This window comes from Pan paniscus, chromosome 7 (genome assembly GCF_029289425.2).
Source record: "Pan paniscus chromosome 7, NHGRI_mPanPan1-v2.0_pri, whole genome shotgun sequence".
Lineage (NCBI taxonomy): Eukaryota > Metazoa > Chordata > Mammalia > Primates > Hominidae > Pan > Pan paniscus.
Window position 1 is genome coordinate 38,725,357 of NC_073256.2, and position 70,733 is coordinate 38,796,089.

The window sequence follows — 70,733 nt, forward strand, 5'->3', positions numbered from 1 at the left end:
AAACAAGACAAAAGATAAAACAATAAGCATGTTTGGGAGGCTCCAGGAAGGCTGTTTCCTAGGCAGGGCTCTGGAAGAAGTGGGATCAGGAAAAGCCCTCATTTCTCCACTCTTTTGCCCCCTTGCCTCGCTGCTGCTCTTCCAGCTGGAATGGTCTTTCCCATGGCTCTGTGCTTTTCTTTATCTTTTTTTTTTTTTTTTTTTTTTTTTGAGACAGAGTCTTGCTCTGTTGCCCTGGCTGGAGTGCAGTGGTGCAATCTCAGCTCACTGCAACCTCCGCCTCCCAGATTCAAGCGATTCTCCTGTCTCTGCCTCCTGAGTAGCTGCGATTACAGGCTTGCACCACCATGCCCAGCTAATTTTTGTATTTTTAGCAGAGACAGGGTTTTGCCATGTTGGCCAGGCTGGTCTCGAACTCCTGACCTCAGATGATCTGCCCGCCTCAGCCTCCCAAAGCGCTGGGATTACAGGTATGAGCCACCGCACCTGGCCTGCCTTGTGCTTTTCTAGGGGTGCTTTTTTATGTCATTCTGAGCCCTTTGGATGGAGACAGGCTTGTCAAGTGGCAAGCAAAGGAGCGTGCTGATAGGCATTCTGGTGATGTATTTTTATGCCATGTAATAGATCCCCCTGACTTCAGTGGCTTAAACACATGGTCATTTACTGTGCTTAGGGATCTGAGGGTAAGGACTGTGGCAGGGAAGAGTGGGGAACAAGGCTCTGCTCCCCATGGGGTCAGCTGGGTCCTGGGTAGTCACTCAGCTGCACTCAGCTGGATACGGGACCTAGCTGAGACTCTGGGACAAGTGGCCCCTCCTACCCTATGTGGTCTTTCCAGCAAAATGGGAGGGTGGGCTTCTTATGTGGCAGCTTAGGCCTCCCGAGAGTATAAAAGTGGAAGCAGGCCAGGCACAGGGGCTCATGCCTGTATTCCCAGCAATTTGGGAGGCCAAGGTGGGAGGATGGCTTGAGGCCAGGAGTTTGAGACCAGCCTGGGCAACATAGTGAGACCCTCCCATCTCCAGAAAAAAAATAAAAAATGAGCCAGGTATGGTGGTGCATGCTTGTGGTTCTAGCTACTTGGGAGGCTGAGGCAGGAGGATTGCTTGAGCCCATGAGGTGAAGGCCTCAGTGGGCCATGATCGCACCACTGCACTCTCAAGCCTGAGTGACAGGGTGAGATCCTGTCTCAAATAATAGAATAAAAGTAGAAGCTGCTAGGCCTTCTAGGCTTAGGCTAAAACTGGCAGAGCATCACTCCTGCTCTATCACATTGGTTAAAATGAGTCTCTGGGCCTGCTAGAATTAAACAGGAAGGGGTGACCCAAGGGTGTGATTAGTGAGAGGGATGTTTTAGTGAGGTCACCAGCCTAGGCCAGGCCTAGGAGGAAGACGGGGAAGAGTTAGCACAGGTCTGACATGACCCCTTTGTCCAAAAGCTGGGGCTTATATGTTAATCAGAACTTGGATCCTGTCCTGGCTCAGTGAGTTGAGCTTCTGTGGGGGCCCCTGCACCCTGGCCCTCCTGCCTCTCCAGTCCCCGGTGCTGCTCTTTTCCCATCACAGGTGGGCAGGGAGCTGTGTGAACGCCCCCCCCGGAGACACTTTTCTGGTCTTTTCCTCTCTCCCGCTCCTCTTGTGTCCTACCTTTGCCCCAGGTCTTCTCCTGCCTGCATCTCCCCGGACCCCCCAGTCTACACTAACCTTCCCCACCTCAGAGGCCTTGTCATCTGCCCCTTATGTGCCCCCTAGGCTGCCTTGCGTTATCAATTTCCTTGTAACATGTCCCTTCTGTCTCCCACCACCTGAGCAGCAGCCCTCTGGGCCTAGGTTGTGGGCCCCGGATGGTAGGGAAGGTTGTCAAGGGGGCACCAGGTAGGCTGGAACCAAGAAGGCTGGACAGATGGCCATGATGGTGACTGCACCTGCCCCACCAGGGGGCCCTGGGGCAGTGGCAATTGTAGCCATGCTGGTCTTTTGCCAAGAGGCCATATGCAGTAGACCCAGGAGTTGGCTGGTGAGGTGAGCAGCCGGTGGGGCGTGCAGTTTGGGTGGGGAGGGGCTCTCTTTTGGAGAGGATGCTCTGACTGTACATGGACACCTGTCCCTGGGTCCCTTTTCCTCTCATTTCACAGATAAGGTCCCGGGGTAGGCGATGGGGGCAGGGGCCAGCTGAAGCCTATCTGACCCCGGGGGCCCCTTTCCCACTGCCCTGTGCTGCCTTCCTCACCCCCTTCGCTGGTGGAAGGGACGTCATCTTTCCTGTTCCAAGGGGAGAAGTCCCAGGGAGCTGCCACACCGCAGCAAGGGGAGAGGAGGGCAGACACACGTGGCTCTAGAGGGCGTGAGAAATGGCATTCTTTATTCATAAATAAAAACATAAAATTGCCACAAATAGTTTACATGGCCAAAAAGTGACGTCAAAAATAAAATGAAGCTGTCAAAAGCAAACCAAACCAAACAAGAAACCACAAAGAGAAAAATAACTATGTACATCTTCCAAATGCTGGTCCGTCCCAGCCTGCCTCTGCTGGGGGCTCCAGCTCTGCCTGCAGGCACAGCACAAAGGCCACCTTGCACAAGAGGTGGGTGAGCAGCCCCGCTGGCCCAGGGGTGCAGCCTCTGTCATGGCAGCACCCACCGCATGATGACTTGAGGTCTGCAGGGAAATCCCTCTCCCAAAGCTGCTGCTCCTCCAGCCAGGCCTGGCTTAGTTTCGGGCAACTGTCTCACCTAAGAGATGGCCCAGGCTGGGGCCAGGCACAGGAGGCTCACCGAGTGCCTCTCTGGGGAAGAGATGCCCCCATATCCCAGTCCCATGTGAGCTCAGTGCTATAGGGGCTGTGTGTGCCTGGCAGAAGTTCACTGGGAGAGCTAGGAGGGAACCCCGTGACAGTCCAGTCGTTCCGAGGTCCAGGGGCAGAGTCCGATCCTTGGTGAGGTGATGCGGAGTGCTGCTCTCTCCTGCAGGCGTCCTTTGGGGACAGAGCAGGTTGGTCCATCTGAGTGGGTCAGTGGGTCGGCCAGCAGGCGTGCCCAGAGGGAAGGGCAGGAAGCCCACCCTGTCTGGGGCCTGGGGCCAGGCTCTGTGCTTGGAGGCTTCTGCTGTCCAGAGCCTCTTTCCAGAGAGGCAGAATCTGGCATGGTCCAAGAATAGTGAGGGCGCTTTTGGACAGGGCAGGAAAGAACACCCACAGGAAGGTGAGGTCGCAAGGTCGCAGGACACTTGCATTCTAGTGCCACGGTGGGCCACTCTGGGGCGGGGGCTGGTAGCAGCCCAGGGAAGACATCTGCCACCTTGGACGTAGGACAAGGCCTGGGGGGGACACATCTGGGCCAGCCTGGGACAGGGCCATAGAGATATGGAGAATGCTGCACTCTTCTGTGTATGGAAGGTACCGGGACACCATGGCGGAGCACAGCCTCGGCCTCAGGGCCTTCCCCTGGGTGTGGCAGCCACTTCTTCTCAGGCAACGTCTGAGGCAGAGCACTGGACTCTGACTGCTCTTTCCTGGAGTGGGGGGGGTCTGCAGCCTGGGGAGGGGGAGCCAGCACTTTCCTCTCTCTCCGTGGAACAGTCTCACTGGCAGGAAAAACTCAAACAAGGCACAGCCTGGTGGAAATGAAGGAACTGAGGGCTGAGGCGCAAGGAATGGGGCATCTTTGACTTGGGTCTGGACTGTGCCCAATGGAGGGTACTGCCCTCAGGCAAGGAGGGACTTTTGGCTTGTAGATTCCAGGTTTAAGCCTAGCTTGGGACTAAGAGCAATGGTTTGAAATTCCAGAAAAGCTCCTCAGTCGTTTGAGGATGGCAGGATGGGCACCGTTTAACCCCAGGGACAGGAAGGTAGAGCCAGCCACAGAAAAGGTGACTCTGGCCTCAGCCCGCACTCAGGGAAGGGCTAGGACCCATGAGGGTGGGGGGCAAGGAGAGAAGCATCTCCCCACCCCTACCTCGGGGTCTCTAAGGGCCAGCGGTGAGCGAGGCAGAAATGGGGACTGGCCTTGGACTCGCAAGTTCCCAGACGCTCCCCTCCTCATCTCAGCAGGCAGCAGGCACAGGCATGTGGGAAGGGATGCTGTCCTGAGAACAGCAGCTGTGGCTACAGTCAAAAATAGAACATGGAACAGCCTGCTAGGTCTGGCTTGCTTCTGAAAAGACAAGAAAGCAAAAAAGAAAAAGAAAGAAGAATAAAAGAAAAATCTGGCCAGGCACGGTGGCTCACATCTGCAATCTCAGCACTTTGGGAGGCCAAGGCAGGTGGATTGCTTGAGGCCACAAGTTTGAGACCAGCTTTGGCAACAAAACGAGACCCCGTCCCTACAAAAAAAATGAAAAGTTAGCCAGGCATGGTGGCGTGCACCTGTAGTCCCAGCTAGTTGGAAGGCTGAGGCAGGAGGATTGCTTGAGCCCAGGAGTATGAGGCTGCAGTGAGCTATGATCATGCCACTGCACTCCAGCCTGGGGGACAGAGCAAGACCCTGTCTCATAAAACTAAAAATAAAATCCCTGAACCAAACAACAGAGAAACTCCACCTTTTATCTTTCTCTACCACCGCCTCCCGCTCCGCACATCTGCAGAGAAACCCTGGATTCCCTGGGGCACTGCCCAAGCTCCTGAGAAAGGGAGCTGCTCTCTGGATCCTTTAGTCTGGGACAAATGGGGGTCTTGAGGTGGAGGGAGGATGGCTGGTGGCCAGGCTATGCACACTGCTGTGTATATGCCTCTTTTTCGTCCTGCTTGGGGCTCTGGCTTCCTGGCGCTCTGAGGAGCTGTCCTGACCTCTAGAAACCCAGAACTCAGCCCTGAAGGTGCTAAGGGGGAAAGGTGTGCCGCCAAACCTGGCTGTAGGCAGAGGAGGAAAATGCCCAGATCACATATATGCCATCTTAGTGATATGGGCTCTTCTGGATCAAGCAAAAGCTTGATTCTGGGGAGGGAAAAACATTCCAGAGTAGCCGCCGGCCAACGTGAACCAGGTAGGGACTCCCAGCCTCTGGCCCCAGCTGGACAGATGGGGAGGCTCCCTGAGGGCGACTGGAAAGCCACACCCTCTGGTTCACGGTGGTTTCAACCCTCCCTTCCCAGCACCCAGCCCAGGGCCTCAGGGTCTATGGCTTAAAGAAGAGTGGTCACCAAGGTCAAAGGCCACTGGGTGTCCAGAGGCTGCTCAGCTCCCATTTGCAAGAACCAGTAAACAGGGGCTGGGCCCCAGGGGCTGGCCATCACCCGCCACTGGCTCTCAACCCTTGGATTCTCCCTCTGCCCTCCTCTGGCTGTGGCAGGGTCTCCACACTGCTGGGCTGCCTGTCTCTCCACTCCTTCCTGTGGCTTGCCGGGGCTGGGACAGCCCTGAGGTTTCAAAGCCAGCTTCCCCGCAGCTCATTCCACCCCTACACCTCTGCGGCCAGAGGAAAATAGCTCAGGTTCTGATGGGGCTGGTTCCAAGGCTTCTGGTCATATATGGCTTCTTTCTATTTCCAAGGCATTCCAATGTGTCCAGGAGGAAAAAGAGGTTGGGATGAGAAGCGGAGGGGAGCCGCTGTACTTGCTGTGGCCACCTTCCCTGGAGGAGGGGGAGAGGATATCTATTTCGAACAAAGGCCAAAGTTTAGGGAGCCCTTAACCAAAACAGACAGACCCCTGGACCCATCTCCTGGGAAAGCCAGAGGAGTCAGGGCCTGAGGTCTGGTGGGCTGCAGGGCTGGTGAGCACTGGGACATCAGAGAGGGAAGGAAAGGCCATCCTGCCCTCCCCTCAGGGGTCCTGGGTCTGTGTCCCAGGGAGTGGCGTCTCTCAGAGGGGTCTGAATTGCTGAGCAGGGGGGATGCACGGGAGAGCCCGGCCTCCCAGTGCCAGGTCCCCAGACTCGCCTTCCCAGGCAGCCCCTCAGATCTCAGTGGCTATGATGTCCTCGTAGGGGATGTCAGCCCCTTCCAGGTCAACCTCCAAGGGCTCCCCGGCGCTGTCCCCGCGTGCCAGCTGCTGCAGGGCCTTCTCCAGGCGCTGGTTCCGCTGGTACATGGCCACGTAGCTCTGCTGCAGCTGTTTCTGGTACTGAATCACCTTCTCCTTCTCCTCCTTCCACACGAGCCGCTCGTGCTGGAAGCCCGAGGACATCTGGTCATGGCCTTGCCGCTCCTCCCGCAGCTCGGCCCGCAGCCGCTCCAGCTCCCGCTGCAGGGCAGGGACGTCCTCGGGGAAGGTGGGCGGCCCCATGTCGCGGGCCAGGGCGGCCTGGGCCCGCAGCTCCTGCAGCTCCTGCTCCAGCAGGTTCACCTTCTCCCGCAGCAGCTCCGCCTCGTTCTTCTTGCGCTGCAGCTCATTCTCACAGACCTCCAGCTCCAGGCCCTTGGTGCGCAGGGCGCCCTCCAGGTCCTGGGTCCTCAGCTCCAGGCCCTCCAGCTTGCCCCGCGTGTCCTTCAGCTGTGCCTTGAGACCCAGGATCTCGCTAGCCTTGGCGTTCACCTCCGTCTGGGACTCCTTCAGCTGCTGCTTCAGGAGGGAGATCTCGCCTGACTTCTGGCACACCTGCCGAGGGTGGGGTGGAGACAGAGTGCCAAGAGGTGAGTGTCCTTACCCAGGGAAGTGACAGCTCAGCTGCCTAAAATAACCAAGCCACTCCGGATGCGGTGGCCCGGTGTTAGGCATTCCAGCCTTTGTCCAATCTGAAAGTAAGCTGAACATTGCTGTGACCTTTTCCCCAGGTTATCGAGCTAGGCTATATAGTAAAATGATAAAATAATAATCATCATGTATAATGACACATAGTATATTATTATTGTTATTATTTGAGAAGTCTCGCTTTGTCACCTAGGCTGGGGTGTAGTGGCGTGATCTTGGCTCACTGCAACCTCCGCCTCCCCTCTGATTCTCCTGCCTCAGCCTCCCGAGTAGCTGGGATTACAGACACCTGCCACCATGCCTGGCTGATTTTTGTAGTTTTAGTAGAGACGGGGTTTCCTCATGTTGGCCAGGCTGATCTCGAATTCCTGACCTCAAGTGCTCTGCCTGCCTCTGCCTCCCAAAGTGCTGGGATTGCAGGCGTGAGCCACCACGCCTAGCCACACAGAAGTATATTATTATAAACATACTTTCACTAATAATTTGTAGTGTTATTAAGTGCCAAGCCATACATTTGCTCATCTATTCCTTACAACCCGATGAAGTAGGTACTATTAGTAATCCTCAATTTACATCAATGGAACTGAGGCACAGAGAGGTTATGATAGCAAACAGCTGGTGAAGTGACCAGCCTGAGGGCTAATATATATATATATATATATATATATATATATATGAAATATATAAAGTATAAGAGTAGAGATTTGATCCCAACAGTTTAATCACTACACCCCATTGCCACCATGGCTAATGTATTTACAATCACCTGGATCATAAGTGGTCAAGCTGAGGTTCAAAGCCAGGCCCATGCCTCAGCCATGACTGTGTCACTCCCTTCGTGGCATGAATACAGGGTTGGCCTTGGAATGAAATTCTTGGTCCCAAGCAGGCATCCTGGGTAGGGTCGGATTTTCTCCAGGACTGTGCAGTGTTTCACTGAGGGCAAGGGGAAATTTCTACTGTGAAAGGAAATGTGAAGGTGGCTTCCAGGCTAGTTCCAAGAATCCATTCTGTAGAGCCACATGCTCTGGACTTCATTCACTCTTAAGATTCAGCCAGACTGGCCTTGGTCTCCCATGACCCCAAATGGCCAAGATCCAGAGACACATGGGTCTAACCTGTGGCTTTGGTTTTCATCATTGCTCTTGGTCAAATTTTGATGGGGGATAGGGGTGGAAATAGAGAAGAAGAGCAAGAGGAGAAGACAATGATTCCTCGTTTGACAGATGTGGATTGGGCTCTGCATCCAAGACAGCATGATACTAGTCACTGGGTACAGCAGTGAATTTATGAGGTAGTCTTTACTCCAGTAGAGAGGAGAGAGGAGGGCTGGGTGCATGCAGGGGTGAGGTCAGAGGGTGTAGGCATAAACATCGATGACAGAAATCAGGCTGACACCAAAACCAATACCATTGGTGTTAAATGGGGGTGATACAGCTGCCAGCAGTGGGCAAGTTAAACCACTGGTTGTTGACTTGCACATAGCCAGGGGTTTGCGTGTAGACTGAGATTTGGACTCTGAACGGGGGGTGAGGCAGGCACGTGGACAGACCAAGCTGGGTGCGAGCAGGTAAAGAGCCTCAACGATGGACTTGAACTCCATGAGTCATCCAGACCACCAGGCTGGTGAGAAAAGCTGCTTTCCCACTAATAGATGCAGAGGTTATGGGGTTCTCCAGCACGGTCAGGTACAGATGCCTCATTTCCACGTGTGACCGGGTGAGTGTGTGTGAGTGTGTAAGTGTGTGAGTGGGGGACTCTTTACTTCCTCTCCTAGGTTTCCATCTCAGCTCACCAAATAGAAGTTCCACTTACACTTCAGCAAGGAGTGGCCACTTCCATCACTGAAACCTGCCACCAATAGGGTCCCTCTTACTAGTGGGTGCAGTCCCTCCCTCCAAAGCAACAAATGCATTCTGTGCTCTCTTGGGCCCCTGGCCCCGCCTGAACTCAGGCACGGCTTGTTCTTCTTCTGAGCCTCCTGGGAGCTGATGGAAGGGAGGTCAGCCCACAGCCTGGCTGGGCCTTGGTCATCTGGCTTCCGGCTTCATGATTTAATGGCTCACTTGGGAAACTGAAATCTAGGAGCCATGAGGGTGATGGTGGGGACAGGAGGAAGCTCAGATGTAAGTCGATCCCCCAACATGGTTTGCAGGGAGCCCCTTCTTTGGGTGATAAAGCCAGCACATTAGCCCCGCTTGCCTGCGCGGTCTGTGTTTGCACGCTATTGGCCGGCACCAGAAGGAGAGGGGGGTACTGGCGCCAAACCGCTGACCACCCAAACCCATGAGCCCTGTGTGGCCTCACCTCCCACTGGGTCTCCTCCAGCGCGGGGCCGAAGCTGGTCTTTTCCCTCTCGTAGGACCTGAGCTTGGTCTCCAGCAGGTCCTGCTCCTTCATGAGGCTCTCGAGCTCCTGCCGGAGCTGCCGCTTCTCCTGCTGAAGCTGCAGTACCTGCAGGTGCAGGACCTGCTGCACGCGCTGGCTCTTCTGCGAGGCCTGCTTGAGCTTGCTGCCGCCTTTGGGCTCCGGGCCCTCCAGCTCGTCCCTGCAGCGCCGCGGCCGCTCCTCGTAGGCCAGGCTGGAGGCAAGCTCCTTCTCCTCAAAGCTGCGCTGCAGCTTCTGGAGGGCGCCCTCCCTCTCCAACAGCTTCTGCTCCAGCTCCTGGATGCTGCACTCGTCCGTGGAGATGGGGGAGCGGACACACGAGGGGCCCTTGTCTGCCTTGTTTGAGTGGCCCAGCTTGCTACCTCCGTCGGAGAAGGACAGAGCCTTCAGGCTCATCATGTTGCTGTCCTGGAGGACGATGCCCTGGGTGATGTTGTGGGCGGAGCCCCCAAAACGGCTTGTGGGTCCCACGGGTGTGACCAGCGGGTCCAGCTGGTAGCTGCTGCTGGTGCTGTGTGTAGGCAGGCTGGACATGGAGTTCCGGCCGGAGTCTGACAGCGCCCCAGAGCACAGGCCAGGCTTCAGCTCCTGCTCCTTGGGCTTGTCTGGGGGGGCGGGGTGCAGCTGGTGGCTGGCACTCTCCGGGGAGGAGTGCAGGATGGCTCCCGACCGTGGCAGCACAGGCTTGAAGGCTGTGGGCCTCACTGCACCCTTCTCAGAGCCCTGTACAGGAAAAGCACCGCGGTGATTCATGCCTCCCCTGTGCGTGCATTGCACCCTCCCTCCCCAGGCACGTGTGCCGACCTTGAGCCAGTCTGGGCTCTCTGAGCGCATGCAGCACCCCTCTTGGTCAATTGTCTTAGCAGACCTTGCCTGTTGCTTTGAAGCAGCTGAATGCCATCTCTCTTAGGAAGGAAAAACCCTAATGGCGACTTGGGCACTTTGTTCTATGAAATAGCAACCTGCCACCAGCTTGCCCCAGCCCTCCCGAGGTGATAAATACCATCTTGAGGCTCCCGCTCTAGGTCTCTGTGTGGGGCAAGTTAGGGCATCAGGCTGGCCGAGCTTGCTGTCCCTCTCTAGGTCCATCCCTTCTGCCTGTTCACTGCCTCTTCCATTAAGCCTGGAGCAAGGACACGGACCTGGCCTCCTTACAGGGTTGGGAGGCTCCCTCCAAATCACGATCCTTTTTTAAAACTGTAATTTTCCCTGGTAGAGTGCTTCACAGTTTACAAGCCCCTTAATTTGAAAAGCTGAATGCTCTATGCAAACATAAGAGGCTCTTTCCTAGTAAATCAAAGCCGGGGATTCATTTCCCCAGGGCAAGGGGCAGAGGACTGAATAGGAAAATTGATTTCAGTGTCCACTCGTGGGACGCACGAGGGCTTGAGCTGGTGTGAGGGCTGGATTTCTCAGTGCCTGGGCCTCCTTTGCCCTAATCTCTGGTAAATGGATGACAAAACTCCAGCCTGTATTCAAAGATGCCCCCAGGCGCAGCTTGAACAAGGAGCTAATGCACACCAGGGCAGCAAATGAGAAGACCGCACCCACCCCCACGAGTCTCCTGGGGAGAGAAGCAGTTAACTCCCGGCCTGCATCCTCTTCATATGTGCTTCCAGATGAGAACAGGGCTCCCTCTCCTTCCCGAGGCTTGGCAAACGCCTGGATCCTACGTTGACAATCCAGCTACATTTCAGTGGGACTCCAGAAAGCTCACATATCCCCTGTGCTCTTTGCTTATGGCCTGACCCAAGACTTCTGCTTCAGGGGGACTGAGCGATGCTCTAATTCCTTTGTGAAACGTTTGATCTCTGCGGTGTGGCCACAGGCTTCCACCGGCACCCCTGCCGCTCTGGTTTTGAGGAGTCTGAATGCTCAGGTCACCACTCCCCCTGAACCCCCAGGCTCTCCACCCCCGTTTTGCTTTCTCCTGCGTTTCCAACCCACTTACCCTTGCCAGCGACCCCCGCTTACCATTTCTAGCTGATTGGAGAAGGGCATGAGCTTGGGGGGTGTGGACGGGTCAAAGTCCACCCCAGCCTGGCCCCCTAAATCTCCGCCGGACAGTGCCGTGTAATCTGGGTGGTGGGAGCCCCGGGCTTTCTGGCTGACCTTGATGTAGAAGAAGTCTTCGCTCTTGCCCATTTTGGAGCTGGACTTGCCGTGACCGGAGTCCTGGGAGAAGCCAAACCTCAGCAGCCCGTCGGAATACCGGTTGAGCTTCTTGAGGTGGGAGGACTTGCGCAGCTTGTACTGCGAAGCCCGGCAGTGCTTGCTGTGGAAGCTGTGGCCGGAGATGAGGCTACTGACGCTGCCCATGGTGACTCGGGGCTGAGGATGGGGCAGGGCCGGGCAGGGTCTTGGAAAGGCTGTGGCAGCAAGGGGCAGTCGTGGCTCCGTGAGGGGACTGAGGTCATAGCAAAGCCCTCACAGAGCCTGCGAGAGCCGTAGACCTGGAAGAAGACACAAGACAGAAGTCAGCGTGGGTGGGAGTGGTCACAGCACAGTGCTGATTCCGACTTCCAAATCTGGGCAGTAGAGAAACACATGTCAGAGCCCAGCACTGTCTCCACCACCGGGTGCTCCGTTCCTTCTTCCTTTGTCTGATAATTCAACAAACATTCACTGGGAGCCCACTTCATGCAAGCCTCTACTCTAAACACTCGGGACCCAGCAAGTGACTAAAACAGTCACAGTCCCTGCATTCCTGGAACTTAGGGTTACAGTGGTGTGGAGAGGCCAGAAGCAAACCAATGTATACTATAGCAAGTGGTACCAGTGCTGCGGGTACCAGTGCTGCGGGGGAAACTGGAGCAGAGAGGACAGAACAGAATTCTGGGAGGTGGCGGTTTTATGCAGGAAGGTCTTCTTTTGTTAGGGTAGCATTTTAAAAGGCTTCAAGAAAATGAGGGGGCAGCCAGGCATGATGGTTCACACCTGTAATCCCAGCACTCTGGGAGGCTGTGGTGGGTAGATTGCTTGAGTCCAGGAGTTCGAGACCAGCCTGTGCAACTTAGAGAAACCCCATTTCTACTAAAAATACAAAAATTAGCCGGGCGTAGTGGTGCACACCTGTAATCCCAGCTACTTGGGAGGGTGAGGTGGGAGAATCGTCTGAGCCCCGGGGATCAAGGCTGCAGTGAGCCACAATTGTGCCACTGCACTCCAGCCTGGGCCTGACTCAAAAAAAAAAAAAAAAAAAAAAAGAAGAAGAAAAGAAAATGAGGTGCAAGTCATATGAAAATCTGGGGGGAGAGGGGTTACCAGAAGAAACCCGAAGTATAAAAGCCTGAGTCCCTGAGGCAGAAGGGGCTTGGCTGTGTGAGACCCACATGGGAAGCAGTCTGGCTGGAGAACAATTAGTAAGGCTGGGAAGGAGAAACAGAAACCAGGAGCCAGCAGACATCAGAGAACAAGGAGGCTGTGCAGCTCAAAGAGCTCTGGCTTTGCTTGGGTTGAGACAAGGAGCCCCTGGATGGCTTTAAGCAGCTGACACCTTGATCTGCCTTAGGTTGGGGAAGGTCACTCTGGCTTCCAGGTGGGGAAGAGGCTTACTGAGGAGAAGGGGATAGAAGTGGTGGCCAATTACAGGCTAATAGTCTAGGGTGGTAGTTGTGGATTTAGATGTGGTGGTGGCTCACGTCTGTAATCCCAGCATTTTGGGAGGCCAAGGCAGGAGGATCACTTGAGGCCAGGAGTTCAAGACCAGCCTGGGCAACACAGTGAGACCCTGTCTCTAAAAAACAGTTTTCAATGTAATTTTGAGGTTGAGCTGACAGGACTTGCTAAAGGATCAGATGTAGGGAGTCAGCGAAAGAGAGGAGTCAGGGACGATGCCAAAGAGAGGAGTTTGGTTGAAGACATTCAGTTTGCAAAGCCTATTTGGCATCCAGGGAGTGATGGAGAGTAGGCAGGAGGGTGAGTGGGCAGCTGCTGGGAGCTGCAGATGCACTTGTCAGAGCTGGGAGTGTGGAAGTGGCTATGAGACTAGATGGGGTCACCAAAGAGCGGATGCAGAAAGACAAGAGAGGCCTGAGGATGGTTAACATGGAGCACTCGGCATCTGGAGGTCAGGCAGGTTAGGAGAAGTGAAAAAGAGCAGCAGAGAAGGTTTTCAGGGTGATGCGGATATAGAAGACCTAAGAAAGCCAAGTCAAGAAATTGTTTCCTAAAAATGGTGTCAAATGGCCAGGCGCAATGGCTCAAGCCTGTAATCCCAGCACTTTGGGAGGCCTAGGCAGGCGGATCACCTGAGGTCAGGAGTTTGAGACCAGCCTGACCAACATGGTGAAAGCCCGTCTCTACTAAAAATACAAAAAATTAGCCAGGCAAATTGGGCATGGTGGCACGTACCTGTAGTCCCAGCTACTGAGGAAGCTGAGGCATGAGAATAGCTTGAACCCGGGAGGCGGAGGTTGCAGTGAGCTGAGATCATGCCACTGCACTCCAGCCTGGGCAACAGAGTGAGATCCTGTCTCAAAAAAAAAAAGTTGTCAAGTGCTGCTGAAAGTAAGATAACAATTGAGAATTAGTCAATGCATTTGGCCATGCGGAGATCTTTGGTAACCTTGACAAGAGCAGTTTTGGAGGAATGGTGGAAGGAAGGCCTCATTGAGAAGATTCAAGAGAGAAAGAAGGAGAAAGTCATTACAGCCTTAATGTTGAGAAGTACCCAGCTGACTTGGTGTGCATTCTAGTTACATCACCTGCCAGCTATGACATGGAAGGTAAACTGTTTAATATCTTTAACCTTCAGTGTTACAAACTAATTCTAAGATACCCTTAAACTTTTTTTTTTTTTTTTTGAGATAGAGTCTCACTCTGTTGCCCAGGCTGGAGTGCAGTGGCATGATCTTGGCTCACTGCAACCTCCACCTCGCGGGTTCAAGTGATTCTCCCACCTCAGTCTCCCACATAGCTGGGATTACAGGTGAGCACCACCATGCCTGGCTGGCTAATCTTTGTATTTTTAGTAGAGATGGGGTTTTCCCATGTTGGCCAGGCTGGTCTCGAACTCCTGACTTCAGGTGATCCACCTGCCTAGGCCTCCCAAAGTGCCGGGATTATAGGCGTGAGCCACCGGACTGGGCACATTTTTTTTTTTAAAGTAATAGGATAGCATCTAATAATCAATGCTTAAACAATAACAACCTTGTCAGTCACCAGACAGGAGAAATTGGGATGTCAATGCCAGCACATGTGCAGATTCAGGCAAATCTCTAAGTTTAGATCACACGATTTTCAAAGCTAGGAAAGGTTGTGTGATTGTCATGCACTGTGAAGTATTTCTTAGTCAAAAGACAGATAATCCAATTAAGAGGGGGAAAGCCACAAGTTTAATAAAACAGGAGATGTGGAAGGAGCCTCTGTTCTTCGCTGAGCTCTAAATTATACCATCCATCCTAAAGGGGCTAAAGAAATCCCAGGTGGGACATGGAGAACTGCATGGGCACAGCTGAAAGGGAGCCAGAAACTTTCTGACTCTGTTTTTTAATTTCAATTTTATTATATATATATTTTTTACAATTAGCAGTTGTGCATGGAGACTGTGACTCTGAATATCTAGGCTTTGATTCAAACTTGCGTTATTATCCTGAAGAATAAAGAGGTTATGTTATGAATATGTTCTATATTTTGTTAGGAAAAGCATGACACAACAAAACTTCATTGTGTAAGTTTAATATGTTTTGATGTGAAAAGCTTTTATTGAATTGATGGCTTTGTATACTCGAGGAAATACAGTGAAGCAGCCTACCTCATAGGATCGTTATGAGAAATTTAAGAAATACCACCATAAGATAACAGCTCTGGAACATTTACTCAATACTTAGTACATAGTAGGCACTCAATAAATGCTAGGCAGTCTTATCGGTATCTGTTACTTATATTGTGACCATTGTCCTTGCCAACATCCATCATCCCTATGGATCTGGGGAGCCTCAATGTCCAAACTCACTTTCCAGAGCTAATCCTTTCCTTCTAAATGCAACCTTTCTGCCTCCCATTCCTGCGAGGTGTGACTTAGAAGCACAGGGTGGCTCTGCTGATATAAACTTGACACTGACAAAATGTGTTTTCATCCCCCTAGGTCATCCACCTCTAGCTTAGCTGACACCTCTAGTTCCTATGGGGCGAAAATACTACTCTGGTCCACATGCAGGGGTGTCATTTTGGGCCAAAAGACCCTCCCGTGCTCTGCGCAATATGCTCAGCTCCTTCTTTTTTTGCCATGCAATACACATTGCCGAGCAGCTGTACCTGCAGGGCTGTACAGACCAGACCATCAGCTGTGGCATCGGCAGGAGTTTGATTTGAAAATCAATCTCTCTGAGGTTTCTTCATTTACAAAATGAAAATATTAATATTAAATAGGAACATTAGGGAGCCGAAACAAACAGAAGGAAAATACAAGGCCTGGCATGTAGTAGGCGATCTACAGATGTGTGCACGATATGTGTTGCCTTCAAGCCTATGACACCGCTGGAGGCTATTGACAATATCAGTGCATCGGTGCTAAATGAATCTGTTTATGGTTCTCATCCATCTCCTCTCACCTCCATCTCCTCTCACCTGGGCCTTGAAGGAGCCTCCCAATGTCTTTCCCCAGTCTGTTCATCAGACACATCTGAAGCGTCCGGGTCATAGCACTTCCTAATGGGAACCCTTCCAGTCTTCCCACTGTGTTAGAGTACAATGCGGACTCCTCACCTTGTCCCGCCATGTCCCAGGGACAGACACACTCATCTCTTTCCTGGTGGGTGAACATACGAAGTCTTGACCCATCCAGGAGCCTCTGCACTTGCTGCTGCTTCCCCTGCCTGGAATTCTCCTCCCTGGGCTCTTCACATACATCAGCCTTTCTCATTTTCTAGTTCTCAACTTGAGTCTCATGTCTGCAAGGTGGCTTTCTCCAGTTAATCTTGAAACCCTTGCATCCCTCCCCGATTACTGTCTACCAACCTGTTTATTCCCTATGTAAGGCTTGCTCTCACCTGTACTAATCTTATTATTTTTTATTTATTTTTAAATTTTAGAAACAGAGTCTCATTCTGTCATCCAAGCTGGAGTGCAGTAGGTAACAGTGATCACAGCTCACTGCAGCCTCCAGCTCCTGGGCTCAAGTGATCTTCCCACCTTAGCCCCAGAGTAGATGGGATGACGGCACATACCATTACTCCTGGCTAATTAAATAATTCTTTTGTAGAGACAGGGGTCTCGCTGTGTTGCCCATGCTGGTCTTAAACTCCTGACCTCAAGCTATCCTCCCACCTTGGCTTCCCAAAGCACTGGGATTACAGGTGTGAGCCACCACACCCGGTCATATCTTATTTTATTGACTGATTGATTGACTGATTGATTTTTAATTGAGACAGAGACTCACTCTGTCACCCAGGCTGGAGTGCAGTGGCATAATCTCAGCTCACTGCAAATTTAGGGTTTATTGTGTGTATCTCTACCAGAATCTGAGAGCAAAGGTTTTTGTATCTAGAGCTCCTAGAACAAAAAACGGGAGGCTAAGGCACAGACTCACAAGGTGGGATGCCGTGGCCCTGGCCACTCAGTGACCAGTGACAGAGGTGGGATTCGAACCCAGGCCCAAACGCCACAATCTCCATGCTAAAATCGCACGCTGCGACTGGGGACTGCAGGTGAGGCCCGGAGATGTTAGGGTTTCTGTCCCAGATAGCAAAATGAGCTTCCTGGGTTAGGGAAGAGGAAGCCTAGAGGAGGAATCAAAAGCAGACTTCTCTAGCTGAGCTTCATTTCCCTTTTGGGCCAATGCCAACAAGATTGTAGGCACTCAGAAGCTCTGTCATTCACCTGGGCAGCAGCCCTGTGCTGCGTCCTAGAGGGTCAAGAGGAAGAAGACGGACAATGCCAGGAGCCCAGGAGAGGGGTGACTGAAGAATGGCCACCTCCAGTCCTCCTGAGAGCATTCCTATCCCTTAGCCCTGATACCCAGCTGGCCACTCCCCAGGTCTTGACACACAGAGGAGCTTTGAAGTTTGAGGAGAGTTTGGGATCCACTTGAAGCTAAGCTAATCACCTTTAAGTGTCTAGACTTGTTTCACTGTCAACTTGGAGAGAGCATTACACAAAACTCGGCTGTGTTCCATCCTGGTTCCCAAATCCATCTTCTCACCTGCCCCCGTCCAACTTGCTGTCTCTGCCCTCCATAAGGACAGGGTCAACAGACACATTTTTATTTCTGGGAAACAAATTCCTACTGACTGGGAGCACCTATTTGGGGTGAAAATAAGAAATCACATAGATGTTGGGGATTCAGGAAGGGGACAGGAGGAGGGAAGAAGGATGGAGAGAAGGTAAAGGAACCACAGAGCCTCACACTCCACATGGCATGCTACGTGAGCTCCTACAGAAGGAATCCAGCTAGAGTTGGACTTTAGACCTTAAGAGAAAAGAGAAAAAGAGAAAAGAAACCCAAAGCAGCTGGGACCATCCAGCCTACCCTTCTCAGAATCTGGCCCCAGGACCAGTCCCAGCCCTCACACCCCTCCCTGACATGACCTCCCCTCCACTAGCCCACCTGCACTGTGGATTGCTGCTCCACCAGGACGGGGAGGGGCCCAGGATATTGCAGAAAGCCCTCACTTTTGAGCGGCTTCTACTCAAAAGTAGTGGGAGCACCTGAGCTGCCCCATCCCCAGCCCCCTTCTGCATTCTCCCTCCCAAAGGAAACCAAGGCTCAAGGCAAAGTGACACCTGCCTCTGATGGTCCCTTTCTGGAATGTGGAGAGAGAGGCGTGGAGTTGCAAAGTGTCTTTCTGGATGCAGAGAGATGTGAACTAACCTGACTCATCGTCTCATCCCAAACCAACAGTCTGGCTTCCCATGAGTTGAAGCAGCTATGCCTTGGCCCACGCCAAGTCCCGGGTTCTGGCTGGGAAAGGAAGTGGAGGATTCCCACACACCCTCCTCCTCCTCTGCCGCCATGCAGTGTGCAGAGGTCACTCCCCCAGCCGGAGATATTCAGCCTCCAGCCACCCCGCCTCCTGCCTCCTCCCTCCCACTCAGCTTCTGTTATTTCCCCTCCTGCTCCCTGACATCCTTCCCTCCTTCTCCCCCTCTCCGTCCCACACCTCCTCCCCTAAGCTGCAAGGAGCAAGGGGAAAGCCCACCAGCACTCAGCGGTGAGCTCACGGCTGTGCTGTGCTTCTGGCATCTCTGCAGTCTGCACTTGCCCCTCTTTACCCCATCCATTCCCCCCAGAACTTTTGCCCTTTGCAGGCCCACAACGATGCAAAGTGTTGTGCTGGCCACTCCCCAAGCCCACAGCCAAGTGTGTCCTGAATAACTGCTGTGCCAAGTAGCCTGTTGGCAGGACTGAGCTGATGGGGCTGCACTGTGGGGGAACATTTAGTCATTTCTTCAACAAATATTTATTCAGCATCTGACATGGGCTAAGTACTGTGCAAAATGTAGAGGATCAGGTGGGGAAGAGGGGAGGGGAGAAGGAAGGAGAATATTTAGTGAATGGTAGATAAAAGCCAGAGAGACAGGGAGGACAGGTGTGTGAGTGTGTGTTCATGTGTGCATGTCTTTTTGTGTGCATGTGTGAACGTGTGTGTGTATACGTGTGCATGTGTGTCTACTACTTTAGATGGAGTGGCCAGGAAAGCTTCTGAGAAGATGACATTCGAGAAGAGCCAGCCTGATAAAGTGGTTTTGTAAAATGATGCCCTTATCGGGAACAGCATGTGCAAAGGTGCTGGGGTCTGGATGAACTTGGGCTTGGTGTCAGAGCAGCAGTTCTCAAATGGGGGTAATTTGGCAGGACCTGGAGACAAGACATTTTTGCTTGTCATGATGGGGGTGCTACTGTTATTCCGTGAGTAGAGGCCAGCAATGCTGTTAAACATCCTACAATGAATGCACACGACAGCCCCACGACAAAGAATGATTTCACCCAAAATGTCAACGGTTCTGTGGTTAAGAAACTTGGTTTGGGGGGAAGAGGAGGAAAATATGAGTTTAAAACCCCAGTTGAGTCACTGATTCAGTGTGACCGTGGACATGCTACGTAACCTCTCTATGCCTCAGTTTCCTCACTTGTAATATGAAGGCAACCATACTGGCCCTGCCACATGACTTCAGTAGGGAGAGGAAAAGAAGTAGGAGCTTAGAAACTATTTTGAAAAGTCCCCAGTGCTGGTCATTGTTAGTATTCTTTCTCATTATTATTCCCCAGAAGAGCTCTCTGAGATGCTCTGTTGATTTGAGAAGAGCTGCAGGGCTGGACTCCCAGGGCAGAAGCTGGCCTGGCCACAGAGGTCTTAGTGCCACTGCCTACCCCACGACCGCCTTGAACTTGGAAGCAGGCGGAGACTGGGCGGGGAGATGTGGGTCTTCCCTTCACTGGTGCAGAGCCTCGAGGCCCCTCTGGGCTCAGTTTCCAACCACAACACGAGGGTCTGGATTCATTTCAGTCTTTTTTTTTTTGAGACCTCTTAAGAATTTAATGAGAGCTGTCAACCCCCTCTTCAGAAAAACGCACCCTCCTCCAACATTTTGGCTCTGACTTCTAAGGGTTTCCTGACCCCTAATGCCCCTTGATTGACCTAGTTTAAAAACATTCATACATCCTGCTCTGGAGGACAGAACATGAACTTTGGAGAGGAACAAATAACGTGGTCTTGGATTACTGACTTCACTTTAACGACTCCCTGCTTCCCTTCAGGAGCTGGAGAGACCATTGGAAGTGAAACTAAAGCAAATGCCTTGCATCCTTTCAAGGCAGCCCCATCCCTCCACACAGACTCCAGCCTGCAGCCGCTCCAATCCCCAAGAGGTGGGCGGGCCTTAGACTACTCAAAGTGGGGCGCGAGGTGGAAGAAGGGGTCTGGGTGGTCAGAGGGGCAGGCCCTCTGGACTGGCAAGCAGGGCTCAGGGAACAGTGTCTCCCGAAGGCTCGCCCGATGCTCATCAGACACCCCACAGGGCAGCTTCCTTTTCCTTGTGTTTAAGAAATTTTTAAGATATGGAAATATGTACAAAAATAACCCAAGTACCCCGTGCAGAATGGACAATTGTTAAAATGTTGCCATATTTGTTTCAGAAATGAAACAAACATCTCAGAGTTGGAGTCCCCATTCCCTATTCCTTCTCCCCACTCCCACCCCTAATCTCTCTCCCCAGGTGGAAAATTCTCATGATTTGAGTGGGAACATTTTTGGATCATTAAACATATTTTAACGTCTATGAATGCTATAAGTCATATCATCTCATATATATCATTCTGCAACCTTGATTATTTTATTCGACCTTTTATTTGATACTTGGGATCCATGCATGTTGACAGCATGTAGAGCTAGATCTTCCCATTTACCCGCTGTGTAATATTCCACCTCATTTCTTTTACTATTCCCTACTTAGATGTTTCCATTCTGTTGCAAAAACCCTCTTATATATGATTATTTTTCCACGTATGAAAGCTTTACTAAGATTTATTTTATTGGGGGTCTCAGAAGCTGTCAGTTTTTAAAGCCCTGTTCCTTAAATTGTGCAGGAGAGACGACATCTAGGACCTCTATTAGCCAAGATATCAAAGGAAGGCAGCGGCAGTGAGACAGAGAGCCCCTGAGCCACAGTTGGCTGTGTTACCCTGGGGGAGGGGAGGAGAAGTTGCTGTTACTCAGAAGAGGGGCACTGGCAGAAATGAGGCCCAGGGAGGAGCCCTGTGACCAGGTGTGGTGAAGGAGCTTTGGCTGAGCAGAGGGGTTGACCTGCTGCAGGTACAGAGGAGCCCCCTGCTCTAAGGCAGCCTGGAACTCGAGGCACAACCAGCCAGGCAGGACCTCGGCCGTCCTCTGCCCCAAATGCTTCACTACACCCTGAGGCCAGAGCGGAAAAGGGATTTGCCAAGCTCATATCACAAATTCCAGGCTCCAACCCTTTATTCTGTCTATTTGACTAACAGGACAGGGACAACTGGGTTTCATTTCCAGCTGAGGGGAAGAGGGAAACGGGAGAAAGAGCAGCCCCTGATCTACCAGGGCACGTGTGGAAAGGGGGGATGTGGGGTGTGTACGTGTGTGTGTCAGTTTGTCTGATACAAATGGGAGTTCAGCCTGTTGGGCTCACGGTGCTGCTTGAATCAGAGAGGGTCACCCTGTGGGTTCAAGTGCCGGGAAGGCAGAGGAGGCTGCAGCTGCTGTCCCAGGTCGGGGAGCAAGCTGTCTGCAGGAATGGCTGGTAGGTTGCCGGGCAGGGATCAGAGTTCTGCCTGTAGCTCTCTCCTTCCCACTGGGGCGGCATCACCAGCCCAGGGTAATTTCTAATCTTAGCCATGGGAACCACGCCTTCGCTTTTTCATGCTCAGTTCCATCTGTGCAACCTGGAGCACTTCACACTCACTATTATTCATTCACATTGTCCCCCAGGGTAGCGGCATGGCAGGCATCATGTTGACTGCAGAGAAAAAGAGGAGCAAGGCCTCTCATAAAGAACTTGCATCTCAGCTAGGCATGGTGGCTCATGGCTATAATCCCAACACTTTGGGAGGCCAAGGCAGGAGGATGGCTTGAGGTCAGGAGTTCGAGACCAGCCTGGGAAACACTGTGAGACCCTCCCTGCCATGTCTACAAAAGATTTTTTTAAAAAATGAGCCAGGCACAGTGCCACAATGCCTATAGTCCCAGCTATTTGGTAGGCTGAGGTGGGAGGATTGCTTCAGGCTAGGAGTTGGAGGTTGCAATGAGCTATGATCATGCCACTGCACTCCAGCCTGGGCAACAGAGAGACTGTCTCAAAAAAAAAAAAAAAAAAGAAAAAGAAAAAAGCAGGGGAGAAAACAACCCCTGAATCTCATCATGAAACCTCAGCTTCCTTTCCAAGAAAGAATACAGCCCTGTTTCAGGCCTGGCTCCCATCTCCCTGCTCTGCGCAGAGGGCAGGAAGTTCCCTTGGCCACAGTTGCTCCTCGGTGCTCAGCTCCCTTGGCCCTCAGCCTGCACAGCTCTTGCATCATCTAACTTTTCAGGGGTGAAAGTCTGTCACCCCACTTATCTTTAAACCCCCTTGAAGGCAGATAGCGCTAAAGCTTCTTTGTATCACACACAGGGTCAAACACAGTACTAAGAACATAATAGATGCTCAACAATTTTTTCTTTTTTTTTGGAGACAGAGTCTCACTCTCTTGTCCAGGCTGGAGTGCAGTGGTGCAATTGTAGCCCACTGCAACCTCAACCTCCAAGGCTCAAGAGATCCTCCTGCCTCTGCCTCCCAAGTAGCTGGGACTATAGGTATATGCCACCATAACTGTCTAATTTTTAAATTTTGTGCAGAGACAGGGCAGGGCTTGCTATGTTGCCTAGGCTGGTCTCAAACTCCTGGGCTCAAGTGATCCTCCTGCCTTGGCCGCCCAAAGTGCTGGAATTACCAGTGTGAGCCACACACCTGGCTCTCAATAAATATTTTTAATAAAACCAGCTCATAAGGAGGCACAGGGACTACTGACCTAGTTCACAGAAGGGAAGCTGAGGCTCTGGGAAGGCATGTGACTTAAACTGAGGTCTCCACATATGCAGATACCGAAGCCAAGTCTATACTACCAGAACCCAAATCTGGTTTTCACTCAAACATTCATCATGTAGACTTTGAGACAACTGGTCACCTGGGGGAAGTGCATCCATCCCCTTCCTCAACAACCAATCCTGTTCGGCGTTTTGGACCAAGACAAAAAAAAAAATACAAGGCAGAGTTTCTGTTTTTGAGGATCTGATGGAGAGATCTGACAGCTATGTACACCTAAACAAAAAGGGTTTAAAAAGCAGCATGAATTTAACCAAAAATGCAGCTTTCTTAGGAATGTGCTGAGTTAGAGCCAGTTTGTCTCTGCCCCTAGCATGTGAGCGGTTTTTAATTTTTTCTTTTGTAGGAAAGGAGGTGAAAGTTACTCTCTTGGCCAGGCATGGTGGCTCACACCTGTAATCCCAGCACTTGGGGATGCCAAGGTGGGCAGATCACCTGAGGTCAGGAGTTCAAGACCAGCCTGGGCAACATGGTGAAACCCTGTCTCTACTAAAAATACAAAAATTAGCCAGGCATGGTGGCGTGCACCTGTAGTCCCAGCCACTCAGGAGGCTGAGGCCGAGGAATCACTTGAACCCAGGAGGCAGAGGTTGCAGTGAGCCAAGATCGCACCACTGCATTCCAGCCTGGGCAACAAAGTGAGACTCCATCTCAAAAAAAAAAAAAAAAAGAAAAGAAAAAAAAAGAAAACAGCTACTCTCTTATCCGCCTCACCTCTCAGGCACCCTGGTGGAGGATGCTGTCTGGGCTGTCGGGTCCCCTGGTTTCTGGCATCGTCCTTGTGTTCTTTTCCTCCTGCTTCTTTGTCCCCAGGGTGCTGAGAGCCCAAGAGTGTAGACCTGGTCTCCATGTTGGGGGCTGGATAGCAGAGGTGCGGGAGTTGGGGTAGGAGGGCGGTGCTGCAGTCAGGGAACCAGAGCTCTAATTCTGGTGCTGCCTCACTCCTGCTCTGGGACACTCATCCCACTTACTGGGCCCTGCCTACTCTTACATGTGGCCAGCACAGTTGTAGGTCCTTAGGAGGAAACCATCAGTCATCATTCATCAGAACGGACACTTGTTTTTTTGCTTGTTTGTTTTTTGAGACAGAGTCTCACTCTGTCGCCAGGCTGGAGTGCAGTGATGTGATCTCGGCTCACTGCAACCTCTGCCTCCCGGGTTCAAGTGACTCTTCTGCCTCAGCCTCCCAAGTAGCTGGGACTACAGGCGCTCGCGCCACCATGCCCAGCTAATTTTTTTATTTTCAGTAGAGACGGGTTTCACCATGTTGGCCAGGATGGTCTCGATCTCTTGACCTCATGATCCACCCGCCTCGGACTCCCAAAGTGCTGGGATTACAGGTGTGAGCCACTGCGCCCGGCCCAGACCTCACACTTGGCACACACTTTACTTGCATGTTTGCATTAGGCCCTAGACAAAAGATCCCAGACCGACAGATCTGCTGTATCATCAGGCATACAATTCAATCTTTCAGGGTCTCCATTTCCTCATGTGTCAGATAAGCACAGTTGATACCAACGCCCGGCCACTGTCAGGATTAAATGAAATCACAGATACAAAAAATGCTTGACCAGTGAGGACAGTACACATGGGATGCACTGAAACCAAAGTGCATGTGAAATTATAGAGCAGTATGGAAAGATGCTAGAATTAGATCCTCGCATTTCTTGAAGTCAAAAGAGCAGGTCCTTTAGGAAGGACTCCCCACCCCCACCCCCACCCCCACTCCCACTGCCATCTCACCAGGCCTGCCTCTGGGCCTCCAGGAGGGCAGCTGCTCTTGCAGAGATGTGAGAACAGTCCCCAGGCATCTGCCAGCTGGGGCTGGGGGGCCCAGGCTGCACCAGACTGGTGGGCGGGCCTCCAGCCAGCTCCCCAGCAGAGGTCTCTCTGGGGCTGAATGGGGCACGTGCCCAGGGCTAATTGACTCCCCTTTTATGATGATTCTCCCCGTTCCCCCTCCCCCCATACATACTCTGCCCGATTCAGCTTTCCTTATCTGGAATTCCTCCTCCTGTTTGTATTCCTTGTCCTTGACCCTTCCTCCCATTTGCTGCTCTAGATGAGGGGGAAAGGGGTTGGGGGCCAGGGCTGGGGCAGGGGTGAGCCTTTGAGCTAGTTAATCATCTCAGCCCAGGCTGCAAACCTCCCCGTGCTCAGTTTGCAGACGCCTGAAGGCCTACATGAGCAAAGCTCGATACAGATTTTCTGAGTGAATGCATGAATGAAAAAGAGGCGAGAGTGGAGGAGGAAGGGGGTGGGGGAACGTGGGCAACATGAGGAGGGGCTGAGGTTGCTGAGGTGCTGGGGGGAGAGGCTGCTGGTGGGTTGGGAGCAGGGGCCCACGCAGCTCTCAATTAAGTGCACTTGGATTCCATGGAAAGGCAGAAAGTGAAAGGGAAATCGCTGGCAGGCTGAGTCATTCCATCGGGTTGAACAATCGGAAGCAATTCGGCTTCCCACTGCTCTGGAGGAATCAAAAGCCACTCTGCCGGGCGGGCTTTTGTGCACAGGTCGTCAGCGTTCAGCTGCCGGGGAGTCTTCCTCCATCCCGGTGGGCAGCTTGTGTCTTAGCAGCATTGATTGACATTTCTCCCCAAGAACAAGATTACCCACCAATCCCAGCCTGCCCTTCCCCCTTCCAAAAATAAAGCCACAGTTACATGCAAAGCTCATGCAAATTTCACCCTGCCGCTGTTTGTGCTGCGGCTGGTCCCACGTGAGAGAGCAGAAGGCAGGCTCATCCACATTCATGGCTTGGACCCCAGGGCCCAAGTGAGCCGGGCACCGCTGGATAAAGGGAGCCTCTTCTGACGACCCGTGATACAGATCTTAAACAGGGGAGTGGGTGCAATCTCCAGAGGAGGGCTGGGCATCTGGCTAGACTCCCTCCCGTCTTACCTGGAGAGACAGAGACTGCAACCTAGGAGCAGATGGGACTCTGGAGGCCAGCATGTTGGGGGCAGATGGCCCCCTGCCTGCCAGATTTTTAACACCCAGAGTGGAGACTAAGTGGGCACCCCTGGAAGGTGAATTTAAAGATCCCAGGTCTGAGTCTGAGTGAAGAACCGACATGAACCAACAGGGCCTTGGACAGAGACTGAAACATAGGTTTTACCCATTGATCAAGTCGGTATTCTGAGGCCAAGTTCAGGTTCAGTACGGAAGAATCAATGGAAACTGAGCGATGGCATGCATGGGCAAGGAGAAGGGGAGTGGAGCTGCTGTGAGCTCCCTAGGCAGGTTGACACCTGGTTAGCCTTTGGCAAATCCGACAACCCTAAATTGGATGGGAACTCTCTCAGCAGATCTCTGACTTTGTGGGATGCCTTTGTACCTCCCCTCTCTCCAAAATTCTGATCTTCCTTCACTGTCCCCAGGTCCACACTGTGGTCCTCTTCACTCTCTAGACCAGGGTCTTCCATGGAGGGAAGTGCAGCAGGTGCACCACTCTCCATTTCATGCCAGGAGATGGGATGGGCATGGGAGCCTCTCACTAACGGGCACCCTCAAGCAGAAAGAGGGCATTGGGGCCCCTTCAGGGCATTACAGAGGTACCCACCTCCTTACTCCATCTATGCCTGAGGCCCTTCCTGAGTGGGCAGGACCAGGCGTCCCAGGCAGTCAAATGCGTTGGTACCAGATCACAGATGGAACCACAGAATGGAGAAAAGCTGTTAAGGCCAGCGATGCTTCAGTGCACCGCGAGGCCCACAGAGCGTAGGTGGCATGTCCTAGACCACTCAGCAAGGCAGGGGCAGAGCTGGGCTGGAAGCCTGACCCCCCAGCTCCCTCTCCAGTGCTCTTTCCTCTTACATTGTTCTTCCACAACAGAGCAGGAAGGAGGCATAGGTGGAGGGGGAAGAGCATTCTATGCTGAGAGGCACTGCTACAAAAATACTCCCATCAGACCAAGGATGAAGCCAAGTCTCCCGCCCTGCACCCCAGCAGCCTGCAGCTTCCCGTGTCATCAGCCATCAACAGCAGCTGAGGGCAGGTGATAAGTGCTGTCTTTCCAGGGAAAATTAAGGGAAATTTGGAGCTTGTGAGTTTGGATGGGGCAAGAATATGGCGAAGGACAGAGGTGGCAAGACAGAGTAGAAAGAAGCAGGCAGGCTGGAAAGCCCTCTGCCACCTGTGCCACGCCTGGGAGGGCTCTGGTTTGGACAGGGAAGAGGGAGAACTTAGGACAAAAGGCACAGACTCCTCCAGGAGGTGGGCAGGTGTGGGACAGGAGGAAGGGTGGGGGAAACACAGTACAAGTCTTAAAGACACTCCCTCCCCTTCTGGCCTTACCCCTCACCCCTACTTCAGTAGGGCTCATCTTTTAGATGTACTGAGTGTGTCCTGTGTGTGTGTGTGTGTGTGTTTGTGTGTGTGGAGAGGGAAGGGGTGGAACAGGGAGACCTGGTTGATTTCACATTTCTGGGTTTCGGAACCCAGAAAGGATTGGAATTGAGGAAGCCCCAGCAGCAAGCACAGCTCAGATTCCTGACTTTGGGTGCTGGAAATGACCTGGCGTGGCACGAAGAGTTTAACCTGGTCCCTCAGGGAGGGCAGCTTTGGGTACCTGGCACTGTCTGTGTGTGCCTGAGTGTATTTTTCTGTGCTCAACAGCATGGGAGTCTGTGTGCACAAGCCAGGAAGCCTGTGGCCATTCCCAACGAGTCTCTACCTGTCCTGAGTTAAAGCTCTCTTGGTACCCTTTGATGTGTCTGGCTGAGGAATTTTGACTTCTGTGTCACCTCTGTCCTGATTCCTCAAGCTCCTTGCCTCCTCCTGCAAGGCTTCTCAGTGAACTAGAGCCTCACATTTAGCTCAGGAGCCGCTGAGCCTGGGTTGAGCATCCGGCCATGTTTCCACTCTCCTGGAGTCTGCGGACCCCACAGCCCCTGACAGTGAGATAATTAACCTCTTGTTGGAAGCCCAGGGCTCCTGCAGTGTTGACCCCCAGCTGCCACCTAAGTCCCTCAGCTGTGCCCCCTCTGTCTCCATGAACCTTCCTGGTGAGTGTTACCAGCAGCAAGGCCAGAGGTGCTTAAAGAGGCTCCGAAGAGCCACCTGTAGATGCTCGGGGTCACTCCCACTTTGCTTCTGAACCTCCTTGCCCTTCTGGCCCTGGTGACGCTGAGTGACTCATAGGCCCCACTTGCCATCCTCTCGGTTCTTTCCCACCTACTCTTCCCTCTGCCGGGAACAACCTCCCTGACCGCGGCTGCTTCACCAGTGCAGGGATGGTGGAAAAGTGCCTCTCCCTCCCCCTTGCTTTCCTTGACTGTGTCTGAATAAAGCAATGCCAGTCCTATGCTCTGTTAAGAATTCAAACCCAAGACTATGCATTTCCATTGCCTGTGGTTTGGTGGGTGCACAGCGGCTGCTGGACAGACTAGCCATAGGTGAGCCAGGTGAAAGCAGGGCCGGGGCCTGGCTTGATGTGCCTGGTGGGGCAGGCGCAGCTGGGGGTCACCTCCCAGTATATGTGTCAGCACGAGCTTTGACAGGTAGAAAGAACAGCCACTGGAGGGGTGAGCTGCTGGGAGCACCTGTGCATTTTTTCAATATTCACAAGTACTTATTGAACATTTATTGTGCACAGTCTCCATCAGGGCCCTGTAGGCATAGCACTGAGCAGAACAGAATCTGCCTTAATAGAATCATGTCATGAATCATGTCAGACAATGAACACATTTAACTTGGCATTCAAGGTCCGATGCAATCTAAGCCCAACCTGTCTTCCCAGGTCATCTCCCACTATTTCAGGCTAGAATGACTGGGCCTGCTTCTTGACTGATCCACGATGTGCAGTTGCTGATACTCTGGGTTGCATCTGACCTCCAGAGTGACCTTACTGGTGTCCCTTGACCACCCTCAAGGGCCTGTCTTGCTTTTTTCCTCCCCTGTGGCTTTGCTCATGCCCAATTCTCCCTTCTGAGCCCGACCCCCCTTCCCAGATCAGGTCCTCATTGGTTTTCCCTGCTGGGTGGTCTTTGTATTTTGAAGTGGTGCCTTTGTCCACTAGATATGGAACTCTTTTTTGAGCCCAGATGCCGATGGGGACCCTAGAATCAAGACCCCCTAGCTGCCCTGTGCTTCTCCTGCTCCCTGTTGCATTTCTCAAATCTTATCAATCCTTTGCCACTGACAAAGCCCTGTACCCACCTCTGCTGCCACACTCCCTACAGACAACTTCATCTCTATAATACAGAGATAAGTAGAATCATTGGGAGGAAACTCCCTCAATTCCCTGAACTCATAAACCTGCAATTGACATGACTGCTGCCTCCTCTGTGCCTGTCACCGTGAAACAGAAGTCTGTCTTCATCTCAGACTAATCCTTCCAGCCATGGCGTGACTCTCGTCAACGCCAACCTTCTCACTTCCAGTTTTCTATTATTCTCTCCCATGAGCATTTAAACGTGCACAAGTCTCCCAATTCAAAAATAACATACAAGCTCCTGGACTCCATTTTCTTCTCCAGGGACCACTGTCTTTTCTCCTGTTCACAGCCAAGCTTCTCGAGAGAGACAGAACATCATACTCACTATTGCTGCTCGATCATTTCTCATTGGCTCTTCAATCCACAGAGGCCCTGGTTTCTGTCCCCACCAATCCACTAGAACTGCCCTCCGGGATGTTGCTAAATCCAATGGACCTTCCCAATAGTTAGCAAACTTGACCTCTCGGCGGCTCTGTCTCTTTCTTTTTCAGTCTGTGTTTTTTGAAACACTGCTTCCTTGGCTTATGTGATACCGTGATTGCCTGGCTTTCCTCCTGTTGCCCAGCCTGTCCTCTGTCACCTTTACCTCTTTCATTCTCTAAATGTGGATGCTTTTCAGGCTGTATCTGAGACCCTGACCTCTGCTACTTCTGCACGGCGTCAGCTGCATCCACATGGGGATGATTTTTAGATCGTTATCGGCAGCCAAATCCTCTCCCCTGAGCTCCTGCCCTAAACATCCAACTGCGCTTCCCTCGGAGGGGCCACATCTCACCCTCACACATCCACAGTGGAATTCTTCATTCTCTCTTGCTTGCCAGGATCCATCTGCCTTCAGCGTGCCCCTCCTTCTGGAATCCCGGTGTTAGTGAATAGCACAACTGTGATCAAGCCAGAAACCGGTCCCAAGAAACCTAAGCAAACCAGGAACTTTTGATTCCCACTCAGCCCTCACCCTACATCTGACCAGCCACCAAGCCCTGTCTCAGTATTGCTTTTCCTCAAAACCAGCATTTCCCTGAGATTCCATAGCCACTGTCTTAGTCTAAGTTGCTATCATAGTTCCCTTGGGAAATTAATAGACCTGTTATGTTTGTTTTTTTTTTCCTAGCTCTGCCAAGGCTACCCTATTGCCCCCAAAATAAAGCCCAAATGTCCTAACATGGCAGAGAAGGCCTTCATGACTGGGACTTTGTGTATCTTTGTATCTTCAAGTCATCCGCCACCACTTCCTCTCCTCCCCTCCCCAGTCCTGCCCTCCATCTATTCTGAGACTGGAGTTTGTAAATCTGTCATTTTCTCCCTCGGACCCTGCCCTAGGTTTTCCCACGCTGCTCCCTAGGCCCAAAGCCCCTGGGACTTTGCTCAGAAGGCACTCTTCCGCTATGAAGCCTTCCCGTATCTGTGAGGCCCCTTCTGCGTGTTCTTACAGTGGGCATTAATCACTCTGTAGCACAGCTGCTCTCTACTTTGAGCTCTTTCTCAGTAGATGGCAAGACTGTGTTTCACCCAACACTGTACTCCCAGCTTCGAGCACAGTACCTTCTGGCCCAGGACTCAGTGCTTGTTTGTTGAATGAATGGATAAGCGTGTGTTTATGCATCATATTTTATTTTATGGTGCCTATGTTCTACCAGCTACCCTTTCCCAAATGCAACACCATAAAACACTCTACACAGTGGGTGTTTACGAACTTTTCATCCCTTCTCCTCATCCTAGGGAACCCCTTGGAATACACTAGGTAGCTTGGAGCATAGCGGCAATCATCTCCATCCCGGTGTGTGATGGAGGCTTCTCCATGTGGGCACTCATGCCTCAGTGGCACTCTGGCCTGAGCATTGGGTCCAAGGCTGTGGGCGTGTTGGAGTCTGTGGGCCTGAGTGTTAGACCCCCCTTATGTGGAGATAAGATTACAGCTGGACAGCGTAACCCAATGGGGCGTAAGTGCGTGTACCAGCGTCAACACTCCCTTGGTGTCAAGCTTTTCTGCACTCCAAGCTCCACTTTGTGAAAATAATCTGGGACACAGCACAACCAACTGTCCTGATCTGCCTGGGACTGTGGGAATTTCTGGGATGTGGGATGTCAGTGCTAAATCACCAGGAAAGTCCTAGTAAAGCGGGATGCATTGGTGGCCCCACCTAAACTGGAAGTTAGGATTTGTACAAAAGATTGAATTAGTTCTCAGTGACCCCTTGACCTAACCCTTGGTCCCTCACTGAGTGGGCTCCTTGGAGCGCTGTGATCAAAAACAAAGATAGAGTGGCTGCCATGAGACTGTGTGTGTGTGTGTGTGTGTGTGTCTCAATGGGATTACCTCTCAGGATTATGATATTTGCTTCCTGGAGGGAAGTCTCTGAAGGGCAGTGGGTGGGGGACAGAGACTAATGTGTGTGGAAGAGATGGATAAGTCATTAACTGGGGACAGAAAGAATTATGGTTGGGCGCCATGGCTCAAGCCTGTAATCCCAGTACTTTGGGAGACTGAGGCGGGTGGATCACCTGAGGTCGGGAATTCGAGACCAGCCTGGCCAACATGGTGAAACCCCATCTCTACTAAAAATACAAAAATTAGCCAGGTGTGGTGGCGGGCAGCTGTAATCCCAGCTACTTGGGATGCTGAGGCAGGAGAATCGCTTGAACCCGGGAGGCAGAGGTTGCAGTAAGCCGAGATCGCGCCACTGCACTCCAGCCTGGGCAACAGAGTAAGACTTCATCTCAAAAAAAAAAAAAAAGAATTGTCCATATGGGTTAGCTCCCAGCCTTACTTCCCCCATCCGGGAGAAGCTTTCCTGCAGATCCGAGAGAGGTGGGCTGGGAGTTGGGGAAGGGCCTAAGCAGGAGAAAAAATCTAAGAAGGCATAGGTGAGGGAATCCTAAAGGGTAAGGGGCAATCTCGCGGTAAGAGAGGAGAAAGAGAAGGAAACAAGGAAGGACGAGGAAGATGGAAAGTGCTGGTGGGTCCAGTCCTAGCAGCAGAGGGAGGGGGTAAGACTGGGACTCCGGAGAGGACCTCCATTGTGATGTAAATGAGTGACTGGGCAGAGAGAAGGGGCCCTGTGGGGAAGGGTGAGGGTGCACGGCAAGGACAGCAGTACGAGCTGAATGCAGTGACTGTATCATAGCTGCTGGTTATGAGGATTGGATTTCTTTTTTGCAGATGTCACGTGCCGGGGTGAGCTGTTATTAACTAAAAGGAGTCAGGGCTTAGCTGCAAGAAAGGAGGTATGTGGTTGAGTGCATTTCAACATTGGTAGAAGAAATGGTGTAGCCTGCAGAAATGAAGGCAGGCTTTTGGGACTGGAGCACATTTTAATGGGAGGAGAAGTCTATAAAGCTAGTAGCCCCCTACCTACTCCCCCATTATAACTACTTCCAAAAAATAAAGAAAGAAAGAAAATGTTTAAGAGGCCTTTTGGTTATCAAGAAATAATATAATCCTGGGATAGATTCATTTTAAGATACGCTGGTTTAATGAATGGATGACTATGATATTATAAAATATATATTTGGTCTTTGACCCCATTTCCTGGCATCCTAAAATCCTTAGAGTCTCCAGAGTGATTTTTTTTTTTTTTGACTGATGGTTGGTAGCTTCAGAATAGGGCAGGTCACCAGAAAGACCAAAGCAGGATTAGATGGTTGGGACTTTCAGCCACTGCCCCTAACCTCTGGGGAGGAGAGAGGGGCTGAAGGTTAAGTTGATCACCAATGGCCAATGGCTTAATCAATCATGCCTATGCAATGTAGCCTCCATAAAAACCCAAAAGGACAGGGCTCAGGAAGTTTCTGGATAGTTGAACACCTGGAGGGTCTTGGAGGGTGGCGTGCCCAGAGAGGGCATGGAAGCACCCCACCTCTTCTCCCCTGCCTTTCTCTACGCATCTCTTCATCTATAACCTTTGTAATATCCTGTACAATCAATCAGTAAGTGTGTTTCACTGAGTTCTGTGAGCTGCTCTAGCAAATTAATCAAACCCAAGGCTGGGGTCATGGGAACTCCAATTTATAGCCAGTCAGAAGTACCGGTGAAAGAACCTGGTGAATTAATCTCCAGGTAGGTAGTGCCATAAATGAACTGAATGAGAGGACATCAGAGGGTCCTCTGCAGAGCTGATTGTTTTCTTGTTGGTTGGGAAAACCCCACATATTTGGTAATAGAAGTCTTCTGGGTTGATTGTTAACGGTGTTAGATCAGAGGAAAACGGTTTATTTATTAAAGGTGTTCCCAATACTGGACATTAGGATTAAGGGTAAGCATGTCAGAGGCATTTGAACCAGAGCAACTCCATGTTGAATAGGGGCTGGGTAAAATAAGGCTGAGACCTACTGGGCTGCATTGCCAGGAAGTTAAGGCATTCTAAGTCACAGGATGAGACAGGAAGTAGGCAGAAGATACAGGTCATAAAGACCTTGCTGATAAAACAGGCTGTGGTAAAGAAGCAGGCCAAAACCTACCAAAACCAAGATGGCGATGAAAGTGACCTCTGGTCGTGCTCACTGCTCATTATATGCTAATTATAGTGTATTAATATGCTAAAAGATATTCCCAGCAGTGCCTTGGCAGTTTACAAATGCCCTGGCAATGTCAGGAAGTTACCGTATATGGTCTAAAAAGGGGAGGAACCCTCAGTTCTGGGAAGTACCCACCCCTTTTCTGGAAAACTCATGAATAATACACCCCTTTTTTTTAGCATATAATCAAGAAATAACTATAAGTATATTCAGCTGAACAGCCATGCTGCTGCTCTGCCTATGGAGTAGCCATTCTTTTGTTTTGTAAACTTGCTTTCACTTTATGGACTTGCCCTGAATTCTTTCTTGAGCAAGGTCCAAGAACCCTCTCTTGGGGACTGGATGAGGACCTCTTTCCAGTAACAAGTATATAAGGCTGGTATTAATTCCAACAGGACAAACCAAGAAATGGTTTAAGAACTGGGCCTTTAACTGTGGATTTTCACTTTGTAGGCTAATCTATGAGTTGGAGGAAGTAGGGTGGGGTGTTAGAAAATTCCAGCAACTCCAGGTGGGCGAACTGTCCTAAAAGCACCCTTTTCTCTGTTTCTGTGCACCATAGTGCCAAGAATCTGGTGCAAGATCCAAAACAGCAGGATTTGTCAGCCTCCTGGCCATTTCCCAGTAGGACTTGCTGTGTCTAATGCCAATTCCAGCTTGGTGCAGAGCTTGGGAACCCTGGGACTGGAGGGAAGGCTGGGAGCAGGAGAATGTGTGTGTGGAAACAGTCTTATCTACTATGAGCACCTTGGAGCGTCTTGCTCACCACTGTATGTATCACTTAGCACAGCGCCTGGCACATAGTTGTCTTACAGTAGGTAGTCGGGCAGGCATGAGCAGGGCAGGAGAGTCCCCAACCCAGGAATGTCAGGTGATCATCAGATGGTCAGGTGGTTGTTACAGTGTGTCTCTAAAATAATAATTGGTCACAGCCGGTGCCAGGGAACGGCAGTCTCCCAGTAAGTAGAAACACCTGAAGCTGGTGATCAGCAGCTTCCTGATAAGATCTCAGCAGTTGGGTGTGTGGGTTCAAGCATGCGCACTAAGAGGCAAAATGGTATAACTGGTATATTACCTTCCTCTGGGAACGAGACAGGTAAGTGGAGAATTCCTCAAATGAGCATGCACACAACTTCAGTAAACACACGGTGCATGTACAGCATTTGCCCTTCCCAAGTGCTGGCAGGCCACTGTGCATGTGGACAGCCCACGCAAAGGGAAGAATCAGGAGGAAATAACGCAATAGGAAGATGCCAACATAAGACCCCAAGTCAAAGGTCAAACCGTACACTTGACTGTCTCACAAGCCTCCCACCGGGCTCTCTTACAAGTGTGCTTCACTCCATTTCATTCCTGCCCTGATAGTTTTTAATACACTTTCACTCCTGCTCTAAAACTTGCCTCAGTTTCTCACTCTGCCTTATACCTCCTCTGTCTAATTCTTTCTTCTGAGGAGGCAAGAACTGGGGTTGCTGCAGGCCTGTATGGATTTGCTGCTGCTAATATGGAGCTCAATACATATTCATCGAATGAATGAATGGACTTTCTGCCTTAGTTCTCTCCTAGCTCAAATAGATCTTCCACATTGCAGCAACTAGGCACTGCCTTTCTAAAACACAGACTTGACAGCTTCAGGTTCTTTTCCAGCCTCTCCTCTCTCCAATAATTGTCTTAATTTCTTTCCTCGGAGATCTGTACTCACTCCCTGCAGTACATTCATGACCCTTTATGCCCTGGGTCCCAACCCCAATTGCCAGTTTTGTTTGTCCTGTCACCTGTCAGTGCTTTCTCACCATTTCTTCCAAATGCCACTCAGCACATAATGCTCTCATGTGCCACAGGCACAACCTAGAATCTCTTTCACAAAACTTGTCCCTATATCTCCAGCCTTCTGCCTGTGAAAACCCATCCTTCAAGGTCCTTCCTCCAGGAAGCCATCCTATGTTTTCCTTGCTGCCTTGTCTGTTATTGTACAATGGCAGACTGAAACTCTTAGAGAATTGATTTCATTCTGTTTCTGAAGTAACCTGTTCTTTATCTGTCTATCCCCTCTGCTAGTCTTTGGGCTTCTTGAAGACTAACATTGTTTTGTCTCCATTTACCCAGCTAAACAGCCATCCAAGGAAGGAGGGAGGGAAATCAGACAGGCTCAAAGAAGTTGGAAGATATGTTAGTGGGCTGGTGACAGGAAAATAAAAAATAGCAGACATCTAGCTATTTGCCTCAGAAATTGCTGGACTTTGGAAGGCTGAATTGAGAGAATCGCCTGAGGCCAGGGGTTCGAGACCAGCCTGGGTGACATAGTGAGACCCCCCCATGTCTACAAAACATTTTAAAATTAGCTGGGCGTGGTGCCATGCACCTGAAGTCCCAGCTACTGGGAGTCTGAGGTGGGAGGATCGCTTAAGTCCAGGAGTTCCAGGCTGCAGTGAGCTCCAGCCTGGGTGATGGAGCAAGACTCTGTCTCAAAAAAAAAAAAAAAAAAGGCTGAGCATGGTGGTTTATGCCTGTAATACCAGCACTTTGGGAGGCCAAGGTGAGCAGATTGCTTGAGTTCAGGAGTTTAAGACCAGCATGGGAAACATGGTGAGACCCCAACTCTAATAAAAACAAACAAACAAATAAGCTGGGCATGGTAGCACATGCCCGTAGTCCCAGCTACTCAGGAGGCTGAGGTGGGAGGATCACCTGAGCCCAGGAGGTTGAGGCTGCAGTTAGCCATGATCTCTGGGCGACAGAGAGAAACCCTGTCTCAAAAAAAAAAAAAAATTGCTGAAATTGCCAGTGAATTTTCTTTTCCTGATTTCACTTCCATCCCAAGAAGTAGAATTGCTACTGACCGAGAAAAGAGGTGAAGGAGGCCTTAGGCCATCCTCCTACACAGGCGACAGTGAAAGTGCTCTTATTCCCTTAGGCACCACCCCAACCCCAGATGAGGCTGGATTTCCCTCGTTTTCTCAGTTCTTTCTTTCGAAGAATCGGCCCTGATCTTCTTAGAGTAGCCCACAATAAGGGTGTACCCTTCCTTCTGCTTTCATCTGCCCAGTAATAGTGCTAATTGGAAGGACTTTGGCTCTTCCCGCAGCCTGGCTTTGTCAGGCGTAACAGTCCTCTCTCATTCTCTGGATGTGGCTCGTGTTCCTGCTGGCAGTCTTCCTCAGAGTTCACTTGTCATTCAGACCTCTGTGAAAGGCCCCCTTACAACTTGCTCATTCACTGTACCTCATTGTCCCTGCCCATTCATTGACATTCATGGGGATAATTCCTCCCGCTGCCACATGCACGGAGGCGCGTGCACATGTGTTCAGACCCCATGTCCCATTAGCAGTGAGAACACTTGAAATAAAAAAGCAGCACCGCCTGAATGTGGAACTGCCTTCCCCTTTAATAGCTGGGGAGTCGATTGCGCTAATGTTATTTCAAGAAGTACCAGGAGAATTGGTGGGCACAGCAGAGCAGGGAGGGAGGAAGGGGCAGGGTGGTCCTAACAGTTCCCTTCCTTAAAGCACTGTCAGCGACATCACTCCGGACAGACCCAGCTCTCCTCCTCTCATCCTTCCTCCCTAGATCCAGCCAGTTCTGGGAGCTGCACTCCCTACCTTCCACCTGGACATTAGCCTGGCATTCAAGGCTCTCTAAAAAACCGCTCACAAGTACCTCCCAGACTTACCTTCTACCTCCTCTCTAGGCTGAATTCTTCTCTAACCAGCCAGGTCTATGCCGATGATCTGCAGCTCACACTTTGCTTATCTGTTCTTTCAAATCATTCCCCAGGGCCTGGGTGGCTGCAATGGCAGTAAGAACAGTTGTTCTCCCTGAGCTACTCAGCAAAGACGGTGTCTACTCAGTATTTTTTAACGTAATGGTTATAGGAATGGTTGCAGAAAATCACTGCAGAAGCAGGACAAGGGTAAGATTGTGAGGTGGGAGAGGATATCATTTGGATGTTTGTCCCCTCCAGATCTCATGTTGAAATTTGATGTCTAAGGGTGGAGGTGAGGCCTGGTGGGAGGTGTTTAGGTCACCGGGGTGGATCCCTCAAGAATGGCTTAGTGGGCTGGACACGGTGGCTCACGCCTATAATCCCAGCATTTTGGGAGGCTGAGGTGGGCAGATCACCTGAGGTCAGGAGTTCAAGACCAGCCTGGCCAACATGGTGAAACCCCATCTCTACTAAAAATACAAAAAAAAAAAAAAAAAAAAAAATTAGCTGCGCATTGTGGTGGGCACCTGTAATCTCAGCTACTTGGGAGGCCGAGGCAGGAGAATCGCTTGCACCTGAGGCAGAAGTTGCAGTGAGCCAAGATCGCACCATTGTACTCCAGCCTGGGCAACAAGAGCGAAACTCTGTCTCAAAAAAAAAAGAATGGCTGAGTGCCCTCCTCACAGTTATGAGTGAGTTCTTGCTGAATTCGTTTGCACAAGAGCTGGTCATTGAAAAGAGGCTGGCATCTCCTCCTCTCTCTCTCTTGTTCCCTCTATTACCATGTGATATGTCTGTTCCCCCTTCACCTTGCACCATGGGTAAAAGCTTCCTGAGGCCTCACCAGAGCTGAGCAGATGCTGGGGCCATGCTTGTACAACCAGGAGAACTGTGAGCCAAATAACCCTCTCTTCTGTATAAATTACCCAGTCTCAGGTATTCCTTTATAGCAATGAAAAAATAAATGGACTAATACAGGAGATAAGAGAGAAAAGAGTTGGTGGAAGGATGGACTAACATTATAGTTGATTCTGCTACCAGCCCCCCAAAGTATAGCCCCTGGCCACCCCCTGACCTTCAGAAACAGGCTCCTTTCTCTCTGATGTTAGGACCTGAACTTCTCCTCTGAGTACTGCAATCCCACCACCAGGCCTTCCAAGACTCACTCTAGTTCTGCCTTTCCATGAAGAGGGACTTTTCTAGTCACCACGAGGGTCCACAGTCCTTTGACAGCCATGGGGTTCTTGGCAATACCCTCACTGGCACTTACAAGGCCTTTCATGTGCACACACCATAATGACTCATTAGAGACTTCAAGTTTCAGGGAGGAAGAGGTGGCGGCTCATGCCTCTGTAGCCCTCCAGAGCACTGGTGGGAAAGGCTTGCCTCTGAGCAGCTGCTCTCTGAGCCTGCTGGGCCTCTGATCTGGCAGATGCAGAATGGTGTTTGCTGGCCATGTGGAAAACAGTAGAATGAGTTATCTCACAGATATGACAGATATGACCTGGGGGCAGTTGCTACTGAGCACCAGGAGCATTTGGTGACCAAAAAAGCATAGGCTCTAAGGTCAAACAGATGAGGACTGTAACGTAGCTCCTTCTTGACTAGCTGTAAGAACTGCTACCTAATTGCTTTGAACTGTAGTTTTTCCTTTCGCATTTAAGTTGTGCTTGGGCTTCTCCACCTTGGCATTATTGACAAAGGCTAGGTAATTCTCTGTTGTAAGGGGCTGTCCTGTGTGTGGTAGGATATTTAGCAGCATTCCTGGCCCCTACATACTATGTGCCTGTTGCACTCACTCCCCTCTTCCACCAGTAGTGACCTTTAAAAATGTCTCTAGATGTTGCCAAATATTCCTTAGGTGGGTGGGTAGGGGGCAAAATCTTTCTCAGTTAAAAATCACTGATCTTTACACCCTGGGGTTTTAAAGATGAGAGGATGTGATAGTGCATGGGAGTTGTCTGATGATGTCTAGCATATAGTAGTAGATACTCATACATGTTGTTCCCACTGGATATTTCAAGAATAGAATTCTTTGAATAGAATAGAATAAAATAGGGCACTTTCTCTTCCATCCTCATGCACCATGGAGCATCCCTGGGGGCTCAGAAGTGGGATGGATGGAGCCTGACTGGGCTTGAGAAGAGCTCTGGAGAAGGTATCCCCACCCAGTGATCTCCCCAGTGGCTGCACTGGTCAGGACTGAAAAGAAGACATTTCATGGATGCTCAGATGTGTTCTGGAACTGTCTCATGAGAAAGGGATGCTCTGAATGGTCTGAATGTTTGTGTCCCCCAAAAATGCATATGTCGAAACTTAGTGACCAATGTGATGGTATTAGGAGGTAGGGCCTTTGGGAGGTGATTAGGTCATGAGGGTGGAGCCCTCATAAATGGGATGAGTGTCCTCAGAGAACTACCTTGTCCCTTCCACCATCTGAAGACATAGCAAGAAGGCACCTGCTATGAACCAGAAAGTGGGTCCTCACCAGACACTGAATCTGCTGGCACCTTGATCTTGGACTTCTCAGCCTCCAGAACTGTGAGAAATATATTTCTGCTGCCTATTGGCTACCTCGTTCATGGTATTTTTTTATAGCCGCCCGAACAGACTGGAGTCTGTTCTGGAAACCCGGAGAGGGATACAATTTCAGCAGTTTACACGGAGAGCCATTTCCAAGCAGGCAGCCCGTTTCTACTTCAGTTTTTCCTCCACACCTGGTTGTTCTGGGGAGACAGATGGTCCATTCTAGAGAAGGGAATATGAGTTATGTAGAGTAGCAGCTCCTACCAGCAAGGAGAGAGTGTGAGACACACTGTTGAGATGTCAGCTTGGCTGGAGTGCAGGATGGAGGGACTCAGGGTCTTCTGGCTGCAACTTCAGGTCACAGAGGAGAGAGTAACCAGCTGTGGCCACTGCACATCTGGCCTAATGTGCATCCTGCCTGCCCAAATCCAGGCCTCTCTATTCCTTCAGGCCTAGGATCAATGGAAATCTTCCAAGTCAGCAAATCAGGCTTCCACCAGAGGCAAAACCAACTGAATATAGGAAATCTCAGGGTTGCCCAAGCAATAGATGCTCCAACCCCTCTTTCTTGATGGTGGAGTAGAAATGACAATGGACTGGAGGTCAGACATCCTGGACTTGAACTTGCTCTGCTGGGCCATTGACTAGTTGTGTGGTCTTGAGTGAGTCATTCTCTCTGGGGCTTCCTTTCATCATCTCCCCATGGGCAGCTTCATAACCGCTCTTTCCAACTGAGAGGCTCTGGCTGGATCAGCAAACAAACACGCTTTGAGAAGAGAGAAAGGATTGTTGGCAAATGCCCACCAGCAAGTTCAGCCTCATGTTGAAGAAGCACCGGCCATGCCAGAGCCATTTAAAAGGGAGTCACTGGATGAAGGACTGAGCTAACAGGATGAGCACAGCCAAGGCAAACCATCTCTGGGAGACCAGAGCACAGCTGCCCTTCTGAAGATAACCAGGTCAGTGTGGAATAAGAGCTGGGAGCCCGCAGCCATCAGAGCAGAGGATGAGAAAGAAGGAGTTTATTGTTTGTTTTTGTTTTAATCACAAGATTAGTTAAGAGAAGGTAAAGGCATGCACATTTCACTTTTTTTTTAATGGAGAGAGTGTTAAGAACCAAAAGCCCAAGAGAGTGTTCTTCACTTGTACGTGTACATTGTCCGTGGAGACCTGTAGACCTGACCTCGGGGTACTAAGCCACACTCTGTGGTTCTCGCCTCTGCATTTGCTCATTTTCACCCTCTCTGCTCCCTACCTTGGGGCCTGCATCATCTCATGCCTAGCATGTAATGACAACCCCCAAGGCAGCCGGCTTACCTCTTCTGCCTCCAACCCATTCTACACAAAGGTCATTCTAAACACAGATTTCAACACTTGGGTCACTTATCTGCCTGATAACCTTTCCCTGCTCCCATAGCCTATCTCATCAAGACCCATGCTCCCATCCGATAGTCTTAGAAAACCCCTCCACTAAGTGGTGAAATGAAAAGGCTGTGATCGAAACTGATCTTACAACTACTTCCTCATGGGGAGAACTCGGCCAAGCCTCTTTACTCTCTGAGCCCAGTTCCTTATCTCTGAAAATGACATAAAGAGCTCACAGGTGGTGACCTCATAGGCACACAGTGAGGATCAATGATACAATGGACGCAAAGGGCTTTACAAACTCTAAAGTGCAGTACCAACATTCTCATCCATTCAAGTCTCTGCAAGATGGCTTTCTTGTGGTTCTCACATTGTTTCCCTTCGTAGAGATTCTCCCTCCTTTTACTCATCATGAAAATCCTGCCCTTGTGAGCTCATCAACTTCCACACCCTGATGCCTTCCTTCACTGGCCATATCCTTTAGGACTGAGCCTGCCACCCTGACCTGCCTCAGTTCTTCCATGTGTAGGTATGAGTTAGTGAGCGCCACTATGTCTCTGGGGCTTACCCATAATCTCATTTACTTCTCACAATAAATTAATATACAAAAACCAACTGAACTTCCATATACTAGCAACAAATAAATCAAAAAAGACATTGAAAAACATATAATTTGCAAAATGTGTATGCTTGGGAATGAATATAACCGAAGTTGCGTATGACCTCTATGCTGAAAACTCTAATGTATTATTGTGATGAATTAAGGAAAATCTATATTAATGTGGAGATATGCCAGGTTCATGGGTCACAGACTTGATAATCTAAAGATTTACATTTTATGCACATTGACCTAATGACAATACAATCACAATCATCCTAGCAGCTTAGATACTAAAATGCAAAGGAGCAAGAACAACCAAGACCATTTGGTGAAGAACTAAGCTGGAGGGTGTATATCAGCAGACAGCAAGACTTAATGGTAACTAAAACAATGTGGTATTGATACAGGTAAATAAATTGACCAATGGAACCAAATAGAATTCAGAAACAAACCCAAATATATAAGATCACTTGATTTATGAAAAAGGAGACATGGCAGGGAAGTGAGACAAAAAAATGCTGCTGGGTCAACCAGTATCCATTGAGGAAAAAGTAAATATTGACTCCTACTTCCTACCACACACGAATATTTCCAGATGATTGTAGATACAAACGCAAAAGGTTAACACCCTAAAGCATCTAGAAGAAAACCAAGGATAATATCTTCTTGACCTTTGGATAGGCAAAAATTTCTTGGCCAGGTCATTAAAAAAGCACTATTCTAGAGGAAAAATATTAATAAATTAAGAATTTTTCTTCATCAAAGGTCTCAACTTGGAATGAAAAGGCATGCCACAGAATAGAAGGAGATATCTACAATACACACACCTGACAGAGAACTCATATCAGAACATAGAAAACAATTATCGTAAATCTCTAATAGAAAAACAGAAACCAAATTTAAAATGAGCAAAAGCTTTGAACAGGCTAGGACATGCTAATGGACAAAAATATATAAAAAGGTACTCACTGTGAGTACTGATTAGGAAAATGTAAGTTAAAATCATAATTAAATACCTGCCGCTAGGCCACTATTCAATGGTAAAATGAAAAAGTCTGATAATACCAAGTGCTGGTGAGGATGTGAAGCAAGTGAAACTCTCATACACCACTGGAGGGAGTGCAGACATGCTCAGCCACACTATGAAAATGTTTGGCTGTGTCTATCCAAGTTGAACATAAGCCCAGCAATCCCACTCGTAGATGTACACCTGGCAGAAATGGCCACATGTGTTCACTTAAAGACCTAACAGTTTTGTGCGTAAGAGTCCCAAACTCAAAATATCCGGAGACCTAAATGCCTATGCACAGTAGAATGAATGGGCTGGGGTTCATGTGTAGAGGGGATCCCAGGGGGCAACGGGTACGAATGACAGCACTGCTGCTACAATCACAACACGGACCAGTTTCACAAAGGACACGTTCTGTGCAATTCCATTCAGTAAGATGTTTAAAAAGAGGTAAAAATTATGGTGTCAGGATGGGGAGCAGTAGGGATTAGCAGATGAAGACAAGGGGTTTCTGGGGGGTACTTTTAATGTTCTCTCTTGACTAGGCTTCTATTTATATGAAAAATTTGCAAACTTGTCTAGTTGTTCACCTATGGTTTGCTCACACCTCTGCATGTATATTATACTTCAATACATTGATTTTAAAAGATTGTCACAATAATCCTACGAGGTGGTTCTTTCTGCCCAATTTACCAATCAGGAAACATGTCTCAGAGAGGACAAGAAAGGTGTTTGGTGCCGGTCACTTGGAAATGAGAGGCAGAGCTAGAATTCAAACCCACACTATATGAGTTCCTAAACACCATCTCCTGACTTTACATGGAGTAAAGTCCACCCTTTCACGGGGCCCAGCTCCTCATTGGAGCTTCGCGCCCTGGAAGGCAGGGACTCTAAACTCCCACATCTTTGCCATCAGCACAGGGCTGGACACTGCTGCTCAGCAGATGCTCAGCAAGAAGTAAAAGGTGAAAGTAAAATGTAAACCCTTGCCCACCTTGTTCTTTCGCTCCCACCTTCAACTCTCTTTCCCTTCCTGGCTCTACAGAGGGTCTATGAGCTTGCCCTGGCTGTTGACCCTGCCTTGCTCCTCTGCAGAATCTGTGCTGTATTCAGGGCAGTGAGGTTACAGCAATGCTCCCAGAACTCAGTCCAGAGAGAGAAGAGTGAGTGAAGGGGAGAAAGAATGCTGCTGCCCGGGCCCAGGCATGGTGGCTCACGCCTATAATCCCAACACTTTGGAAGGCTGAGGCAGGTGGATTACCTGAGATCAGGAGTTCGAGACCAGCCTGACCAACATGGTGCAACCCCATCTCTACTGAAAATACAAAATTAGCCAAGCATAGTGGCACATGCCTGTAATCCTAGCTACTTGGGGGGCTGAGGCAGGAGAATTGCTTGAGCCCAGGATGTAGAGGTTGCAGTGAGCTAATCACGCCAAAGCACTCCAGCCAAAAAAAAAACATGCTGCCTGGCTTCTTCCCCTTCCCTAGGCCAGCTCACCTGCAGATGGGCCACCCCCAAGCAGAGGGTGGGGTCCTCCACACCTTTGCTGGGGATGGGGAATCCCGACTGTGGGTCTGCCCAGCCCCCACCTCCTGCCTCTCCCTGCCCCAGATGCAATCCTGTCTCCTGCTCCGTCTCAGCCTTACAAGCTCCTTCTCCTTCTCAAAGAGGAGTGAAGCTTTTCTGGTATTGTCAGCTCAGCCGAGCAGAGCTTGTCTTCCCACTGTCTCCCTCCCTCCCCCACACAGCTGGGGGATTCTGAAATCACCGCCTCGCTGCAGAATCAAGACCTGGATGTTGTCAGGAGCCTCTGCAAAGGCTGACTGCCAGCATCCCACGTCTCAGGAAGTGGGTGGCCACTGCTCAGGAGAAGCTGCCTGGAGACAGCCTCCCTCCCTTGCCATCACCTCTGGCCAGAGGCGATGCGCAAGTGGAAACAGCAGTGCCCAGTCCAGGGCGGGGAGGACACAGCTTCCTCTTGGGCTTCCATTTGCTGCGTGTGTCCTGTGCACTAGGTATGGGACGATGTACGACACACACATGATCTGGTGCATGCCTCACCCCAACCCCAAGAGGGTGCACTGTTACTACCCCAACTGATGGATGCAAAAAAATGATGCCTCAGGTTTTATATCTGGCCAGTGGCAGTACCTGGCTTCAAACCTAGGTTGCGGTCAACAGCAATCTAGCAATACACACGCACAGGCATCGAGCACATGGCTCTCCCACCACTGGGGCCCCTGGCACCCCTCTCCCCACAGCTCCCCTGCTCCTCTAGAACTCACCCCAACTCTGCCCCCAACCTGCCCCTCCTCTGCCTCCCCTGCGTCTTCCAACCCTCCCCTCTGGATTCAGGTAATCCCTTCATTTAATCCTCTTCCCCCAAGTCTTGGGCCACTACTTCCATTTCCTTGTCTGTAAACTGGAGCTATGGGTAGTACCTACCTCATAGGGTTTTGGTAAGTATTGAGTAAAATTTATTTGTAAAAGAAGGATATAATTAAGAGCTTAAAAATAGCAGCTGGTTTTTTTTTTTTTTAGACATATGGGACTTGGTGACTTATGACACAGTGGGATTGCTTGGGCTGAAACTCTTTTTACATTTGTTTCCAACTTCACAGGGCCATGGGCTCTATTTCTTCTGGCTGCTTATCTAAAGAACTCACAGCAATTCCATTTGGGGCCTTTAGAGATTAGATTTAGGAAAACAGATTTGTAATCATGTATCAATTGTTTGCAGGAATTGCTCTTAAAGTGCTTGGAAGTCACCGATCTAACCAACAGATGAAAAATTTCCTGAGGACAGACCCTCCCCTCTGGAGGCATCCTTCTATCATTGGGTATGGATGTAACAGGTTTGCCTGCAAAGGCTGAGCCTTCCCTGATCCTTAGAAGTGGGCCAGGCAGACAAGCGGCTGATCGTGGGGGTCCTCCTGCCACTTCCTCCTGCAGAGTTCTGTCCTGCTCCCTCAGAAGCTCAGGTCTGGGCAAGACCCTGAGACCAGCACTGCAATTAAACCACATCCACAATTGGCAGCTGCCAGAAGATCCCCACCCACCTACTGGTCCCTCAACTGCTCCGGGGTCAGGCAATGGAGCACAGTTCTCAGCTGCTGGCAGGAAAGCAGGGAGGGCTCTGGGTTTGTGTGGCCATTTCCTCTTGTCTCCTGTCCTGGTACCTCCCTAAGACCCTCCTGGGTGGAGGCTTGTTAAGCAGGGACCCTATCGCAGCACCATGATTTTCAACTCTTGGCAGGCTTCCCTGAAAGCATTTTATGCCAATGCGACTGAGGCTAATTCCAGGCTGCCTGAGTTTAACAAGCTCCCCATCTCTCATCAGCTCCTGACTCCCCGAAGCAAGGTCAAGTGGGAGTTTAATAGCTGTTCCTGGGACTGTGCAGAGGGCAGCCCTTTGAACTCAGTGTCTCAATCCCACAGGTGGGAGGTTCCCACCACTGCGTAATTTCGAGAGAGAGGGCCGAGACTGCCTGGGGGGAAGTCCCATGGCTACCTGGTTCGAGGCAGCTCTTTGATATCTCCTGGAGCACTCCTGGTCCTAGAACCAGACAGCTCTCAACTGAACTGACACAAGTAACAAACTCAGCATCCCCTCTCCTGGGCATCCCTACAAGCCATGCGAGCCCTGTGTTGGTGGAGACACTGCCTTCTCCACCGCAGACACCAACAAGTTAGAATGGAGAAACTGTCTATGGCCCTACCACCCTGAACACTTCGGATGTCATCTCATCTCGGAAGCTAAGCAGGGTTGGGCCTGCTTAGGACTTGGGTGGGGGAATGGAGAAATTGCTGGCCTTTTGACGATGCAGGTTTTAACATCAGATCTGAGCCCTAATAGCTGTGTGTCTCAGCTGTCTGGGCCACACCATTAACAGGGAAAAGTTTCCTCCACTTAAAGAAAGAAAAAGACAAAGAGGAGAAGGAAGGCAATGCGGAGCTGTCCTGGAAGGTACATTAAATCATTAAATGCCAGCCTGCCTGTTTCACGTAGGAGGACTCGTATATGTGTTCCTGGTAGGGAATGTGTGTCCAAAACACCAGCATCTTCTTCTCAGCCCACCCAGGCTGCCCCCATCTTGTTTAATGCCGTTTAGGCAGAATAACTATTTCTCCAATTTTCCAGTGCAGAATTAGACTCTTTAACTTGACTTCTGCATTTTCCTATGTGAGACTCAGCAGGATGTATGTCCTCTCCCACGTGTACAACCCCCATAAACTGAACTAAGAGAGAAGTTTCATTTTATTTGTTTTTCTTTCTCTCCCTTTCCTGACCTTTTGTGCTACATAATCCAGAAAATGATCCAGATGGGAAAGACATTGGCTTTGAAGCAGGAGGAAGGAGGAAGGAAGAAAGGAAAGGAGAATAACCCCACTTCTGTCCAGCCACTGACCTTGGGGAGAAATCTCCCTCCCCTAAAGTCTGTCCCATGCACGGGCTTGAGATGGTATTGTGGGGTCCTTCCCGAGGGAGGACAGAAGCCCAGCTGACTTGGATGGCCTCCCAGCCTTCTCCCCTCAGCTCCTCCACTCCTGCACCACATCTGGCATAAGCCAATCTGAGCACGACACCCACTTTCAGCGCTGAGTCCTGACCTCAGGACACTGAATGGTATCACAGCCGCCCATTCTACATAACTTCATAGGCTTTCAATCTATTTTAACGTAGTCAGATTGAACACACAGATGGAGATCCAGAGTGATCAAGGTACCAACGACTCCTTCCCATACTGTTTCCAGTTAAACCATCTCCCTTTGCCAGGGTAAGCAGATAAGAGGGTAAGGAGGTAGCTCCGCAGGCAGCACAACCTGACCCTAAAGTTGTCCCTCCCTGACCCCCTGGACACCTGCCTCTACCAAGCACTCATGACCCTCCCACACAGGCAACTCAGTCTCATGCCTGGTTTCCTCCCTTTGGAACTGAGGGGAAGAGGGTGAGACTAACATTAACTGAGCTTCTACTATGCTTCATGTGCTTTTACTTCTACTGGCCATATAATTTTCATAAAAATTCTATATGAGGCACAACACATTTTACAAATGAGAAAATTCAGGCTCAGAGAGGCCAAGTGACTTGCCTGATGTCACATAGCTAACAGGTAGCAGAGCCAGGATCTCTCTCGCCATTGTTCCATCTGCAATTGAGCACCCTTTCTGCAGAAAGTAAAGATTGCCTTGCTGAGAGACCTTTTGTCTCCATGCTGACTTTTCTTCATGGCACCAATTACCTATTTGTAACACATTTTACAAATGAGAAAATTGAGGCTCAGAGAGGCCAAGTGACTTGCCTGATGTCACACAGCTAACAGGTAGCAGAGCTAGGATCTGAACACTGATCTATCTGATTTCCAAAATCATGTTTTTTTTTGCCACTGTCCATTCCCCAAACTTGGGCTCAGGATCAACACACAGGAAAAACCTCATGCCTTGTCTTTAGAACTTACCTGCTCTCTCCACCTGCTTCTGAGACTGCCAGCCAGGTGAGGGTGAGTTCCTCTGGGAGACCAGGGAAGCCTGACCTGGGTGGAGGTGTTTCCTGAGGAAGGCCCTGCCTCCAGGGGTCCCCTCTCTGGAAACCTCATGGGACACTGCTACAGCTTTGTCCCCTCCCTTGGCTTGCCAGGTTTTTAGAAGGCAAGATGAAAACGCCTGAGCGGGTACCAGGCTGAGGAATCTTCCAGAGGAAGGTGGGAGATGCTGTTCTGAGAGTTTCATGTCAGTAGGCAAAGGAACCCCTGGCACCCAGTGTGTCTAAGATTGAGGGATGTCCCACCTCTTCTGCCCTGTCACTGACATCCCACCTGGCATCAGGACACGTATCTGCCTTCTGTCTGGAAATCTCTCCCTATGTAGTGTCACTCTATGGGTAGCTAGCCCTGCTGACTGGCACGCAGCAACCCTTCCGTTTTGTTTGGGTTTGGCTTAAGCTGTGCACATATGAGAGAGGCAGAGAACTTGCTTTTCAGTTTTGAAAGTACCGACTGTTAGCAACTGCGACCAGCACAGCCTTTGCTGTCACAGAACCCTTAGGACAGAAAAGGCAGAGGAACAGACGGAAATAAGATGCCTCAAGCACTCAGAGAAACAAGACAGAAGAGTGGTGAGAAAAATACAGAGCGTTGTATCAGCTGTCACAAAAGTCCAGGGGCCCCTTTGATTGGGGTAGGGAGAAAAATCCACCAGGACTGAAAGCGTCTCTCTACTGCTGTGTTCTTTTATGCCCCCTGGGGCAAACCTGCCTACCATTGAGGTCTGAGGGTCTGATGAATTCTGCTGGCTCTTAAGTCCTCATCCACCGGCCCCACAGCACGTTAGTGGAAAGAGCCCTGATGTGGACCATCGATCCTGGCTCTGCCATGTCCCTCAGCCATGGGACCCTGAGAAAGTCCCTTCCCCTCTCTGGGCCTCTATGTCTTCATCTACGTAAAAAATAAAAGCCCTCTGTGATTTCTTTCAGGTCCAAAGCAGGGAGGTATTATCCATGTGTCCCATTAAATAAATAATCCTGGACCCAGCATCTTGACCTTGGATTAGGAACTTCTCTCTCTTTGAAGCCTCGGTCACCCCAAATATTCCCCGGCTACAAGAGGTCTCTGGGAAACTGTGCTATCAACTAGGAGATACGAGATGAAGATAGGTATTCTAATAATGGTATTTCTAGAAAGAAGTCTCTCCACCCTTGAATCTATTCTATATTCCATTGCTAGATTCACTTTCTAAAACCTGGGTCTGCTCTAGGCCGCCCCTCTGCCTCTGACTTCAGTGGTTCCCTGCTGTCTACCAAATAGCATGCACTCTCCCCAGCTGAGTATGCAAGGTGGGTGTGCAAGCGCCTCCTCAATCTGACTCCAACATGCCTTTCTAGAAAGGTTTCTTTCCCCACCACCTGCTCTTCCCTATCTTGGCCACCCCTCCACTTCGTCTGCCTGGAAATCACACCCAGCCCTCGGGGCTCTTCTCCAGCTCTGTATCTTCCATGAAGACTCGGTGCTGATTCTGTTTTGTAGAATGATGTTTTTCTGGATGTTTTGTCTCACCCCCAATACCAGACAAGTGACTCGTTGTGGCAGGGTCTGTGGTTGCTCATCTTGCACCTGAGCATAGCACAGGGCTGGACATGAACCTAGCCTTCTGTGACTTTCAAAGGATGGAGCTGAAATAGAAAGAGATGGAGCACAGTAGCTCACGCCTATAATCCCAGCACTTTGGGAGGTTGAACTGGGGAGATTTCTTGAAGCCAGGAGTTCAAAACCAGCCTGGGTAATGTAGCAAAACCTCATCTCTAGAAAAAAATTTAAAAATGGGCCAGGTATGGTGATACCCACCTGTGGTCCCAGCTACCAGGGAGGCTGATGTGGGAGTCCAGGAGTTCGAGGCTGCAGTAAGCAGGGATTGCACCACTGCACTCCACCCTGGACAACAGAGCATGACTCTGCCTCAGAAAAACTAATAACAATAATAAATAAATAAAATAAAAAGAAAAAAGAAAATGGAAAGAACTGGGTTCCTGGGGTGTGAAATAAAAGTTCTTGGCAGTGAGTATTTGTGTGTGTGTAGGGGAGACAGGGAGAGGATATGGATAGAGTGGTTTTTAAGCATCCTTTCAACCCTGAGGTGTTGTGTTTGCATGTAGAGTATCTGAAGTTTTTTCAGCACAGGCTCTTTTGTGTCCTGACAAATCTTAGGACCCTAGAGTTGGAGGTCCTGTCTGCGGCTCTAGTATAGAAGTAAGTCCAACATCAAGAAAAAGTTTCTAAGTCAACAGATGTCCGAGGTACTGGTGGAAAGCCCAGAAAAGCCAAATGCCTGGTGCTTCTAGTTTGATAGATGAAGAAATCCTGTCTTGGGAATAGCCACGCATCCTGCCCACACCTGCCCCACCAGCCACCAGCCGGCTGCACAGCCTTTGAGCAGGGCCAGCTGCGGGCCTGGCAAGGGGAGGAGCCGAAGGCAGCTGGGGAGTCCTTCCCAGGCCTCCTTAAGGGGCCGGCTCGCTTTACAGTGCAGGTGGAGGCTGGGGGCTCCGCCTGGCTCCTCTCGTTTTCCCCACCTGCCTGCAGTGTGGTTTGTCTGCTGGCGCCACGGAGGCGTTGGGGCTGGGGGAATTTGATAGGCAAGGAGGGGGAGGCTGTCTCCTCAAGATGTGTGCGCTGTCCAGTCCATGCTTCCCTCCCTCCTCTCCTTGCACTGTGGAAATGCCCTTTGAGGGTGGCGGGGAGCAGGGAAGAGCTGAAGCTGGAGTGTCTGAAGGTTGCAATAAATAAGGGAAGCTACCCTGAGTGTGTAGATTGTCCTTCTGGACCTCTTCTGGGGATGACCATGGGAGACAGAGGAGAGGGCAGACCCCACACAGGTACCTACAGACACCAGGCATGGGGCTGCCTCTCTGGAAGGTCAAGGGCAGCCTCAGGGCTCATCCCCATATCCCACAAGGGTCTCCCTGCCTCCCTAGCTAGGGAGGCTTCTGTTCTTGGCATTTTCCTATTATCTCCCCCAAGCAGAGTGTGGGAGGCAAGGAGCCTGGGTTGGGGGCCCCAACAGGTCCCAAGCCGGCTTGGGATGGCATGAGTTCCCTTTCTAACCTCTCCCTGGGTGCCCAAACAAATGTTATCAGTGACTCAGAGAGCTTCCTGTCAAGGTCAGTCTGCCCTGCCTGACGCTGTCACTGCTGCCCGATGTGAGAACCAATTCTGCTTCCTACCTCCTGCCAGCCCCGGCACCATGCCTGGGCATTGGGCAATGGATGAGCTATCAGGAGAGCCCATGTGCCAGGTGGAGATCACCCCCAGCCTTCTGCACAAGGACCACAGGTCTCTTAAGTTTCTGCTTTCCTGGCTGGTCTGTTCTGCAGTGTAACCCTTTCCCTCCCTGGAGTTTCCCACTGAGATTGCAGACCAAGCCCTGTAGATTCCCTTGTGATTCCATCTCCTCTTGCTTGCCTGGCTTTCCAATTTCTGTGGCCCTTGAGTGGCACAGAGAGATCTGAAGTGGCTGGGTAGAAAGAAGCACTGTGGGCCTTAGCGCCATCCATCTCTGCCATTTGGGACCGAGCCCTAGACCATTCCTAGGGCCTGGTGCTATATATCAGATGTGGGACACACATTCTCTTTCAAGGGGCTTATAACCTATGCTGGGAGGGAGGATAGAGATAAAAAGCTAAATATGAATACATGGGAACAAGTGCTCAAATGGGAGTGACAAGTACGTTATACACTGTAGAATTCAAGGAACAGGGAGTTCACAGAGGGCAGAACCCTTCTCTTCCCATGGCTAATGTCCTTTCCTGCCTCCAGACCAGGGGTGGGAAGACACTCAGTAGCAGGTGGACCCCTCTGTCTCCTCCCACTGAGCCAGGATCCACTCACCTATAATGCCCCCCCAATCCAGTGTCACTGGGGTCACCAGGGAAAGGTGCTGGCAAACCCCAGGCCTTGTTTCCCTGCCTCCTTCACGCTGTCTTCCCTCCTTCCCTCTCTCCCCTCTCCTTGCATGTCTATACTCAATTCTCTCTTTACAGCAGGAATATAATGTTCGGCTGCCTTACACCCACTCTCTGAATGCTGCCAGCGAATAATGACTAAGGTGGTGGGTGGAAGTACAGCAAGTTGAGACCAATTTAGCAGTCCAGGGTGCCAAGAGGAGGGTGATTTAGCAGCAAATGGCTCTGCAGCAGCAAGAAGAGTGAAAATGCCCCCCAAGCCAACAGGCCAGGGAGCCAAGTGCACAGCCCTGCCCTGATGCCTTGGGCAGGGATGGCCTCAGCCACCTGAGAGGTTATTCCATGAGGTCAGATTCATGCACAGGAATGGGAGGGTTTGAGAACAATGCCCACTCCCAACCCCAGCTCACCTCCACTTTCAACCTCCTTGAGGGGCCCCTGTTCTTGTACCCCCCTTAGGCTGAAAGTCTCACCTAGACTGGCCCATCCTCTTCCTCCAGAGGATCTGTAACTCTGATGGGTTCGTGGCCACCTAAAGACTGCCCCAGGCATGGCATCGGGGAGGGGCTGTCTGAGCTCACCTCAGACCATGCCACAGATTGGCCAGCCCAGGTAGGCAGAGGTGTGGATTTCCCGGGTCCTGACATCTTGGGAGTCTCTGAAGATTTGTGTAATGTGATGTACTTGGGCTTGTGAGTTTGGGTATCACAAGAAAGCACGTCTCAGAGGGAGAGACAATGAGAGTGGATGAATGAAATGGATGCGTGTGTGCGCGTGTGTACATGTGCATGTGTGCCTGTGTGTGCATGTGCTCTGGCACTGGCCTGAAGGCAGCCCTATCTTCTCCCACAATGATTAACTGACATGAAGCACATCTATTGGCGATCTCCATGGGGCAGCTCTTTGCTGTCTTTGTTCCAGGTGCTGGACGCAACCCACATCACATCTGTTCAGACACCGATTTGGCCTGTCACTTAGTAAGAAAAATCACCTCTCTGCTGGATTGATTAGATCAATTAGCTTTAGCTGTTAGCTAACACACACATTCCCTCTCTGCTTGTCTTCTGTCTCCGTCTTCCGCCTCCCTTCGCTCCCCTCCTTCCCACGATGCTCCATCCAATTCTCTTCTCCCCTGGGGGCAGCCTCCATGTGTGATTGCCCCTGAAGTCTGGTTTCCACAAATTGCTTGAGCTACCAGTGAAGAGACTGCTATCCCATTTTAGTTCAGAACGTACTTGCTCACGGACAAGGTGGAAACACTGAAATATATTATGCAATTAAGGTTGGTATTCCAGTGAAATGTCATTAATTCAAATTCTGTGGAGGCAACATTTGCTCTAATTTCAACATGGAGTGGACTAAACCTTTTGAATTGACAAGCTATAAAGAAAGAACTGACATACGATAAATTTCATTCTCTAAAGCAAATGCCAAGTAGACATTCCATTATCCTAGCTACATCCTAGTTTATTGTGTTTGTTTGTTTGTTTGTTTTTGAGACAGAGTCTTGCTTTTTAGCCCAGGTTGCAGTGCAGTGGCGCGATCTCAGCTCACTATAACCTCCGCCTCCCGGGTTCAAGCAATTCTCCTGCCTCAGCCTCCTGAGTAGCTGGGACTACAGGCGTGCACCACCATGCCCAGCTAATTTTTTGTATTTTTAATAGAGATGGGATTTCGCCATGTTGACCAGGCTTGTCTGGAACTCCTGACCTCTGGTGATCGGCTCACCTTGGCCTCCTAAATTGCTGGGATTACAGGCATGAGCCATCACGCCAGGCCCTAGTTTATTGTTTATTGAGCTTAACATATATGCATCACAAGCACTTAGGGAAAAGGGAGATGGGGGGTGAAGTGAGCACAGAAAAACTGAGGAAGATTTGAATGCCCTCATCATGCTTGAATTACAATAAATACAAAAGTAACTGCATTCTTATAATTTAAAAAATCTCTTTTTCCTGCATATTAAACACTTGTCAACAATTTGATGAGCCTAAATCCATTTAATTAGTGAACCCCAATGACTTGGTAGTTACAGCCCAACATTGGGAATCAGAACAGCTGGTGTTCAAATCTCAGCATTCCTCTTAAAAATCTTGTGTAAACTCTTTCACCTTTCTTTTTTTATTTTTTATTTCTTATTTATTTTTTGAGACAAAGTCTCGCTCTGTCACCCAGCCTGGAGTGCAGCAGTGTGATCTCCACTCACTGCAACCTCCACCTCCCGGGTTCAAGAGATTCTCCTGTCTCAGCCTCCCAAGTAGCTGGAACTACAGGTGTGTACCACCACACCTGGCTCATTTTTGTAGTTTTAGTAGAGACAGGGCTTCATCATGGTGGCCAGGCTGGTCTTGAACTCCTGACCTCAGATGATAAGCCCACCTCAGTCTCCCAAAGTGCTAGGATTACAGGCATGAGCCACCGTGCCCAGCCCTCCTTCAACTTTCAAAGGCGCACTTGGTTTCCTCATCTGCCAAATGGCAAAGGGAATCTTCTCACAGAGTTGTTGTGAGGTGTAAATAATAATAATAATTTTATTCCACTTTTTAAAGTGTAAAGTACTGTACAAGTAAAAAGCGCTATTGAAATCATCATTAAGGAAGTCTAGGGATGGTGGAAGTCAGTGTCCAGCAGGAAGCAACAGTGCGAGGCCGGGTGCGGTGGCTCACACCTAGAATCCCAACACTCTGGGAAGCCAAAGTGGGAGGATCACTTGAGGCCAGGGGTTGAAGACCAGCCTGAGCGACATAGCGAGACCTTATTTCTACAAAAATTAAAAACAATTGGCCAGGTGTGTTGGTATGCACTTGTGGTCCCAGCTACTTGGGAGTCTGAGGAGGGAGGACTGGGGATCACTTGAGCTTAGGAGGTCAAGATTGCAGTAAGCTGAGCCGTGATCACATCACTGCACTCCATCCTGAGAGAAACAGCAAGATCTTGTCTCTAAAAAACAAACAAAAACCAGTGTGAGAGACACAGGATGAAAACTGCAGCAAAACAGAGGGCTTTGCCAAATGGCAAAAGGAGCTAACTAGCCGTAAGCTCACCAGCTATGCTCGACTGTAGCTGACACATCCCCATCAACTTCTCCAACCCTGGGAGGAGGGGATCTGGAGGCTAATCTGCACACTGGCTGGAGGCAGTGGTGAGAGGTGAGAGGTTGAAAACCTCCCATTTTTTATGCACCACCTCTGTTTGGTCTGGGTGGCTGGCCAAACCCAGCATAAAGAGGCAACAGGCTCTGGCTAAGGTTCTTGGAAGAGAGAGCCCTGTCTCCTCAGCTCTCAGCTTGCATCTTGGAGCCATGAACTTGGCTCCTGCTTCGCTGACTCCCTTCATACCCTCCTCAGGTTCAACTTCAAGGTTCAGTTCACAGCCACCTCCTCCCTGGTAAGGAAGGTTCTGGCTCATCTGCCTCCTGCTGAGAAACTGCTGTATTCAAAGTTAGTATTTTAATTGCAAAAACCACAATTACTTTTGCACCAACCTAATACAATCCAGTTTTCAACTTACTTGTCATTGGTTCAGGTGTGCCAGTTCTTCTTCCCAACTGTCATCACAAATTTTGGTCTCAAAGCATTATTTCGTCTTTTTTGCTGTTATTCCCCACTCCCTGGCACCTCACACGGATAAGACCTTTAATAAATAGTGAAATGCAGAGTTTTTCAAACTTGATCAATGATCTTTAAAAGGAAAACTTAAATCGCCATGGAGCCCCGAGAACACAGGTAGTAATTCCGATATGAGAAATAACAGGGCGATGGAAAGGAGATGGAAGGAGAATCATTTGACAACATGGCCTCGGAGAAATCATGGCCAGATTACCTCCCCAAACATGGTAGGAATTCACACTCTCAACTGCAAGCCTAGGAGTGTCCATTTCAGGCTTCAAACTGTAGCAGCACAAACAACAGCAAACTCAAAGAGCTAATATGTAAATCACCTCAAGATTCCCCAGGTAGTTGGATACTTCTTTGTTGGCAAAATCCCAGAAACATCTCATCATTTCCCTGGAACCATCTGGCGGCTCAAAGTGCAGGATTTTAAAACCCCAGGTCTAGGTCACACCTAGAATGGTCCCCTTCTATAACTGTGCTTGTGGGTTGATTGACCTGGAGATAGAGTGGGTGGGGGCGAGGGTTCCCTCGGACTCCCGAACCGTTGGTGGGGCCTGAGATGGCCCCATCTAGGGAGAGGCCTTGAAGGAGCTGGCCCAGTAACAGAGGAAGGAAAGTCAGTGGCCACACTAGCAAAGGGCACCCATGCAGAAATCCACTGTTGGGAACAGTGCTCCCTGCCAAAGGTCTCTGAGAGCTCTCATCTTTCCCCTTACCTTATTAAACAAGCATTTACTAAGGGCATACTCATAGTATCTACTGAAAGCCAACACTGTATTTTTTTTTTCTTTTTTGAGACGGAGTCTCTCTCTGTTGCCCAGACTGGAGTGCAGTGATGTGATCTCGGTTCACTGCAAGCTCCCCCTCCCGGGTTCACGCCATTCTCCTGCCTCAGCCTCCCAAGTAGCTGGGACTACAGGTGCCCGCCACGACGCCCGGCTAATTTTTTGTACTTTTAGTAGAGACGGTGTTTCACCGTGTTAGCCAGGATGGTCTCGATCTCCTGACCTCATGATCCACCCGCCTCAGCCTCCCAAAGTGCTGGGATTACAAGCGTGAGCCACAGCGCCCCGCCGCCAACACTGTATTTTGAGCTGGGAACTCACGATGCAATCTCTGCTTCTAGGATTTTTGTAGACTCCTCAGGAGCCAGTGAGTAAATGCCATAATATACTGGTATGATGGTAGGGACTCCGAGGAAGGTACCTGACTCAGACTTGAGGAAAAAACAGAGGAAACTTTCTTGGAGGAGTTGATCCCTATGGTTAAAACCCACAGTGGGGCTGGGTGTGGTGGGTCCTGCCTGTAATCCCAACACTTTGGGAGGCTGAGGCCAGCAGATCACTTGAGGTCAGGAGTTCAAGACCAGCCTGACCAGCATGACAAAACCTCATCTCTACTAAAAATATAAAAAATTAGCCAGGCATGGTGGCAGGCGCCTATAGTCCCAGCTACTTGTGAGGCTGAGGCAGGAGAACTGCTTGAACCCAGGAGGTGGAGGTTGCGGTGAGCCAAGATCGCACCACTGCACTCCAGCCTGGGCGACAGAGCAAGACTCCGTCTCGAAAAAAAAAAAAAAAAAAAAGTGGGAGCCAGTTAAGTAGACAAGGTAGAGAGACCAGGCAGGAATATTCTACGCAGAAGAAACAGTGTTTCTATGTTCAAAGGTAGCAGAATAACATGGACAGAGCCAGGGTCCAGAACCTTACTAAGCTGATCTCAAATCCCTGCCCCTCGGTTTTGTAGCCTGGCTAAATTACTTAACTCTCCTCATCTGATAATTATACATACCCCGCAGGGCTGCAGTGAAAATTAAATGAGATAATGAATAAAAAGTTCCAGGCACACAGTGTATTTAGTGGCTGGCATTAAGTGTTACGGTATTATCCATTACACTGGTCTATAAGGTGCTTACCCATAGGTCTGTCATCATTACATTATTCATCTTCCTAGCCTCGCTGCACAGCTCAGAGCCTTGCATTTGGTAGGCGCCCAATGAATATTTATGAAATGAACGTTGAATAAGCGCAAAGGCATATAAATAAGTTTTCAGGATTAGAAAGCCATTTATATACGTCTGGAGCCCATGTATAGCTTTGCTATACACGCTGACCCACGGCTTCTCAAAACTGAAAGGCACATCTTTCCCTCACACACTCCCAAAGCATTGGCTTTCCCCAGCGCACCCCACGCAGCAGCACTCCTTCTATGACAGCACCCCTGCCCCACATCGACCCAGGCACACACAGCTGGGGGCACCTCCTGCAGATACACAAATGCACAAGCTGAACTGCTGAGACAGGTTTACCTCGTGAAGCACACAGCCGCTGCTATAAATGTTAACTAACAACCATCTTCAGCACATCAAATGTCCCGCCCTCCCTTTTGCTTGCATATAGACACCCACAGAGATGCCCTTTCTTTTTCTACTAGTTTTCTTCTCTTCTTAAGCAGAGTGAGCGCCCCACACTCACATCCACCCAGCTGAGACCTCTTACTAGGACTCCCAGTTGCTCCGTCCCATTAGCTGTGGGACCTTAGGGAAAGCCTTTCCCTTCTGATGCCTCCGTTTCTTCACTGGCAGGCACAGAGAGCCCACCGCACCAACCTGGTAGTTATGTTGTGAGGATAAAGGAGATAACGTATGAGATAACGTCTATGATGAGCAGAAAGCGCCTCCAAAGAAAAGCGCTGGATAAATACAAGGTGTAACGCCACGCCTGATTAGCCTGCATGCTCTCTGCCCACAGACTTCTACCCACAGACTATGTTCCACTCCACTCTTAAACACAAACACCTTTCCCGTCTGTACATGCTATCTCTAATACCCATATGCGCACACTCTTCAGACACCTCCATTCTCCCTCTGGATGCCTGCAGAAAATTGTTTTTGAACTTAGAGAAAGCTCAGGTTGCAAACACCCTCTTGCCGGTACCCGCAGACTCTTCTCAGGGTCTTGGTGCAGGAACTCCCAAGCAGATAGCTCATCTCTTTGTGGCTGGGCTCCTGGGCTCCCAGCATTCCTATTAGGCTGCACTTCCAGCAGAGTGTGGGATCCTTATTAGGAGCAGCGCCTGCCCGTCATGGTCCAGAACTCAGTGCCTCCTCAGTACTTTCCCAGCGCCCGGGACCAGAGAGTAGAGGGGCTGATGGCAGCGGGACAGTGTGGAGGGAATAAGTGAGACAGGAAACGCTTTAGGAGGCCAGATCCCTAAGCACTTCTTATTTCTGGGAAATTGAAGACTGCGAAGCTAACAAGTCTGGAGCACTTTCCCAGGCCTGACATACTCGTGGGCGAGCACAGCGCTCATTTGCTCCACAGTTCAAACCTTTCCACTTGGAGCAGGAAAAAGAGACATCACCTGGCCCTTGGTGTCTCGGGGATGCCTGTTGCTGCCAAGCTGCGACCTCTGAAGCCCCTCCAGCCAGAGCAAAGCCTGTGGCAGGGTGGAGGGGTGAGGTCTGGCTGCCTGGGGTGGCGGTGGAAGAAGTGAAGGTAGTGTGGGGCTGTCTGTGTGTGCATGGTGCTTTGACTAAATTCCTGAATTGCACATCCAGGACCGACCCCAGGAAGCTGCAGCCCCAGGGAGCCACTTAGACACTTCGATTTACCACCTTCCTCTCTAACCACCTCCGCCCGTGTGACTTATTCCTTGAGGGAAACCTTTCAAATCTCTGGCTGCAACGCACCGGTGTCCTCCCCACCGGTGTGGACACAGCTCATCTGCAAAGTTCCAGGCGGCGAAGTTCAGCGGCCCGGCCCGACCGCCGGACCCTCTTCCTGCGGCCCCTGCTCCTGCGGCCCCGCGTCCCCACCTCCCACTTCTTCACCTCCGACACCAGTGTCACCTAACACTGACGTCCCCGCCAGGATCAGCATCGGTGCTGGGAATAGACGAACCCCGTCTGCAGGAGACACGGAGACAAAGACAGGAGGACAGACGCACAGTCACCTCCTCTGGGCCGGGCCGGAGAAGCGGCGCCCACCCTGCAGAGGGGAGACCCTGACAGCTCCACGCGGAGACAAAGACACCTCGACAGCCACGGACACAGACAGACAAAGACCGACGGACGCGCGGACGCACGGACGGTCCGGCCCGGCGAGGGGAGAGCGGTTTCCCGCAGCCAGGGCAGCAGACCCTCCAGGGGCGAGGAGACCCCCAGCCACCGCACCTTACCTGCCCCCTGCGCCTCGGGCGCACTTGAGATTTTTTTTTTTCCCAGTGTTTCCCGGTGTGTTCCCGTCTCTCTTTTTCCAGAGCTGCTGAGCGGGCCGGGCCGGTCCCACCGCGCGGGATGCAGCTCCCGGCTCCCACTCACTGGCCGAGGAGGGCAGAGAAACTTTCGGCCTCCCCGCCCGGCCGCTGCCAACCCGCCAGCTCCAAGCGCGCCGGCCTCTGCGCGGGTCCCGGAGCCGGGGCGGGGCGGGGCGGGGCCGGCCCGGGGCGGGGCCAGAGCCGGCGCCGCTGATTGGCAGCGAGCTGCCGGCAGCCTGGTCTGTGCTGCTCGGCGGCCTTTGTTCCGGGCTGACAGCTGGGGCTGCTCGCGACCTCGCGGCTCCTTCGCGCCCGCGGCCTGCGCGGGGTCCCGGGTCCGGTCTCTCTGCTCTCACTTCCATCAGCCCCATTGGGCGACCCTGCCCCTAGTCAGTCCTCCTTTCTTGCCTGGCCCCCTTTCTCCGATTGTTCCTGTCTTGCTCTTATCGCATCCTTTTTTCCCTTTCATTACCTGAAATTCTTACTCCAGTTTTTTTTTTAAATCCATTCCTTCTCCCGTTCTGTGTATGTTCCCCTTTCTTCATTACCCCTTCCTCTTACTCGCCAGTTTATTTTTCTTAATACCGTCTCTACGGATCCCGACTCGCACTAAAGGGCGTGTGTTTTGTTCAAGGATTGGACAAGCACCCAAGTGAGGGGCATTGCAAACCACACCAGGATTACAGACTAGAGTCCAGAGCACCGAGATTCCCACTCCCAAAACATTTCAAAAGCAAACTTTTCCAGCTCTGAGGGAGCTGAGTTTCAGGTGACAGCAGAGGCCTGTTTCAAGTTTATAGCTATTAATCTCACCCAGTCCCCTTATAATACTATCATTTTCTCAACCACCCTCACTTTTAACTTCTAGCAATTGAGCCAGGAGAGGATTCAAGCTTACAAGGTTTTGTAGGACAAAGGGTCAGTTAACCGGAGTGCTAGGTGCAGGATGAGGCTTGGGGGCTTGAGGGTGCACTGAGGCTAATCCTCTAAAACCAGGCTTGGCGGGAAGGTGGCAGCTCTGCCCAAGGAGTGTTAGCCTCACCTTGAAAGAAGCGTGTGTGTGTGTGTGTGTGTGTGTGTGTGTGTGTGTGTTGGTGGGGGTAGATGTAATGGATTAGGATTGACATAGCCGATCTGATTATAAATAGCATGGGGGCCGGACGCGGTGGCTCGTGCCTGTAATCCCAGCACTTTGGGAGGCCGAGGTTGGTGGATCACTTGAGGTCAGGAGTTGAAGACCAGCCTGGCCAACATGGTGAAACCCTGTCTCTACTAAAAAAAAAATACAAAAATTAGCTGGGTGTGGTGGCAGGAGCCTGTAATCCCGGCTACTTGGGAGGCTGAGGCTTGGGAATTGCTTGAGCCTGGAAGGCAGAGGTTGCGGTGAGCCAAGACAGTGCCACTGCACTCCAGCCTGGGTGACAGAGTGAGACCCTGTCTCAAAATAAATAAATAAATAAATAAATAAATACAAAAAAATTAAATAGAATTGAGGTGTCAAGGGGAGAGCTCAAAGGAAAACAAGCCATCTGGTTTCTGCCACACCCCTGCTCAAAACCCTGTAGGGGAACCTCACTGTCTTTGGTTGTTGACCCTGAAGACTCTGACCTTCGAATCTAGGCTTCCTAAAAGATGGCACGACAAGGATTTAAGAACACAGACAAGCTTCGCTGCTTGTTATTTGAGCCAGTACCTTCCCCTCCCTCTATCTCAGTTTTTCTTTTTCTTTCTTTCTTTCTTTTTTTATTTGTGAAATGAGGTAACAAGTCCCCCAGTGTAAATTCCCTGAAGGCAGGAACTTGTTCTCTTTTATTGGTGGCTGAGGGACTTGGTCTGTTTTATTCATAGATGTATCCCCGACACCTAGAACTTGCCAGGCAACATAGTAGGCACTCAATATGTATTTGTTAAATGAATGAATTTCTCATGTATAGGTTTGTTCTGATGATTAAATGAAACCCACTGCCTTGCGGTAAGTACATACACATGGCAGTGATTACAAGCAATACTACAATTTCTAAGTGTCAACCCCAAAGGCTACTCAGCCTTTTCCTGAACATCACCTCCTTTTCCCCACCTTTGTATAAACCTGCCCCTCAGTCTGAAAAGCTTTTCTTCTGCTCTTCTAACTCTACCTCTCAAAATCTGAGACAAAATATGGAACCCTTACTCACACCTTCTCTTATCGTCCAGGGAAAAATAATGTCTTCTTTTTCTAAAGCACCATGCTTCTTTGTGTTCCATTCATTGACAGAGAACATGTATTCTTGCTTGCTGGTGAGAGTATCTCAAGAATTTTAGCTGAATGGGTTAATATCGATCAAACATTCCAGCGCTTTAAGGAAAGAGCAGACTCCTGGAAGGTAGATTAAGGGATGAGGTGGGCTCCAGACTTCAAACTCATTTTCATGTCTTCAGACGTGAGATTCCATGGAAGAGACAAAGGACTCTGGAAGCCCACTTTTTGTTCTGGCCCTACTGCTGACTATATGCTCTTGGACAAGCCATGTCCCTAATGATGCCTCAGTTTCCTCATCTGGAAAGTGGATGGTTTGGAGTCCCTGATGAGGCCTCAGTTTCCTCATCTGGAAAGTGGATGGTTTGGATGAGAAGATACTCCTTAAGGACCCTCCTTCAGCACTGACACCTTTGTCAGTGACATTCTAGGTGAAAGCTGGGTATGACGTGCAGCCTTCCTGGAATGACTGAGTCAGGCAAAGGGTATGAGCAGTGTGTTGGTTTGTGTATGAGCAGTGGAAATGGGATACCCTATGGAACAACAGAAACACCCTGTGGAAGGGATACTTTAGAGACAGAATGCATAGAGAGTGGGGGTGGAAATGAGAAGGCAGAGTGGAGGAGAAGACCAGTGATGGACAGCACCGCATGTGTGTATGTATTATGGTTCCGTATGTGTGCATGAAAGCCTCAGGAATGTGGTCTCCAGCAGCACAAAGCCATAATTAGCTCCCTGATTCAGCAGTTGGGTATGGTAATGCAATGGCTGGGTGTGTCTACCCCCAACACCACCGGTAGGTTCTCAGTGTGGCTCCTTTTCTTCCTTGTCTAGTGAAGGGGCACTGCCCTTCCTTAGTGTCTGGGTTCCCAAGAGGTGTCTTATGTGAAACTCTGCATCCCTCAGGCTCTCCCTTGCCTGAGTCGAGTCTAGAAAGCTGGGTCACAAAACATTTCTTGTAAAAATCTCCTACCCTCCTCCTGTATTCATCACCTGAGATACAGAGCATCGTGCTTCATCTCTAGGACCTAAGATTGGCCACACTGGACCAGACCCATAGACCAGTTAAGCCAGCAGCTTGTTTGGATTACAGACAACTCTGCCTTCCTCAAGGTACTGTCACCTATCACAATGTAATTAATTCCCTGGCTTCTTGTTTGTCTGTTCATCTCTTCTGTAAGTTTCTTGTTCAAAGATCATGTCTGTCTTAATCAACATTGAATCCACAGAACTCAGCACATTATTGGTACAAAGCAAGCGCTCAAAAAATACTAGAATGAGTGCTATGAGGGGAGGGAGGCGAGATGATGTTTCAGAGAGATAAATTGACTCAAATTCAGAAAATCCACATGTATTCCTACTTCTTCCAATCTGCAGTCTTCTCACAACCTTTTGGAGGCTAGTTTGCTATCAGTAAAAGAGGCCTAATAACATTTTCCCTATCTATCTTTTGGCAACAATACAAAATGAAAAGAATTAATAAAGTCAAAGGTGTTATGAAAAATACAAAATATCAAATAATTTTTTAATATTATTTCAAGTCTCAAAATCCAGGGCCTTGTGTTAAGAGAAAAGAAATGCTGACTATATTTAAGTGAGGTTGGATAATCTCCAAAAACCGGTGAAAAAATATGAGCCTAGACAAGTGAGCAAAGCTTTAAGGAATCAACTGAGGCCACTACTGATTTCCCAGTGACCCCAGTAAAGGTCCAGAAAGACCAGTTTTTCTGCAGTCAGAGCCAATGGTCCCATGACCTTAGAAGATGTCTTACCATCCCTGTGTTTTTCCAGGATAGAAAACAGTTCACGTGGAGTTGCTTTGAATGTGCAACTTTTATAACAAGAATTTTCATTCCTTACCTGTAGGTCTCTGACCACCTTGAATCTCTTATCTCTGGGCTTCAGGAGCTTGTCTCTGAATTGGAAGGACCATCTCTTTTTTTTAAAATTTATTTTTATTTTTTTTGAGACGGAGTCTCGCTCTGTCGCCCAGACTGGAGTGCAGTGGTGCCATCTCGGCTCACTGTAAGCTCCGCCTCCCGGGTTCACGCCATTCTCCTGCCTCAACCTCCCGAGTAGCTGGGACTACAGGCACCCACCACCACGCCCGGCTAATTTTTTGTATTTTTAGTAGAGACGGGGTTTCACTGTGTTAGTCAGGATGGTCTCGATCTCCTGACCTCGTGATCCGCCCACCTCGGCCTCCCAAAGTGCTGGGATTACAGGCGTGAGCCACCACGCCCGGCCAGGACCATCTCTCCTCTGTCTTCTCTGCATGCTATAAAGACAAATGAGATAAAATGAAAGTAGTTTTTCTACTTTCCTCGAAAGTACTGCATGACTTCAAGAAACTGTTAATCATCATCATCACTAGCATTATGATTCATAACTTCATTCTAAGTCTTCACCTGTATTCAGGTTAGGGAGACCAGAGAAGTTACAGAGAGAACAAATAGCCTTAGATGCCCTGGGAGAACTTGCTGACATACAATTCCTATTCAACGATGACCCCTCCCTACTAAGACACTCAAGTTATATCAGGAAATATGTCCACCCTACTCTTTCAGTGAAAGGAAAACTGAGTCAAAGTGCAAGACAAGAAATTGACCCAGCTTCACTGGAGCTGGGACCTCAGGATTTAAGGGCACGTGCCTCCTACCTGCCTCAGAAACCTTGTAACTGACACAGGGCCTGAATGTGGTTTGATCTGGGCAGTGTTGACCACAAGCGGGCAGCCTTCTCCTGAGCAGAGAATAGTGAGACAGCTAACTTGGCTAATGCAATGCGAGGGCTCAAATGGCACTAACGGGCTGCCAGTGTGAATCGGCTTTGTTTAGGTACCAGCTGGCAAAGCTCATCTGAAAGTTAAGTAGCAAGCCCTTTGATGTGTAAACTCACGGTTGAACTAAATTACAGAGAAATGAGAAGGAAGTATTTTGAGTTGACTCCCTCGCTCCATCTTTTTCAATAGTGTATAATAGACTATTTATATCCTTTCCTTTTCTTCTTCTTTCTTTTTATTTTATTTTATTTATTTTTATTATTATTATTTTTTTAGACAGGGTCTCACTCTGTCGTCCAGGCTGGAGTGCAGTGGTACAATTTTGGCTCACTGCAACCTCTGCTTCCCAGGACTCAGGTGATCCTCCCACCTCAGCCTCTCCAGTAGCTGGGACTATAGGCATGTGCCACTACCCCTGGCTAACTTTTGTATTTTTTTGTAGAGACGGTGTTTCGCCATGTTGCCTAGGCTGGTCTCAAACTCCTGAGCTCAAGCAATTAGCTCACCTCAGCCTCCCAAAGTGCTGGGATTACAGGTGTGAGCCAGTGTGCCCGGCCAACAGACTAGTTCTAATTTAACATCCAATCTCTGAAAGGTCTGGCCTATCACTTGTTCTGAAATTTATCTCCTCTGTGGTTTTGACAAGTTTGTCCAAAATTATAAATCATGAGGATGTTTCCATGTACAGGTAACAGAAAAGCTTGACTCAAAATCCCCTAAACAATAGAAAAAAACCTCATGAATTAATAAGTTCAGAGATCAGGTCCCAGGTTCTTTTGTACCTTGGCTTCCCAGTGGCATCAGGAATCAGGCCTTGCCAAGTCTCTGTTCTGCCATCCTCAGAGCATGGGCTTGGATTGCCCTTGGGATTGTTGCTTCATGATCATGGGTTGAATCTCTTGGTCTAGTCGGGACATCCAGAACTAGCAATGCGCTGAGGAATAAAGGACCTTTGTTCCTGCATCTCTTTTTCAAGATCAAGGAAACCTTTCCCAGAAGGCCTTCAACTGACCCTAAACAGCCTGGCCATGTCATCTAGCAGTCATGGGCACACTCAGTAAAATTACCCTGATTGGCTTTGACCAGTCCATTGGCGGTAGATAGATATTGGAACATACCTGTGTAGCTCACCTTTGTCTTCAAGAAGGGGGAAGGAAGCCCTGTAGAAAACTAACAGCCATTGCTTGCCTATCACATACCACACCTTTGCTGGACCTTTTACCTACAGTATCTTACTTAATAATCACAGAAATTATTATCTCTGTTTTCCAGATGAAGAAACTGCAGTTCAGAGTGGCTAAACAATTTGCCTCAAATCCCACCACTAGTAGTGGAGGAGAAAGAATTGGAATTCAGGTTTATCCACACCCTTTGCTCTCTCTAGTCTTCCAGGCTGTCTCTCCAGAGTCTATCTTTTCAGATCTACCCAAGGCTGGAGACCACCTGCCCCAAATGAATGAGACCCTTCTAGGACCACTGCAAGCGCAAGGCATAGGATAGCTTCCCCTCTAACATCAAGTTGAAATGGCCGTGTTCAGCTTTCCCACACCCTCACGTTTCCAACATGCACATCTCCTACATCACCCCAGAGCTCCACATTGCCTCCCCACCATCAAGGCCACGTCCATATCCGTCCATGTCCCGGCCCTCCTTCAAGCCAGGTGGAAGTGTCTTTCAAGGCCCTTGCCAGGTCCTGACCCACCCTCCTTAATCTCCCACTCCCGCCCCATTGAATGAAGTTTCACTGAACAACACATACACATCCTACTATTCATTGCTTTATTGCGCACTTTGTAACTTAGGTGCTATTGTTTCAGGTGAATGAAGCTCATTTTCTTACTGGATTTGAAGTGCTCTGCTCAATGCTCAGTACATAATAGGCACTCAATAAACATTAAAGAAACACATGAGGACAAAGACCACCTCTTATTTTTCTATATCTTTAATAACACTCCGCCTGCTGCTGAGCACATGGCTGGTGACTAATGGACTAATTGACTTGGGTCTTATATCCCCCCAGGGCTAAGGAATGGCACGCAGACAAAGAACCTGGCACGGCCCTTGTCAGTTCTGAGGGAGGTCTTTTGCAAATGGGCCCTGTCAAACTCACATTTGCTTGTAGCCCTAAACTCATTTAAACAAATAGAGCATATGAGATCATGACTTCTGGGAAATCATTTAGTTCCCCTATGGGGAATGCTGGCATGCTCATTTCCTCTCCCCAGGGGGGAGAAAAAAATAGCAGAGGCTTTGGAAACCCTGTGTGCTGCAATTTCATTTACACATTTACTCAGTGGTTTCTCAGGAAGCGGCTCCAGGAGTCCTAGAGGAGAGGATGCCGCACACAAAGGGCTGGGGAGATCAGAGACTGGTTGTCTGGGGCAAGGGGCTGCCCTGGGCTTGGGGTCCTGCTGGCCTGCTTGGTTTTCTAATTGAATCCTCCAGGTCACTGCCCCTCTCAGTGAGCATCTCCACTCTTCTCTCATGTCTTTTGGCATTAACTACATTGCCTTTACTCTGCATATCAAATTTTATAGGTGTTGACCATATATTTTGCTTTTATTCCCAAGACTGACTGTAGTCTCCAAAAGATGGACTCAATCCAATCACTTAATCTGGGAGGAGCATAAGGGGGCTGGCGGTTGCATAAGGTCATCACTGAGGTCAACACTGAGGTCATTTCCAGCGTTCTCTCTCTCTCTCTTTCTTTCTTTCTGTTTCTCTCTCTTTCTTTCTCTCTCTCCTTCCTTCCTTCTTTCCTTCCTTCCTTCCTTTTTTCCTCCTCCCTCTCTTTCTCTCTCTCGTTTTTCCGTTTCCCTCTGTCACCCAGGCTGGAGTGCAGTGGTATGACCAGAGCTCACTGCAGCCTCAGCCTCCTGAGTAGCTGAGACTACAGGTGCTCACCACCACACTCAGCTAATTTTTTGTAGAGATGGAGTCTCGCTGTGTTGCCCAGGCTGATCTCGAACTCCTGGCCTCAAGTGATCCTCCTGCTTCAGCCTCCCAAAGTGCTGGGATTACAGGCATGAGCCACTGGGCCCGGCCTCCAGAATTTTCTGTCTCTTTTTCCCCAGTTTCTCATGACAGCAAAAAAAAAAAAAAAAAAAAAAAAGGGGGGGTTGTGATGGCAGCTAGTTTGAGTGATCCATCCAGAAAGGGCTCTTGGTAATTGTTGACTAATTTTGCCTTCAGGGTTCAATGGAAACCATATTGCGAAGTAGCATCCGTTTGGTTAAGGTTTCCCAGTCATTGTGCCTACCTCACAGTGTTGCCGTGCAGGTTAAATGGGCTAATACTTATGCAGAGCTCAGGACAAGGAAAACGTATAGGAAAACTCTTAAGTGTTAGTTGTGGTTGTTCTCTTTGCCACCTCTCCCGCAATCATGAACCCAGAGCCTTTTCTACCCCATTTCTTCTAATTACAAAAGGTCTCATGATTTGGCCTGAAGCCCATTCAGCATGACGCAGTGGAAAAAAACATTTCGAGTCTATAGACCTGGAGTGGAAGACCTGGGTTGGAATTCTACTCTGCACTTAGCAGCTGAGTGACCTTGGCGTAGTCTTTTGCCTCCATAAGCTTAAGTTTGTGCCCTCTTGAGTGATATTAACGATAATATTCCACAGGATTGGACGCAGGAAAAACGTACAACAGACTAAAATCCACCACAATCCTCGGTGAAAGTGATTGCTATACAATAGAACGCTTAGACTAACATCTACCACACTTAGACTAACATCAAGGATAGTGATGGCTGAACGACAGAAGACTTTCCACTACTGCGAGGGACAGCGACAGTGAAATGTTGCTTCTTTCCCAGCTACAGCCCTACCCCTTCCCTAAGGTCTTTTCGTTTTATCAATGGACATAATCAATTAATCTAAATGAATGAGGCAGCATTGAACTTCCCGGCATTAGCAGTGGGCGGAGGAGGTACTTGGTTGGACAGTGGAGCGTCATCTCGTCCTTGAAACCCCAAGGTTAGGTACAGAGCGGAGCTGGAAGGCAGAGAGCGATAGCCCTTGCTCCAAGTTAGGAGAGACAGCCAGGGGAACCGATCCAAAATGGCAGCTTGAGAGGAAGTAGCCGGCTGCCTGTTCTGGAACCTCTCGGAGCGGTGTTTAGAATGTTCTCTCTCATTAATCCTATTTAAAGCCCGGCTGCTGAGAGGGGAGGCGGGGAGTCTTGTTTCAACTTGCAGCGGTGAGGTTCCCTGCCGCCACTGCCTCTGCTGTTGATGCAGGGCTGAGCCCAGTGCTGGGAGGGGCAGGGGGCTTTCTCAGGGCCACTGCTGCTGACTCTGACAGCCCCTCAGGAGAGCTGCTTAGGCATCCCCTCGCCTCAGACCTGCTTCTGACTCGCCCGACCCTGACCCTGAATTTTGTTGCGGGAGAGGCTGTTTGCTAAGAAGGCAGCAGGTGTGGGCTGGCCTGCCGGCTGGTGATGAAGAAATATTGGAGAAAGGTGACTCTCCATTGAAGTGCCGTGGATAGTGGGTAAAAAAAAAAGTGGGGGGGGGGGGGATTTTGTGCAAGAGTGTTTTCTGGGAATTTCCTTCTCCCTCTGGGCATGGGGAGGTCTCTAGCTGGTTTTGAAAACTAGGAACAAATATTCCCAGCCTTCCTCTTTGAGGTTCTCCTGGAGGGGCCAGATCTAGGGAACTGGGGCCTTCCTCACCTTGAAGGGGAAATGTGTGAGTGAACCTGCGATGAATAATGTAGAGCCAGCGTTTGCAGAGAAAGAGTAGTGGACAATATTTACCTCTGTGGCGTTATTTCTGAGAGGCCGAAAAGAGACTTTTTTCCCCCTAAATATTTCCCTGTAATTGATAGTCAATTCTTGGGGTTCATCTATGGGCAGGTGTTATCTGCAGACTAGAGCTCTTGGGCAGCTCTGACATTTACCAGCTGCATGATGGTGGATAGGTCATTTACTGTGAGCTGACTTCTCTGTAAAGTGGAGAGAAGCCCCCTGCTCCTGTAAGTCACTGTGAACACATGGCAGATGCATTCCTTTCACTGGGGAATCTCCTCCTCTCGCGTGCAGATTTTAAGCCTCTGGCTGATACTTTTACCCAATATTCCCATTTGCTTTAAGGGTCAAACACTGAAATTTTTAACAGAGACAAACTTGCTGTTCCTTGTTTCTTCCTCTTGTTTTGGGGACAGTCTCGCTGGATCTACTTCTGACTGTCTGTGAAGGTACCGTGGAGACGGTCCCAGCCTTTCTTAGCAAGGCTGGCCAGTGATTGAGAGACTGGTGTGCTATAATTATGAGAGTGAATTGGGGATAGAATCGAACCCCAGGACAGGCAGAATCTTCCAGTGGCATCTGAAGATTTTGTAGCAAGAGTAATTTGCCAAGAGGAAGCCAAACTTGGGTTCAGCCCTGGTCAGGCCCGGTGATCCTTGTGCAGGCTCTTCAGGGTTCTGTAATCTTCTTTTTTCCTCCCAGTAAAATGGGGATAATAAAACTCATCTTGTGTTTCCATTTGGCTTGCATGAGGGTGACAGGAGACTGTGAATGAAAAGCTGAAAACGTAAGGTAATTTAGGCTCCTGGGATTGTCGGCTCTCCTTGATAAATGCCCATTTGGCGGTGCTCTTGTTATCTTGAAGAACGGCCAACTTCACTCTGATCTGCGTTAAACTCCCACATTGCCAGGCACGATCCTCATTGCCTTGAAAGCAGTAAAGCGGTTGGGTAGAAGATGCTATTTTAGGACTTAAAACTGAAAAGCAAAAAAAAAAAAAAAAAATCAATGTGAGCATAAAGGGATAATTTAACAGGATTGTACTCATGAGGGAAGGGAAGAGATATTGTATATTAACTTCTAGTTGAGTGGAACTTGACATTTATGCAGCAAGTTAAGTCACCACAACTGAAAAA

General features: G+C 49.9%; 1 protein-coding gene across 4 annotated transcripts; it reads right to left on the reverse strand.

Moving 5' to 3' along the window:
• Window positions 1-2,336: 2,336 nt before the first annotated feature.
• Window positions 2,337-60,405, reverse strand: LZTS1 (leucine zipper tumor suppressor 1). Of its 4 annotated transcripts, XM_034965735.3 has the most exons (5): window positions 59,752-60,405; window positions 55,469-55,591; window positions 10,989-11,467; window positions 8,934-9,737; window positions 2,337-6,533 (listed from the first exon to the last, which is right to left on the reverse strand). In XM_034965735.3, exons 3-5 carry the CDS (start codon window positions 11,331-11,333, stop codon window positions 5,892-5,894), a joined length of 1,791 nt encoding a protein of 596 aa, XP_034821626.3. In that variant the 5' UTR covers window positions 11,334-11,467; window positions 55,469-55,591; window positions 59,752-60,405; the 3' UTR covers window positions 2,337-5,891. The 4 variants fall into 4 exon arrangements, with proteins under 4 accessions (XP_034821626.3, XP_003823671.3, XP_057158969.2 ...); XM_003823623.7 differs by lacking the exon at window positions 55,469-55,591 and having other exon boundaries at window positions 59,752-60,404; XM_057302986.2 differs by lacking the exons at window positions 55,469-55,591; window positions 59,752-60,405 and adding an exon at window positions 29,108-30,434.
• Window positions 60,406-70,733: the final 10,328 nt, after the last annotated feature.

What these genes read in the sequence shown, in the direction of transcription:
- LZTS1 (XM_034965735.3), bottom strand. Translation starts at nt 11,333, where the DNA reads ATGGGCAGCGTCAGTAGCCTCATCTCCGGCCACAGCTTCCACAGCAAG. An exon ending in TCTCCAATCAGCTAGAAATG is followed by an intron (nt 9,738 to 10,988) that starts GTAAGCGGGGGT and finishes TTTCCTGTACAG; the next exon opens with GGCTCTGAGAAGGGTGCAGT. An exon ending in TGGAGGAGACCCAGTGGGAG is followed by an intron (nt 6,534 to 8,933) that starts GTGAGGCCACAC and finishes CACCCTCGGCAG; the next exon opens with GTGTGCCAGAAGTCAGGCGA.